Source organism: Hydractinia symbiolongicarpus, chromosome 12 (genome assembly GCF_029227915.1).
Source record: "Hydractinia symbiolongicarpus strain clone_291-10 chromosome 12, HSymV2.1, whole genome shotgun sequence".
NCBI lineage: Eukaryota > Metazoa > Cnidaria > Hydrozoa > Anthoathecata > Hydractiniidae > Hydractinia > Hydractinia symbiolongicarpus.
In genome coordinates, this window is record NC_079886.1 from 9,375,100 (window position 1) to 9,445,834 (window position 70,735).

Consider the following 70,735-nt stretch of genomic DNA (forward strand, 5'->3'; position numbering starts at 1 on the left):
ATATATTAATAAAACAGATCGATGTTGGGAAATATAGCCTTGTAGACCATTTAAACAAACACTTTTGTTACTTCTTACCATATGAAAAAATTGCTGATATTCCTTACTTTTCCCGAGATTTTGACAGTGTTTTCATAATTCCTGACAATTTCCAGTGTTTTGATAATTCCTGACAATTTCCATAACATTCTATTGCGTGGACTTTAGATTAAAACTGGAAATTTCACGTCAGTCTCTCGGCAGTGGACCTCAACCTTTAAGGACGCTATTCAAAAGAAAAATAAGATTACATTATTACAATATTTTTCTCTCAAAAAATGTTATGTACACTAACAAGTACTTTTATTGTATAACTTATGCCATTTTAACAGCGTCGTATGCTTCTTGAGGGGCTGGCCGAGAAAATTTGGAATAATCGGTGTGACTGAAGAGCTAAAATAACAACAAAGACAAGGAATTTAGAAACAAAATAAGTATAAAAAATATAGCAGTACACATACACCAATCTCGCGTCTTTTAACATTGGTATACATATCGCGTAGGGGCAAAAATGGGATAACAAACCCATTGTTTAGTTGCCACGTGCAGTATTATTTTAGGACTGGCAATTCACTAAACCCATATATCTTGATTTATTATCTTCAAATTTGTCTTTGTTAAATACTTTTCACGTTAACCATAACCAAAATTTTGAAAAACTCGTTATGGGTCCGCAAAACACGGTTTTCTTTTACTCGCGAAAATAAAGTACACGTATTATAGCGTTAAAAAAATTAATTACATCAGGAGAAAAAAAGATAACAAATTATGTAATGGTAGAAAAGATACGCAGATTACGAAATACAAGATACCTTAATACGCTGGGTTGGTCCAATCACTTGCCATGGTTCGGGATTTTTAACACGAGACCACCTAATAAAGAGAAATTATTTTAAGCAGAAAGAAAAAAAAAGTATATGTTATTATTTCAAAACAAGGATGCAGCGCAACCCTAGATAGATAGATGTGCATGTTTTTTTTGAACAGACAGGGAAAATACGGCTATTATTATCGAGATTCTTAAAAACAATCCTCGATATTTAATTTTTAATTAAAAAAGTGTGTACTGTCAAGCTTAATGTTTGCTTTTTACGAAAATCACCACAACCATGCTGCCCATACCCAAAGCATAAAAATTTAACATTGGAGCACTTACGTAACTTCCGGTCCTTTTGTTGCCAACCTTAAAACATACAAACCAGCCATCATCATTCCTATTCCGGTGCATCCAAACAATGGAGCCAGCTATGAAAATGAAAATAAATAATATTAAATAAAATTCTCAAATTGAGTGTGATCATCCTTGGTGCTTCGTACAAAAATATCATGATATCATAACTATATGATATAAACAAGCAGCCTTTCTAATTCATTTTTTCACTATGTACGAACATGAATCAAAAAGCTGTACAAAACGCCTTGGTAATCCTTAAGGATACTGTTACTACTGGATTGAGCTCCTTCTTCAGAAACTATTGTAAAGGCAGGGGCTTTTGGGTCATTCCAGCCAGAGATCACAGATGCATGTCAGGTCATACGTTTACATTTTCTACAAATTTAAAACTGTTGTAGGTATTCAAGATGAAAATTTTCTTCAAAATATTTAGCTTCTAGGTTTTTTTCTGTATTAGCATTTAAATTTTTTTTTGTAATTTCGAAAATTTACTAAAAATTTGCATTCTTCTCCAATAGTCATGGATACAAATATTTTACTGCTGAATTTGGCATTTTGTTGAAAAGTTCCGAAATATGAATTATTTATTTTCTTAATCAGGCATATATATACATAGAAACCACCATTAAAACAAGGGACACAGGACTTATCACAAAAATTTGCTTTGTTTGAAAAAAGTACAAAATTGGTAACATGGTCAGAAATATACCACAGAATACAAAGATATAGTGTTAGATGCGTGTCTGAGAATTTTTTATTTTTGTTGCTGGAACTAGTTAAACTGAGCATAGACAGGGGTACAGTAGTGCACTCTTAAGTAATGCAATGACATCAAAATCAGATTAAATCTGAAATATGTTTGATCGAAATAATTTTAATATTCTCCGAGTCAGAATGTTAAATGGTACCGTTCTGACCCAAATGCAGACGCCGGCCCAAATTTAGACAATAGACTGGTTGTTGCATTTGCAGTTGGGATGGGCCATCTATTGAAGGGATGGGCCATCTATTGACGGGCCTCGTCCAACCTTGGAAAAACGTATGTAATTTGGTCTTAAGTTGGTACAGGACTAACTAAAGAGGGTGCTGATAAGCCACAAATGCCTGCATATATAAGGGCAGGTTCGGGCGACTTTTCGAATTAAATTGACGGTTGTTCACCGCAACCGCCCACACTTTCCTGAACACGCTCGGAACATTCCCGAAATGCAACATCTTGTAACATAAACATGGCGGACGACAGTTGAAAGAACGTGCTTGAAGAGAAAGGAGGTAATGAAGTTTATATATAAGTTATTTATCTTATCAAAAAGCATAAAAACAATTCTTTTAACAACCTACTACGTCCATTTTAATAAATAATTCTTCGAGAGTCATTTATGGTGAACCTTTTTTTTTTGGGCATTGTTTGGGACTATGCGAGGTTTTTCGGGCAAATACCTGAATTTTTTTAAAACGCCGAATTCGCCCGCACTTTCTACGGCATATGTGGCTTATCGGCACCCTCGTCCTAACTATTGACAAGAGAATCCCAAGCTGTTAAAAACCATGTGATCAGATGGGGGAAACTCTAACAAGTCTTTCACATCACAAAAAGATTTGTTTTAACAAGAACTACAAGTATATATCTGAATCGCAGTTAAATTAGCAAAAACTCACATAAAACTATACAATATATATCAGGTTTAAAAACAAGAATTTAGCCCCTATTATTACCACGTAAACAACATGTTTTCCCTGACATTATGGCTACCCTAAAAAATGCAGACTTTGTAGGTTTAAAAGCATCATGTGCCATTTTCTGACTTGGAGAATGGCCAACGAGCGAGGAGTGATGGAAGTGGTGAAAACAATCTTTTAAGGTTGAATTTCTGGTTTTACTGCAATATGTATTCGGGAAATAAGGTGATTTTTTGGTCAATATTCATATGTTATTAACATTTTAAGACTAAATTATATGGAAGTAGGGGTAAGCTTTGATTTTGAGGTAGAAATGAATGCTGCTTTAGCTACTAGAGCTAAGCAGGAAAGAGTTAGCTAGCTCACTGTCCCACAGACACAGGCTAGAAAAGAGTTTTTATTTCTACAAGTAAATGTATTAGCTTCAAAGAAACTGCAATAATATTCCAAACCTCGGGTTGCTTTAAGTGTTTGCTAAATTGCATTTTAAAGGAGACGAGTGACCAAAAATACCCTTCTCTCACTGCTGGCTGTTGAGTTGTTTGTGTCCACAAATTAGTCCTGGGCTCCAATTATGAAAAAGTAGGAAAATATGACGGCAACCGAGTTAGTTAGTACAAGCCTTTCTCTCGCACCCCTCCCCCATACCCCCTTCGCGCGCAACGCGGCGTTTGCCCGGCACAACACACAATTCCCACTGCATATTTTTTTATTTGTTTTTTTTCTCTTCACATTAACAATTTATTTAATTATTTGAACTGCACAGCTAAATTTGATTAATAAAATAAAATTTTTTTATCCTATCTTATCCTCTGGGGAAAGGTTCTTAACTGGTAAAACAAATATACCTTTTTTGCATATTTTTTTGTCAATTTTTTGTTTTCGGAAAGTTTGTACTCAACTTTCCACCACTTGTGTTGCTAGAGAGACAACCACGAAACTAAAATTAAAAAAAAAAGTTTCACAAATAAGATAACATACAAAAAATATGTTTTGTAATAAAAATTGGGAGATTTCGCATCTCTTTCTACCACTGGATTACAAAAAAAGTGGCAAGATATAATTATTTTTTACCTACTGTGTTTAAATAGCAAAAATCATACGTACCAACTTAATGCTATCAACACAAAATTAGTAGCATCATTCTGTAAAGTATCATTGGAGGTAATTAAATTTAAAGTTCGGGCTGTACCATGACTAAATAGTTCGGTGGAGTGACTAAAAAATATATAATTCTTATTAAAAAACCTTGTTCGCAAGGCATCTTGTATTTTTTTGACATCTTGACGGCGATTGATAACTGGGATCTCATGGTGGTACTGCTCTCGTGTGCTTATCATTACCTCAGTACACATACACAGATTGTAAAGCTTTATATATTACAATATCAGCAGCAAGTCATAGTTTGCATTAATTTTTTTTGTATTATTTAAAATAATTCTTTATCACCTGCTTAATTCGTCTGCGCTCAAGCTAACTATTCAAGTGATTAAACATATTACTTTCCTTCGCTCAACACATCTTCCTATCTCGATAGTTTTATTTTAACCTACAGTAAGCTTCTTGTTTCTGTTTTTTTCGGTGTTAGTTTACAGACGAATATTTGCTCTGCGAATAAAACGAAAGTCTATAACTAAATACGAAAGTAATTTAAACATATTATCAAATTTCCTTAAATCTGTCATTTAAATCAGTACTTTCATTTTGATGCAGCAGCCTTTGAAATTAACGAATATTTAGAGCATCTTTTTCCTACGCATTTCAGCCAGCTTGAGCGAACTACAAGATTTCTATAAAGAATTTCACATAGTGAACAGTGCCGCCAATCTCTTTCTCTTCTTCTTTCGCTCCAATACATTGGAAAAGATTTTAAATTTGTGTGCGGCAGTTTCCGCCACTTTAGTTCTCAGGGCATTTTGCCTTTATGATTAATTTGATAGTGGTTTGTTAGCTGCACTTCGTAATAACGGTCCAAGGGCTAAGAAAACCCAGGGAGGAGGATGGTTTCTGCTTCAACATATCATAACACTATCATTTCCGTCAAACACATTGAGTCTTCAGCAATACTTTTGTGTCGATCAACTTTGTTTTGTTGTAGTGTCAAAGTTAGGAGGGAAAATATTGCTAGAGATATTGTTTTGTTTGACTTATGCAAGTCGGATGAAACCCTGGGGCCGTGCCCTTTTTTCAAAGCTTTGATAGCACGAAAGCACTATTTTCTTATTATATATATAACACCATAAAATATTAGAAATTTATAAGGAGCCAATTCAGAGATCCTATATTCCAAAAATATTTCTAGGGCAGCCACAATCATGATAACACTGCCTTAGTCATTATATTTACTCCTCTACATCCAAGAAAAATGTGTCACACAATATTGCTTCTAATGAATTTAAACTTCTTTATAAGTTCGGGTAATTTTCATATAACAATTTGTTCTTCATCGTTTTCATTAGTTGAAAATGTTTTCCTCCGTCCTCCGTCCTCCGTCGCCGATTCTTTTTTGTATGTGCTTATGACACACACAACAAGATTTCTTGTTTTATTCTTGCCAGCTATGATATACACCTCTCCTTCTCATATTACTATATCAGCGTTGTCTTCTGTTGTAAATGTGTATACCACATTTATTATTATTATGTATTATTTGTGCCACCGGACCCTTTTAAAATACTGAACATAAAGAGGTGGTAAATAGATGTTCTTTGTCACACAATAATAGCTGCTTAGGCTGTGTTACGTGTTTGCTTGCTAGACTGGTGAGACAATCGATATTATACTTTGGTTTAAATGACCTCTGTCGTCGTCTGAAACACACATGACTTTTAGAAAACAGGAATTTGAACCTCATGTGTTGTTTGTGAGAAGCTATACTTTTAGAAAATGAGTGTAGGTTATTGCATAACTGAATTAGAGAAACCGCATGTTGCGTATTACACAAATTATCGCGGCGAACAATGAGGAAACGTATTTTTGACTCCTCAGACTTTTTGTTTCTGTTCAATCGACAAAAGAAAACAGTAGTAGCATGTGAACTAATCTGCCAGGATTTACAACTTCCACCCTTCTTCCTCTCCCCACAGGGGCGCGGAAGGGTGTTTCTCGATTTGACCCCAGTCCTCACTTTTACGTCGCCGCTCTTTCATCGGCTCCCGGGAATATGATTCAAGATGGTATCGTTGTTACGATATTTCTCGCTTACACACGCTGTTCAATTTTTCACTTTCGTTTTGTTACTTTATTGTGCAGTAGTAATGACACTTAACCTAATTAGGTTATATATTTCATTTTAACATAATACATGGAATCACAGTCCCGATATTTACTTGCGCGTGCATCTAAGTGATTACGTAATGACCAATGCGTGCGCAGAAGTGGAGGTAAAAATGTAAACAAACCAAGCAGACAAGTTACCTCCATTTCTGCGCACACAGGAGAAACACTGCACTATGATTGGGTATACACCCAATTGGTGGAAGAAAAAATGCCTGGCTCACAGGAGGATGTCGATCACCAATATGTGGCGCAGAGTCATTCGAGCCCTTAAATAAGGTTGATCAGTCAATTTGCAAATACAAACTATAGTGAAACTATCCAGCTGTATGTGTATGTATAATGCAGTCAGGGTAAACACTTTATTAGGCAACAGTAGGCTAATTAGGGCATACCACCTATTTAGGCGACTCATTGTAGCCTAGTTAGGCCATATGTAACCTAGTTAATACATTACAATATTTACTGGCTTTTCACATATTCCTAAGAAAAAATCGCAAAAAATGGATAGTCTATGTGATTATGATTCCAAAATTTTCACTTGTGCCTCGATATGTTTGCGGAACTAGAATTATGTTAAAATGAAATATATAACCTAATTAGGTTAAGTGTCGCCTATTTAGGTGACGTTTTCGTCCGCCATATTTATTTTTTCCCTGCGGCGTGAATGGCTGAAATCCATTATTCAAAACAAAAAATAGTGCCACACGAGGTTTGGGCCATAAGTTACCAATGCGCGATGCAAATAAGATGTTAATTGGTCAAAATTATCTGCAAAGTGGACAGATTTGATTCACATAAAAATTGTAGTGCGAAGCGCAATGATTTTGAAGTATTTACAACAGAAAGTTTTTGTTCGCCTAGTTAGACTACGGGTAGCCTAATTAAACTACATCACATCGCCTAACTAAACAACTTGCCTAATTAGGTCATGCCGCCTAATTAGGTGTTTACCCTGACTGTAATGTGCACTAAAACACAGATATTTAATGTTAATTTGCACGCCCTTTAAAACTAGTTCTTTCAGACTGAATATCAAAGTAATGCATAATAATAATGGTGGGTAGCTATTGGGTGACTCCAACACCAATTATTTGTAATGTCTGCCTAAACGCAGCACGATCAAAGGCTAGGCTAAGGTTTAAGTGAAAATTAAATATTTTAAAAAAATTAAAAAACAAAGGCTCGTATAAAAATCAGACTTTTTTCCACTTCAAGAATATTTCTGCGTAACAGAGGGAAGAAGAACTTTAAGTTTTATGCTGCTAATTTCCACTTTATATTTTTGCAAACATTGCATTACAGAAAGTATATAAACACACTTTGCACAGTTCTCATAAAATAATAATTGCTTACAGGTAAAATTTATAAAGGAGGGGGGGAGGGGAGTTTATTTGCTTTATATATATGTATATATACCTTTTTATTACTATTTACTTACCTCCTCAAATCTATCATATAAAATAATTTTGTATATAGAATAGATAGTCATTTGCAATGGCTTTTCCAAGAAATGCATTTCATAAAGTGGCATTTCTTTGCAATCACACCACATTGGTAAGTAATTCTACACAAAATTTCTTTATCTATGTCTTGTTCCTTTAGAGTTTTGTTGGCTTTTTTGCTTAAATCTGATAAACAAGTTTGATATCAATAATTTTGTTTAATTTTTTATAGTTTTAACTGTTCTCTTTATTAGGTAGTGTCATAATTTCTTCGATCAGTGACACAATATATATATACTAGTCGATAACCCTTGGATAAATCCACGGGTTCGCCCTTTCTTTATTTACCGCATTTTGTGTATCCCACTACTGCAGTTACCATTTTGTGTGACAGACAGACGCATACGGGTATTATAATATAGATTGCTTTTAAGCATACAACTTCTGATTTTTATGCAGAATGTGTTTTTGGTAAGAAGTCAGTTAAATTGCCTCTGTCCAGTGGTTATACCCTACAGAGGAAAAGCTAAAAGATCATCAAAATTCCCAAAAGAAGATGGTGTTACAAGAATTGAAGAGCTGGCAAAAAAATTTAACCCTCCTCCATCAAATAAAGAGCAGGAAGATTTGCCTAACGATTCTGGATTTAAGCTGGACAGCACAGGTGATTATGATTTTAGCTGCACATTAACTCATATTATTCCTATTTGATGAAAATTGCAAAATGTTTCTGTTTTTGTACATACTCATTGTCAGTAATGTTCTTTCAGGTGAAATATTTAGCAGCTATGTGCCTGTTGAAAATAAAGCATTCATATTATCTATAAAGGTATAACCTTAATCTTTTAGTGTTATGACGATTATGGACAATGTTGTAAAACAGTTAATTGTAAACATAATGTTATTTATGTTGTAAAGTTTGTGTGAACATAAATTCTATGATATCATCATCATTTAATTTTTTGCTAATTTATGTGTTTTAATACCTATTATTACTTCAGTTTTTATCCACCATATTCTACTGTTTCCTAACTGCACAATACATGACATTTCTTTTGTAGGGTTTAGGCCAAAGATGGGAGGCCTTGAAGGCCTTTGTCATGACAACCTATGCGTAAGTTGTTTTAAAATGAGAATATTTTATTTACTGCTGCTGCATATGATCCTGTAAAAACATTAAAAGTCATTATAGTTGCGCTGTGAGCAGATTATGCATAATGGCTTTTTAATTTAGAATTGCTATGATAAAAAGGAAGGCCAAACCATTCAAAGCTGTTGATTTTGCAAAAACAGCTCAAAAGAAATTCATAGATGTAAATAATGCTATACAACAAGAAAATGCTGAGTAAGTTATAAATACATGCAGATTATAGGTTGAACCAGCATGTCACCAAACAAATATGTCCATCACTTCTTCAAATTCTTGTGGTGTATTTATAAAAAATTTGACTGTAATGTGTCAAAGAAGCTGAGCACTATGCATAAAGTTTGTTTAGTAAATATTTTAACTAAATCACAAATATATAGATGTGATTTTGACAATTCGATTTTGGTTTAATAGGAACTGAATCATAGTGCAAGAATAATCTTTAGCGGTTTTTATATCACTTGAAACAAAGCCCTTCAGACCGCATTGAAATTTTACTATATTATCTAAATTGTACGCTGTGACACATTTTGTTGTATAGATTAGCTAAAATAGCTATGAAAGATCATGCTACCTTGATGGTGATCAAGGTATGTCATAAAGGTTTCAAAATATGTAAGTAAAATCATTAATTAGATGTAAAAAGTTAACAGAAAATCTACGTTTTAGGGTCTTTCAAATCAATTCTTAAATCCTTCGAGGAAAGTTCACTGGCGTTTTATTCAAGAGATTGAAAGACCAAGGGTCGTGCATGGAAGAATCACAGCGGTGTATGATAAAGATAATCTGTATGCACAAATTACAGTGAGAATGCACACTGAACAGGTGAGAGAACTGTGTCCTTTTTTTTTCTTCAGAAAAGACCACGTTTCTTGCATCTAGCAACTAGCATTAAATTGTAGAAGGATTCAAAAAGAGTTCTTGAAATCTGTTTTATTTTCACATGTTAAATCAAGCAGTTACAGTATTAATCATTTAGTGTGTAACAGAAATAATTTGATTTCTCAGAAGGAGGGCTAAAACGAGGTTAAAACAACTTTTTGATACGAGTAGGTAGAATAAACTTAAGATTCTGAATTGCCATTAGAAAAAAATATGTGTAGATTTTAGACAAAACAGGGTTCCACTTTGTTAGGAATTGAATGTCAGGAATTATCCAAATATTTTCAAAAGTGTCAGGGAAAACCTGGAATATCATCAATTTCTTAGATATGTTAGAAGAATGTTCGGCATTTATTTTTTCCATCTACTCTCTCAATAGCAACCTTATGAGAATATATGTATCCATCCAAATTAAAAACGGAATGTCTACAATTATAGTCAAAACATATGAACAGGCCTCCCACACGTCCTGTATTTCCTGTATTTGGCAAAAGTGTTATGTATTGTCCTGTATTTTAATTAAATGTCCTGTATTTCTGAAGAGAAAAGCTGAACTATCCAAAGAATTAGAAAATTTTAGAGAAAAAACTAAAAAAGTAATATTTTCACATTTAACTATATAACTGTTGCTATTGGTTCTTTTGTTGACATTTTATTAGTAACCTAGTAAAGAACTTGTAGGTGGGTTTGTCACTTACGTTACTTCAATTTTAGGAAATTTTTGCATTTATTTCTTGAAATTGTCAAAAATGTCCTATATTTTCACACTAAATTCTGTATTTTTTTAAATTTTTGTCCTGTATTCCTGTATTATTTTGCTCAACTGACTTGGGAGGCCTGTATGAAGAAAATAAGGAATTCATATTGAGTGGTCATCCTGAAGTTGTAAAAAGTAGTGATGGAAATTTTAACGTGCTCGATCAACCATTTTGATGCTTCTTACTTTTAGATACTGGCGGTAAAAGATAGATACAATCGTGTGATAAAAGGTGATCCACAAAAATCTAAGAAAGTTATCGATTATGTTGTTTTTGAAAGACATCTGGCTGACCCGTATGGTAAATGGAGAGTGTGCGGAAAGTTATTTGTATAAATGTTTCTTAATGAAAAAGAATATAATTATTTTTAATACGCGTTGACTTTTTGTGTTTTTCACTCCACTGTGAATTTGTATCAGTAAGGGTGTAAAATATTGTGTCGTTTAAATTTTGCGAAAAAGTAGAATTTTTCGTGCCACATTAATTTAAAAGTGATGAGCAGAATTTTAAACATTAAAGGGACATCGGATTTGTTTTTCTCTGAAAAATGTTTGAATTTTCTTTTTAACTTTTCGGTAAATATTATTAAGACAGTTCGACAGTCGTGTCTCTCACGTGTTGGCGCGTTATAACTGAAACGACGAATGAACGTTTATTTGCATAATTTTCATGGATGGAACTAAACCACAACAAGGACGACTGTTTTTACGCGAAAGTTTTTACTCGAAAGTTTTTACGAGAAGGTTTTTATGCAAAAGTTTTTGCTCGTTTTAAAGCTTGGTGTCCGTCTGGCGTTAATTCGCGTTAATTTCTGCGAGCTAATTTCTGACCTCTGAGTTAATTTTATAAGTTTTTTAAAAAATGTCTCCTTTATAAAACCCGTTGGTATAAATTGAGAAACAAAAATGTTGTCAAATAATATGCGAACTTTAATCTTTGCCAAATATTAGGACTTGCTAATTGCGCTAAAATTAGTTCTCGCGAGAATTGAATTTTATTTTTCAAAAAGTTCTTGCGAAAATTAGTTTTCGCGTTAAAAGTATCGAAAAAGGGTGCTTTAATGAGTCATCGATGTCTTAAGTTGTAATTCTAATTAGCGCGCCTGCTTAACGCGAATAAAAGCCAGATAAAAACGATTCTTAGAGTCTCTTAATTGGATTCATCTTATATTAAAATATACCCGTGATTCGATAGAAATTATGTGCTATTGGTCCCTAAAAAATTTTAAAATTTAATTATTGTTTCTAACTTGAATGATGTTATTAATAGTTTAATAAATCATTGATTTAAATACAAACTTTGTTATGAATCGACTTATTTCAATTATTTAAATGTTGTGAGCGAAAGAAAAGTGAAAATACCATGAGCTGACGAGATACATTTTCAAAACATTATGCATCTCGTGATGTCATATTCTTGAACCAGTTTGAACCAAGAAACGCACTGGAAAGGTAGGTTAGGTCTCAGTCTTAATCCCATAGCTGAGATAAACGCCAAGAGCTTTGGGGACGAGAATGGTTACATCCTACACAGTAATAAATTTAACATGTAAATTTTTTACAAATGTTAAGCGCGCAACAGCTTCACATGTTAACGTTATCTGAATACATTATGTATTAACCTCTTTCCCAGGGTCTTGTGGCCACTGAGCTGTTACTACAGACTGGCCAACAATTTTCGCCTCTATCAACTTCATCAACAAAACAAAATTCCCTGGGAGCGAGGTTGATTATGTGTATAAAAAATATTTGTGTTTTTTCCACCCCGATCCCACGACTTTCTTGTGTAAAAAGTGAAAATGCCCTGGGATCAAGTATGGTTTGCGTATGCAAAAGAATTTTCTCTGAATTTGCATGAAATACAGTAAAGCCTCTCTATGGCAGACACTCTCGGGAAAACAAAAAAGTGTCCGCTATAGAAAACAGTTTTACAAAATTGGTTCATTTGTTACGTACAGACAGACAACTACATTTTGTGGCAGAAAATATTTCAAAAAATCCATGAAAATAATTGTACACAAGTTTATATGAATTGTAACAAAAAATAAAATACCAAACGTTTAAGCAAGCAAAATTTCAACTTCAATGTTCCTATAAAGTATATGCTTATATAAAAAAGCGTGTATTTTTGGCTGACTACAATTAGAAATGCTTCAGCTGTGCCATGGATTATATTTAACAAATAATTTACCCGGTGAATAAAGAATGTGTTTTCCCCTTTTGTACGCAACCGATTTCCATAAGTAAAGTGTCTTAAAATTTGTGCTGTCGTAATATCCGGCTTAATGTTGGTAACCATGGTGATAACGGGCATCGACGTACAGAAATTTTCTGTCGTCAATATTTCTGCCAAAATTTTCAGAAGACTTTAGAAGTAGCTGAATTTGAAAAAACAACAACATCGTTACAAACAGTCAAGTTTGACGGGCAAGTTTGTCATTACGTAACACGATGATGCATTGTTAAGAAATATCATAAGGCTTGGCCTTAGTTTTATTATGTATACATATGTCTGTTTCATACGTAAAGGATGTTCACGTTTTTTGTTAGTTTCTTACATATACGGCAGAGCATAACATGTAGCTTGTTGTCATTAGACAGAACTAAACCTAATTATAAACGCGATAAGTTGGAATGTATACTGTCGCATGGAAATCATTGGGAAAGCTTAAAGAGGCATAGGACTTGATAAAGAAAATTTTTTACGTGCACACCTATTCAGAACTCTGTGCTCTTTGAAATTTACACAGAATCTAAGAGATGTTAGACTGTATTCATTCTTGTCTAATGGTTTTTCGGTATATCTTTTAGATAAAAATGGTCGTAGTTGAAATAATCGGCGTAATTGGATTTGCTGGGTTAATATCCGCCTGGGCGGTGTGGATCTATCCCGCCATTCGAGGTGAGAAAAAAGTAACGCCAAAAACTATGATTTTTACACAAGGTCAATGCGCCATGGCATTGCTACCCAGTGATAAAGATCAGAAAAGAATAGACGCGTGGAAAGAGAAGTCAAGAAGAATGAAAGCGTCAGGAGAAGATTCATAAAAAATGATTTAAAAACAGACTTTTAACGACATATATTTACTACTCAATATATCATTCCATATTTTCATCTTTATTTATATTTAATTGTAAATATAGTATTCCTGTCCAAGTAAAATGTGTTTTTTTTAAAAAAAATTTCCAAGTGAGCGAAATTTTCATTTTAGCAACAATGAAAAAACTTTCTCCCCTTGAAGATCATGTAAATAGTATTATCTTTTATATTGTTGATTTAGCAAGCAACATAACTTGATATTTTGATATTTTTTTAACTTTATTTGGCTTGTCTCCAAAATATGGCGAAACAATTTTAACGGTTTGCCTTATGATAAACTTTGAGCATTGTAGCCATTTTAGATAAGCTGTGACTGCTATTTGCAATTTAGTAAAATACCGAACAACTTTCTTCGTAGCATAATTTTCTGGTCTTTTAATAAATGGTATTCGCGCCAACCTATATCAAAAAAACAAAACAAAAACTGCGGGAAAGGAAAGTGGATAAACATCACAGCAGTATTTTAACATTCTTGCATGCATTGTCATGGCGCCATTTTACCCAGTCACTTTTAAGTCATGAAATAAAGATGAATTTTTGCTCTTTAGATCATTAGGGCCAAATGAAGAGCTTTTCGAATTCCAGCTAACGTTATTTTTGACTTAATGACGTACGACAAAACATTGCTGACGTTTAAGTCAACGCTTCACTTTAACCTTCAATACTGTGAGCCAAAAGTGTATATCGCCGAACAGTAGAGAATAATTCATTTAATTAGCTTATAAACAAGTATGCTTCGTTAAGTGCCATTCTAAGGAATCATTTATTTTTAAGTAGCAATAACTCTTTATCAGGAATAAATTTTTTATGTCAACGATTGATTTTCGCGGACTGAATTTCGCTGGCAAATAAATTTTTGATTTTACTGACAAAAAGCTCCATCTATTCACAAATTAATTTCGCTGGCAAATAAATTTTTGATTTTACTGACAAAAAGGTCCATCTATTTAAAAAACGTCAAGCACCTTATCAAAAAACATCTTCGTCTAACAAAATATTCGTCACCTGGAGAGAAAGGTACCTTTCAATACATGACAGTTTTGCGCGACGTTCGGCGTAGATTTTGGGGATTTTTTTCAAAGTTCAAAAATTTTAAAAAAAAATGAATCATTTTCCCAAATTTTCAATTTTCGCGGGTGCTAAAATTATGTACGGTATTTTTCATATGCACAAGACACAACTTCATTCTTCCCTCTGTTTCTTTGTTTATTGTTCGTTCCCAGTTAGAACAAGACGTATGATATACGCAAACAACCTCGCCAAAAAAGTGTATAAAAAGCTGAAGTTAGACACGACATATTTCGCTATTCGGATAGGCAATAATATTGATAGAAAATTTCTCGAAATTTCAATTTTCGTTAGGTCAGTCTGTAAACACGTCCTCGCGGGCGAGATAGTAAAAAGAAAAAAAAAGTAAAATAGTTACCAAGATGAGATTCGAACACACGACTACTCCCGTGTCGGTGCTCAGAGAGGCAAAAATTTCCATTCTTGTAGGACACATTTGCGTTTTAATACAAGCTCACGAGCTTGTAATAACTTGTTGGAGCGTGGGAAATAAATCTGTTTAATTAATTATTCTGAATTGAGCTTATAAAACTTAATTGCGTGATAAGAAAAGATCGATTTGACAAAAAAAAAAACGGAATTGTATTTTCAACGTCATGTAGAGGTTGACAATCATGATAATATCCGGATTCTATTTCCCAGAATAACTGAGTTTTCAGACATTTGAGAATGTAAATTTTCTCACACCAGTACGTTCGTACCTATTAAAAATGAAAACACATAAAATAAAAGAAAAAATAAAAGAAAGGAAAAAATAAATAAATAAAATAATAAAAAAAATTATTTTCTGCAGGTCTACTAGATAACTAAAAAGATGTAAGTATTAATATACTGATATATTTGACAAAATTGATTAAAAAGCATCCAACTTGTCACTCTGTCATACTCATTTGGGTGTGGCACGTTGGTTATGACACTACTGTTGGACATGGCGAGTAAAATACTCATTAAGTTCTTAATACAAACTTGAAGTAGGAACAAGTCAGATAACATGAATTTCGTGTGAATACTGTTTCGAACACAATTTTGAAAGGTAAGATTTTAGTAAACAATAATTTGGGTAGTTGTTTTAAAACATCTTTTTTCTCCAGTGACGGTGCTTGTTTACCATTTTGATCGTTTACTCGCCCTTTACCTTTTAAAAAACTAGCCTGGATTGGACACACTTAAGCTAAAAAGTAGTTTTTATTGATCAACGGTACATTTAAATTTAATGGCAAAAACGTTTAAGCTTTAGGAAGATTTTTTCCCCCACGACTCTTTAAGTAACTCAGACCTCTTTAAGACTTTCCTTTAGAAGAAACACATTTTTAAGAAAACAGCCTTTAGTCTGTGAAATAACTCACAGGTTCGCCTGTCAAACATATTGTTTTTTTGCAAGGGTACCAGAATAAAGCTGCACGCTGCCATTTTGAAAACACAAATACGGGTTTTAATAAAGAAGACACAAAGTTAAATACAATTAACCTTTAAATCGCAACGTATCGCAGAAACTAAAAAACCAAATTTGTACATTTTTTTCAGACATATTCAAACTGAACTCAATCTGAGCTAATATCTGTGTTGTATTTGATCTTTTATAGTAAAAATGGTTCCAGATGGCGTAATTTTATTAATAGTGTCGATGGTATCTTTCGTGGTATGTGCAAATGCTGCTGTTCGTAAAAAATCAACCCCGACACAAAAAAGAAGGGACACAAGACAGTGTCATAAATTTAAAGAAGAAACAGAGTAATAAAAATTAAGATGGAGCAATGCAAGAAATTTATTAATAACAAGAATATTTTGGAAAACTTTTGTAGAATTTATTAGGTAATGAAATATATCTGACCTGCCATTGTTTACAAATCTTTGCGGAATTTTTTTGTACCTCAACGCACACACATTCTTCTTGTAAAACAAAAACCATATAAGGTTGCAACGTTATATCGAAATCCATAAACATTTTTCTAAACTCCTGCAATATCTAAAAGGCAATCAATTCATTTTTTAACTACATTCTTTTTAAAAGAGTTCTAATATTTCGTTTATTGAATGGATTTATTTGACTTGTGTGGTCTGTTGTTTATACTTTCTACCTACAAGAATTAGTACGCCTGTCCATTGTTCTCAATGCAACTTCAAAACATTACATCGCACGTAAAGTGGTTTATAATTATACTAGCTTTTCTTCAACTTTGTTGTTAATGGGATAAAAATCTTTTGATGAGAAAAATCATCAGCTTGCACTACAGCTTTCTGATAAAAAACAGATAAAAAATTCCAGTTTTTAGGAGATTTTCCCAAGTTTTTGAAGGAAATAAAGAGTAACTAATTTGGAGGTTGTTCAATTCAAATTGCAGTAACTTTTAAAATATAACTCATCATTCTGTTGCAAAATTACTTTCAATTTTTTGTCACATAAAACGTAATAGCAAAAAAAGAATACTATTTTAAATAATGAATGTCGCCAAAGACAATTTCTAGGAGATTTTAGAAGAAATCAGTATGTTATGTTTGATTGGCTGATTGTGTTTTGTTTGTGTCAACAACTTTGACATCAATTTTCTTCTACGGCTCACATTGACACACAGAATGGTAGGCCAAATGAAGTGACGAAAGTTGTCAAAAACTAAATAAAATCTTGACGATTTTAGAGCACGCCCAGCCTAAGTGAATACCTAGGCGGAAGAAAGTTAGCAGTACAAAATAATTCGAACACCAATAACTCAATCTGCTCTGGTGGTATATTCAAAAGTATTGTTGGAAGACAGAGCTGGTATTTAGCACTGTGCAGGACAATTATCTTTAAAAGTCATGCGTCAAAATTATGCGTCACACATGTCACGTGCATTGTCATAATTACTGGGGTGTGACAAGCACACTACTAATGCATCTGTCAGAACAGGACAAGCAGTACAAGTCATTAGTTTCAACAGTAAAGCAAGTCAAATACATTCCTACATGTTTCTTGCAGGATCATCAAAGAATCATTTATTGTAGTAATATTTTTGTAAGGTATGGAATTCAATAAACAATTTGTCTATAGATGCTTGCTGGAAGATATATGTTCAAACTTAATGAAGGTCTGTTTAAAGTTTTGTTCCACATGCTATATTAGAGAATGTTTTTCTTTTTTTAGTCAAGATGATTTTTGAAAGATTATTCGATGTTGTAGTAGCATTTGCATTATCAATATCAATTTTCTTGGTATGGAAATATGTTGAAAATCGTAAGGTAGAAACGGAAACGAAAGAAACACAGGTGGCAGACACAGATTGGAAACAGAAGTTGAAGCAGGAAAGCAGGAAAGGAGAAAAAGAGGATCACACGGAAGAAGGTCAACATTTTTATCAACAACAACAACAACAACAACAACACCAAGAACAACAACAAGATTAGCAACAAAAGAAAAAATTGAAAACTTTTTAAGACGAAAAAAATAAGTTTAAATAAAGCGATAAAATGTGCTTTAGATAATACTTTTTGCTAGAGATTGGCGAACTTTTCTGATGTAATAGTGAATTTCCTTGCACGCGAAATATTAGGACTTTTTGCTTCCGCGAAAATCAATTTTTTTTTGCAAAATTAATTCCCTTTCAGTAGCTATCAGTTGTTTTAACAAAGTAGTGGATTCCTCAAATTTTTACAAAAACAGATTTCATGTGACGCCAATGAAATATATTTGAAATCTCTGCACTGAAAGTCTTAAATAAATCAGAGAAGCGCGTATGAAAATTCATAAGCTGCTACCTTGCAATTTGAAAATAAGACATTTTCCACTGAAAATCTTAATTTCTTGACTTTTGCCCTTACTCCCCTGAGCTAAAATTTTACAATTTTTTAGTGGGGTGTCCATCCTTCACTTGTATTACATATCAAGTGGAACTCGCACGAAGGGAACATTGACGGGGTATAAGTAACTTTTTAAATATCCCTGTTTGTGAATTTAACCGCATGACATCCATCCTGCTAACCAAAGTGTTTGACTTTGTCATCATTGCTGAAAAATTTGAGAAAAACTTTTAACATTGAAGTGTGGTAACAACACAAATTTTGACCCATCGCAGTATCTTGTGATACCGGTCATGTGAAACTAACCCCTTCTTTAATGTAATATATTTATAAATTCAACTAAATAAATAAAAAAACAACGACAGCACAAAATTTATATAATAAGTCAAAAATCTTTTTTTTTTAATTTAATTTTACCTATTTTAATAAATACTAGCTACGTGTACATATATTCGGCCCAATTTTTTAACTCTGTCGGACATTCAGGATATTTTTGCAAGGTTTCTTTGATTTGAGAGGAGTCTATCAACATACACATTGGTTTGTACTCCTTCGCAAGTGAATGGTTAGAGACAGATTCTGTGCATCTCAACAATTCTAACGCTATTAAATGTTCATACGCTTTAAATGTGACAGCTTTGTTGAAACTTTGCATTCCAGTCGAACGCCGTTTAGAATAAGCTTGATATTCTAAAAAGAAATGACAATTCCTGTAGTACAAAGTCACTAAATTTTAAAGCAACCATATTTTACAGGAATTTAATTTCACGGATCGCCAAACAAAGAATCAGATTACCCTATCTTTGCATGCGGCGGAATTTAAATTAAACCAACGGAATACACGTTTCCCGAATTACATTATTTTCTAATGCATAATTTTGATGCTATGACTTTAAGATTATATTCAGCATTACTGAATTGGTGTTTGTATAAAACCTAATCTGACATGTGAAAATGCTTTTTTGGTTGTACAAATGTTACGGTCAAAGCCTTTCAATTTTCGACTTTTCAACCCTTAAAACAGTATTGTAAAAATCTATTTTTTTAAAAAATGCTTGATTTAAATAATGTTAGCACGATGCTATACAAAATAAAAAAAATAATCAAATGCACCATCTTGTTTTCGGTGTTGACAGTATGAAGGAATTTCCAAAAACTAAATTTTAGGAGTTTTTTGACCTTTTTCCAGGAGTGAGGTAAAAACAGGAATATTAATAGGAGAAAAACAATCGCAAACAGCTTGCATAACCAGATGACACACAGTTTTGGTTTCCAGAAATCACCTTTATGGCCACGTGAATTGGGGGTTTTAAACAATCCCCGATGCTTACAAAACAAAATATGTATGCGAATAAACAAGTGTTACGAAACTGCTTACCGTTGAAGATCATTTCAAAATTAAATGGCTGTCCCTCTCGTCTTTCCACCACGTGTTTCGCAGCAATGATTAGACATAACTCAAGGATAGACAAACCTAAATATCAGGGTTCTTTTTATAAGCATGACATTTATAAGCATCCGTATATGCTTAAATTTCGTCATTTTTTAAACATATGCTAAGCATTATGTGAAGCCTAAAGAAAATGCTGTGAAGTTTTTATGTTTTTTGAGTAGTCTTCTTTCTATTTTTTATATCTGAATTAAGCAGTACAAAGTGAGATCTAAGTTGTAAATTTTGATGTTCAAAATTTATATACAATACTCTTTTTTCGAATAAGCATATTTTGAGCTTGATCATGTATTTTATATAAACATTTTCCAATAAATCTTTTTGCCATTAAGCATAACCTAAGGAGAGTTTGGAGCTGAAAAAGCCTGTCTTTTAAGAGTTGTATAGCTATTTTAATGGTGGAGGCGATAATGTCAATAACTTTGCAAAAAGTGAAAAAAGTTCAATTTATTCTGACGTTCGGCCACTCCGAGAAATAAAAACGAGAAAAAAGTCTACAGAACAGTAACAGTGGTATAGCAGTATTGATCACTAGTGAAAGAAGTATAAAGAAAAAAGATAGTTGATGGCGCTAGCATGTATATTATAAACTTATAAAAAGTCTGAATCAAATTCCCAATTTTTTTAACATTCCAACATTCGCTAATTTAGGGCTACAATATTAATTTCTTTTTCATTTAGAGTTTTGAGCAAGGGCGTTAAAAAATATTTTGAAAAGTCCGATTCTAATGACAATTTATAAAAATATCATTCAAGTTTTCAGCAACTTGATTACGACTTCTGCACTGTTCGCCTTAAAATAAAGTGAGTAGTCCAAAAAAATGACACATCTAAAAATGCCAATTAAAGTAAGGTAAACTCGCAAGAATTACAGTATAAGAATTTAAAAGGAAAACATCATGAAAACAACAAACCATTCAAAACAACAGCTTTTGTATCAGTGTGCAATTTTGAGTATGATGTTGAAATGTCAGTTGATGTGATAAACTTGTGTGAGGACGATATGCTACATATAGGAAAAATCTAAAAAAAAACATGGCAACCTAGAGTTTAAATTCTAACATTGACTCACCTTATACAAAGCTTGTTTTAGATACTGACAAACACCTTATTAATTCTAATCAACACACTTCGAAAATCTATTTCTTGCCAGGGTAAACATAAGCAGAAACATCTGCTAACCAGAATTATTTTCATAGAAAGGTGCGGTAGTTTAATGCACAAAACACCTTAAAAAAAACCACCACAAATTTTAAGTTTTTTTAGCCCTTCGAACATGGATAAGTGGACACTAGAACGGAAAGGTAACCCTTTGGAGTGACCACTAAACTGGTATTATAACCACAACGCTGGTACAGCACTTAATATAAAAGCACAATACTGGTATATAATTCATTCACTTTCTATGCGTAAGCTCAGTGTATCACTTCGTTTTTAAGTAACAGAACGGTCATATACTTCCGCCTAGGTAAAGTACAATTTTAAGCAGAATCGAATCTGCAACCTTTCGGACGTAGGCGAGAACCCTAACCATGAAGCTACAAACGAAATATAAATGTTTGCCATGTAAAGATACCATAAGGGTCTTAGAAAAAAATAGGTCGTATTATTGTTCCAAAATTGAATTAACATTTCAAATTATCAAATTATTAAAACATACCAATAGCTTGACAACATCACCGATATCCTTTTTGATGTTAAAATGTTTTTCAAATAGATTGGTAACTGTCGTTTCATCAAGAACATTCTAAACAAACACGTGGTAAAGAAGTAATCTTTTTTTTATCAAGGGAACTGTGAGCATTAAATACTGTGAAGTTGATGTTTTTCAGAATTAATTTTACAGATACTAATATAAAATCAAATTAATGTTGTTGATACTTAATAGTTTGCTTTCTTATTTGTATGAGTAAGTACAACCTGGTGAATAGTGTTGAATATACCTGTTTACACAAATCAAAAGTGTAGATAATACAACTTAAACTTCCAAAAAATGCTTAGAAAAATCAACTGCAAGATAGGAATTATTAAATTCAATTTTTGGGGGTAATTTGACACATTGCGATTGTGATCAGTTACTGCAACATAAATCAACATTACATTAAAACAAAAGTATCTCAATGAATGTTAAGGTAAATATACCTGAATATGTCGATTCCATCTACTTTGAAAGACTGTGCAGGAGAATGTCTCAGGAAGCATTAGTAGTTCTCTAAAAAACACTGTTATTTAAAGATCATAACTTACATCCGTAACTACGTTTCTGGTCAAAACACAAGTTATTGTTACTTTCACCATTTTTAGAAAAAACGACAAAATAAATTTAATAAAAACAACTTAACGAGAGAAAAAATATCACCTGGTATAATCCAAATAATCTGAAAACTGAAAATTTGGAAATGTTAAAATTGATCGGTGTGAGTATCTTGATTTGACTCGCTTTTCCAGCAACTCGACAACATCTAATCGACACGTGATACCAATAACACATAGAGGATTCTGTTTACTTTGTGCAATATCAAAGAGATTATACAGAAGAGATTGATTCTTGTGGTAAGTGAAACAGTCAAACTCATCCATCACAATCACAACGGATTTAGATTTGCCAGAATCTAACATTTAAAAATAATATTTAGTTCAAGTTAGGAAAATAAAAGATTACATCGAAGCAGTTTTAAAAAGTTAAAAAGTTTTAATGGCCACGAAAGCAGGCCTGACAGTTTTTTTAAAAGTTAAAGCCATTTTTAATGCTGATAATCAAATATATTATAATTGCAGACTTTATTCAACATTCCGGAAATAGATAGAAATACGATTTACAATTCTTTTCTCCCGTAGTTACAAAATGGAAGGTGACTGGAGGCTGGAAAATGATACTAGCTTTTAAAATTTATATAAATGCTTTTCCTTATAAGCAAACTAAAAGGCTGAAAATAAAGGTTTTGTTTATTTCATTAGTTTTCAATAATATCTAAAGCTAAATTCCCGCTGAAATAAAGTTTTGCGTTGCGGATCGTTTTAACCATAAATGTTGCAGTCGCAAAATGACGTACACTCACAATCAGTTTGCCACAGGATGATATACCATTTCAATAGCACAAACACAACAAAAAATCACAAGCGGCTAGTGATTTTTTGTTCTGTTTAAACGTAGCTCAATTTCTTACAATAATAATCCCTGCAAGTATAGTGTGACGATAAAAGACATTGCATAGTTTAAATAGACGATACAGAGAAAAAGGGATATTTTTTGTTGCACTACCAATTTTTAATATAATTTAGAAGACTGTTATATTTATCCACTTACCATCTTTTAAAGCGTCCAGTATAAATGAGAGATTATCTGAAAACGAGCCCTGAAATAAAAAGATTGATCTCAGCAACATATTTAACCAGCTTGGATAACTTCATGCAACTACAGTAACTTTAGGACATACAAACACACGATCACCGACTACATTTTCAAGTTCTAATTGTCGCGCCATGTCTTGTAGTGCAGCTCGATCATCTGTGTGAATTAAACCTGAAATTTAATGCAAACAAAAACAATTATTATACAAACTTAAAATGATTTTAAGATCATTTATAAATAAGATTTCCAACTATTTTAACCAAATTTTAAAGACAAAGATAGAACTTTTTTGTGGGTTTGCCTTATAAAAATTTCGTATTATACTTTGAAAGCTTGGAAGGACATTTTAATTACTTCCCAAAAACTTACGTCCTGAGTAAAAACAATTTGGCTTCATACAAAAGAGCCTAAAATTTTGTCTATGAATCTTTTCATTTTTCTGAAAAATCTCGATCGGTTTTTTGACTTAGAAGTTTTGGTAATTATATTAATTAATACATGACATCGTGTATTAGAGAAAATGAGGTGCTGTTTTAAGAATTTATCAAGGTATGTGGTAATGTAAATATGTTTTTACCTATCCAGTTTGTTATTTTGAACAAATTCACGAATATTATTACTTACCCGGATTATCATACCCGGGATAATATCCGGATTATCATTTATATCGGCAATTGCTTCAGATCATCTTATCGATGAGGTCATAATTCCGCATAATTTGTTAAACTTTGAAGGCTTATATATCTCCCAAAAGATAAAAAATTCGAAAAAATTAAAAGATTCATGTACAACTTTTAAAGCTAATCAACTTGTTTTTTCGTGGGAGGTAAGCTATAATTTCAAAAGCACAGTAGGAATATTTAAAAAAAAAATTACCCTACTCTTTGTAAACATGTGAAAAGACAGAACATCAAAAGTAAAAACTCACCACTGAGAAAAAGATAGAAGTAGTCAGTACCCAGTTTTTGTGACACATCTGATAGAACTTTACGTACTAACTATAAAAAAAGTATACGGGCTAACCAATTACTTAATTTTTTTTATCAAAATTTTTATTTTTATTAAAATTATTAATGGGTTGGTCCTTCATAGTCCACGGTTCTGACTTTTAGAACTGTATATAAAATAAATGTTTATACACCATAATTCTAATAATAATACAGAGCTAAGTAAAGAATATTTTAACATCAAAATATTTTTATTGTTATTATTGATAAGACCGACTTTTCCCTATTTATTTTGTGCCTGGTACATACAGAAACAGATTCAAAGCAAAAAGTTCATAAAAATGCTAAAAATACGTTTTTATTATATAGAAATTGCGTATCATGTTAAATTAATAAATAACACAAGTTTTTTTGACAATAGTTATTATTATTTTTTTGAGAGGGTACAAGAGTCCTAATTTTAATTTTTCTCCTTGTGATTTTAAATAGTCAAATTAGCCAGCCAGGACTGTTTGGCCTGTTAACTGAACAGATAGTTCAAATTACTAAGTTCAAATGTAGGAGCACGAAACCTTCTATAAAAAGTATCCATATAAGTGTTAACCTTCGTCTCATTGCTAGTCTGCCTATTTTAATTTTAATAATGGAAGAAGATTCTTAATGTTTATTCTGAAATTTGCATTTTCCCTTCTGGTGAATGATTAGAGGAGAGAAAGTTTATACAAAATTACGTCATTCTCCACGCTATACTATAAATCATCGTCGTCATCAAGTCATCGTCAGAAGGAACTTTTAAATATACACAGACGTACTGTTTCAAGTAAAGAGCAAAAGAAAAGAAGAATGGTCTATAACGTTATATACCTTTGACTTTCCACTCCCACGAGGACCAATCACCAACACTGAATTGCTTTCACCAAATGATATACATTGCTTCACAATAATTTCTAGCTGTCTAAAACAAAACAAAAAAATTAGTAAAAATAAAATAGATTTAATTAGAAATTTTATAAAAATGGTTACAGGAAAGTTTCGAGTTAACTAACCGCCAAACTGAACTTTGGAGGGAGGAAGTTCATTCTGTGAGACATTGGGAAATAAAAGTATTTTGAACTGATATTTTGCTTATACGACTGTATGTCAGATGTACTTCAAGTGTTGTGTCCAAACTGCCACAGAGGGGCACCAGGGAAAGGTTTCAAGATGAACAAACAAGGAAAAATAATACTACAGTTGTTGTTGAAAAAAATATTTTTAAAAACACTGAAAAAATCGTGTTACAGTATTATTATTTTGCTTCAATGTTGTTGAAGGTTGAAAGATTGACTTAAATATTATTATTAACACTTGAATATTATTATTTTTTGATTTCAACATTCAGGGCAGAATGAGGGGATAAAATGGTTGGATTCAAGCTTAGTGTACAATAGTATACAGAATAGTAAAGAGTCCAGTCAATTTTAAAAATTACAATCTTAACAAGACAATGCTGATAGAATTACATCTTTCCTTTAGAAAATTTTGGACATAACACTTTCAGTCAAACTCTGTTGTCAAGCAATTGCAAAAAAATTCAGCTTTGACTATTGGATTTTTTTATGCTAATAGATAACGTATACCTTTCTTAAATCCTAACACGACACAAATTGACAGGGTTGCTGTGTATTAGTAAACAACTGTATACTTTTAAAAAAATACAATGTTATTTTCAGGTAACATAAAAGTTGCATCAGGCAGGGTCGAAAGAAAAAACTATAGTAAACAAATGTGACAAACCTTTGTTGTTCTTCCATAAAACTTGAGAGAAAAAAATCATTATTTTGATTAAACAACCTATCTTTTAAAAATTGGCGTGCTTGCAAGGGACAATTTGTTTCGTTATAACAACAGGAAAGATCTTCATTATCTTTGACCAGTAATGATTTTCTCGATTTTCTCCGACTTGCAGGCATACTAGTATATAACAGAAAACACTGTCAGAAAAACAACACTTTGGTCAAACTCTATACACTTAAGAATATATAGGAAGAGAGAACTGCACTTTAGTAACGCATCCCTCCTAGCTAGCAGTAAAATTTGGTGACTGTTATTAAATAACTGTTCTTTTTAAAAAAATGACCACAAACTCTTTCTGTCAATGTTAGTGTTTGTTTGTTTGTAGGAAGTACAATGAATTCATCAGTTAACTGGAAATATGGATTTTTGTCCATCATCTTTCATGTGATTTTGCTCCATGCTACCCTTTGCCAGTTTTTCTTAAAATAACTATTTTTTGTAATGTTGCATAATTATCATACGTTTTCATATCAAAAATGTCTTTACCATACATAGTTTTGTTTATTTTGCTTTTAGTTTCTCTCTTCTACACACAAAATATTTTGTTCTATTTGGGTCAGGTCAATAAAATAATACTTATAACAAGTTTTTGTAATAAATGCAACAAATGGTAATCCAATTTGCGTATCAAACATCACCCATAAATAATTGCTATGTTAAAAGACCTTGTAGCAAATGTATAATTTGTTTCAAACTATATGACATGTAATTTTTTGGCGGTGCTTATAAGAAGTGTGGAGGTAGGTGAGGGGGGCAGCACAGGCACTAGCACCGTGCAGGTGAAATGGTTAACTAGGAAGCACAACAACAGGTGACGTAAGGGGTGTTTTCTAGGAAACTAATGCGGAATACGAAGAAGTTTTCCAGTAAGAAGCAGACAGGTGTTTTAAAGGACACTAGTTTATTCAGCGGGTATGCTCGTACAATTTTAAAGAAAACAGTAGTGGGTGGGTCGTAGAAAATATTGCATAACGAGCTGTCTATAATCTTAGATGAGGAAGGACAACAGAGGTACTATTCACTCGCTCGTAAGACTCCGATGAACAGAAAGAGTGCTTTACTCTTTCTTACTTCTTCACTATTCATTTTAAGGTTGTAGCATCATGTGATGAGTCATTTTTGCACATTTAAGCTTGCAACTCAGCTATTTGGTTATAAAGAAATTTATAAAAACCATTGAACCTTTGATGTCTAGGTCTTGTGCAAAAGAACTAAAAACTACGCAAAATGCAGTTGTCATTTATTATTAGCCATCAGACGTTTATCCAATCAAACCATGGCATATACCTATGATTTTTAGTAACAGGTTTTTGGAAGAAACCATTGATTTCAGTAGCCTGTTCTTTAACATGACCATAGGGGCAAAGCTAAGATATTTTCCTGTTTTAACGCCTCCTTACTCCCTCTTTGATGATGTGTGGATTCAACTCTATCTTAAACTGCCTTATTCACGCAGGTCTGTGTTATCAATATCACAAGGTACATCAGGCACTTTTAATTTAGGTACTATTATTCTGTAGAACTTATGTTTTTCAGATATTATATACATGGTTTGTCACTATAAAATGTGATACCTCTAGGGTGGTATCTATTTCTTTTAGAAGACTCTTTGCACACAGGCCACCCTGTCACACTGATAGCAGATACAGGGTGTCACAAAAAAATTCCAAGAAAAAAAGGATTTTAGAGGAGATTTTGAAAATGATTTTAGAGGATCAACGTTTTTATTTAGTTTATCAATTCCTGATGTCAAGAATAAATATGTTTGAGAATGTATTACTTTCAGGATAAATGATTATATAACAATTTAGGCTTTTGATGAGGGAGGTTTTGCTATAACTTGAAAGATAAAACTAACAGTCTATATCACTATAACAAATACAAAATCTCTGTTAACATTAGTAAAACTATCACACTATTAATAGTTTACCTGAAAAAATAGAGAAGTTAAGGGAGATTTGGTCACATTTCAACCTTTTAATTAAAAATTTTGGTGTTAATTGTTTTTGATTAAGGAATGTATTGTACTGTCCTTGTTTTTAAGGTGGATTATAGCAGTTTATAAAGGGTGTTTTGCTTTGCTTGATAGATGGGTGGTACTATCCTTTCTCTTGTGATTAGTCCCTGTTACTGTCATATAAAACGAGAGCATACTAGGAATAGTAGGTTGCAGATTAATAGATTGTAATTCTTTACAACATATTCTGGGGTAAACACACTTGTGTTTTCCCTAATAGCAGTAATTAAGAACAACTTGCCTTTTGCCTTTTTTTTCTACTTGATTTCTCAATGTTATTATTCATCAAGTGTACCACGTGTCCTCAATTCTCCACAGAACAACTTTGTTAAATACATATTTTCTAAAATATAATAAAAAGAATATGAATAATCCAAGGATATAATCCAGTTCTAGAAATCCAAAAATTTAAGGACCTGGCTGAGCCACAAGACTACCTGGAGTAGTCTCCAGAGGGAGTTACCTATCTCCACAAACTAAGTGGGTTGACTGCACAACCTCTCTGCGCTCCTTGGGTTTTTCAAGATGGTATATAGTGTAACAACACAGAGACACACTTGAACGAAGAGCTTCAGTAAAGTAAACCAAACTATTTATTTTTTAATATATAGCTATCTACTAATAAATAATCAGATTACTCCAGGTGTTACACTAAATAAACTAGAGAAAAGAGAGTATAACCACAAATGATGATTTCTCATACTTTGCTAAACCAAAACAAATTCTTGAAATAAAATTGAACTTATTCACATCAAGATTGAGACCTAGCTTAAAACTTTGAGGCAACAAGTACAAAATACATTTCAGGATTCTGGTGGCAAAAGAATATAAAACATTTTTTTGCCCTAAGAACTAACTTTCTCGAACTAGCAAAAAAGACTTTAATTGATAATACTTCATAAATATCAGTAAATACATAGCTATATGTGGATATGTTATGCCAAAATGTAATACAAGAACACACAAAATTAAAAAGTTGCCACCTCTGGTCCTGACCATTTCTCAGAAACAACGCATTTCTTGGGAACCCAGTAGACCTTTATCAGTCCTTATAACGCCGGCCCAAACCAATGCCGGCCCTTTAAAAAATCACTTTCCCGCCACTATTAAGGCGGGTGTTACCCTCAATACGCTTTGTTTCAACAGGACATATTGAGAAACGAAATAAGAAATCACAGTTTTTCACCAATCAATCGACAAAATTTTTTCTAGAATGATTACATCGTGGTCATGATTAATTTCCTGCTCAGCTTGAGCATTCAAAATTGCGTTGATTTGGCCCGGGATGCGACTTTGTGTTTCTCCTTAAGGCAGTGATACAAGATCCGATTAATCGAATTCGATTATTCAAGTTCGTTTAATTGGATCGTGTATCGGCAATGACTTCATTTAGCACCGGGCTAACTAGTCCCAACACACGACGTACAACATAATTAGCACCCATTCATACTTTATCGACATAAAAAACCGACAGACGTTCATTCATACTTCTCCAACCAAATGGACCCGACAAATGAAACCTCATTATCCGACATCCTCTCTATATAACAAATACATATTTTTTCTGTTGATGGCCATACCAACGTAATATATCGCACAATACTGCATAATACCTTCATAATACTCTCTGTCGCTACAAAACAAATACATATTTTTTCTGTCAATAATCCATAACCAAGGGTTTGCATCCACGAAATAGAAACCAGGCTTTTGCTGCTGTTTTGAAACGCATCATTAAAACGTTCCAAACGGTCAAGGGATTAAACATGTATCGCAGCAACCTCTCTAAGTTGTTTTTTTCAGGGTATGAGAAATTACCATATCTAGTAATACTTATTTTATCGTCTTCGTTGTCAAAATAAAATTTTACACAAAAAACTAGGAAGTTTGCTGGAAAATCCTGTACCGGTTCACTAGCTGTGAGCCGGAGAAATCCGGTACCGGCTCAGTAGTTTTTCGATGTACGATTCCGGTACCGGTGCAGCAGACACTTCGATCTTCATAGTTCGTTTTACTTTGCAAAACCCCTTACTGCAAGAGAGGGACTCCAAAATTTAATACTTTTCTATACAGATTTTGTCAAAGATTGGAATTTTTTAGATTCAAGCTAGCTAGTAGCTAGCTAGCTTGCTTAGTTTTTAGCGAACTATTTTGTTGTTTTGATTTCATTTTGAGGACAATGGACATGCGCGCACTTTTGTGTAGGTAAAAGAGGACTTGCCACAGGGTAAAGTGGCTACTAATCAAGGTTAAAGATTTTTTTGGAAATGCTTGTGCATTGTTTTACTTCACTTCTAGCTAGAACATGTCAGATAGATAGCTAACTAGCTAGATGTGCATATTTTGCATGGCTAGCAGCACAAATATCGAGGGATTACCCTGTCTATTATTTTCAGGAGGGGCCATATATTAAATGAGTATTTAATGCTCATTCTGAGCTACGCAGACCCAATAGGGTCCGCGCTCTGCCAGCCAACTTGCTGCAACATCCAACACGTTGACGACAGACCACACATTGTACAATCTCCCCAGTTTCCCTCACATGGCTTTGGTTAACCCAGGGCTATGGCAACATTCACTCGCCCATATTGAATCGCCGTCTCTTCTCTCTTTCCTTCAGGGATCGTACACCTATAATTTTGATGCAAGCTGTTCCCAATGTCCCAACAACTTTAACATCAACAACCTGTCCTATAGATGGTCAAAACTACAGATGTTCGTTTTAGACAGGTTTCCTCACAGGGACCACCTGTTTTCAAAACACAGTATTTTTGGCTCCCTGAAGTGGTCAGGTAGATATCAATTTACTATGGTCGACGTACCGTAATGACAGGTTAAGTGGCAGCAGTGTTTTCCAAGCGTTTACAAATGATTGGCAATGCGTATTTGCAAATGCAGGAGCTGGGAGCTCTGGTAAAAAAAGTTGCAATGGAAAGAAACCTTTATAATTGTGAGTAAATAATTGATCACTATGGTAACAACTATTAGCTACAGGTTTTTTAGTATCTTTTTATGCTGCATGTTTTTGCTTTCATAATTGTGTGTAAACAAATAGTTGATCTTTATCACACACATAATTTTTTTGTGATCACCCTAAAATGATCTGCCACTAAGATAGCCTATAGTTAACTAAACTTTCTTTGAGGATATCTGATATAGTTTCTCTGAAACGATAGCTTAGACGTAAACAAATGTCACAGCAAATCCCTAAAATTCAAGTTCCCCTCACAGCAAACCTTGAATTAAAATCAACTAATGAACACAAAGTCAGCGTGGTCACATGGTACCCTCCTAAATAATACAAGAATTAATTATATTTGTTCAAGTGAGTGAAGCAATTATCGCTTAAAACAAAAGGTTTTCTGATAGTGACCATGTGAGCAAAGAATAACGCCTAAATCGTTTCAGATGTGTGATTAATTGCACGCATGAAAAATAAATATTGAGTTTTCAAAATCAACCTTGAAATAATTTTGGAGACTTGTCAGACAAAATGTCTGCCACATTTTCAGTTTATTTGGTCATGTCCGTAGCTCGTTTCAAACTTTTGCTGGACAAAACGTCCGATAGATTTTCGTCTTGGTCGGATACTTTTAAATCTCAGAATTATTGAATAGTCCTGTTCTTTTCCCTGAGCAAGCCTATTCATAGCCAACCTGACCATCCTAGCTAATTTACCGACTCCTGACTTAGTTAAAAGAACTGCGTAGACATAAATCTCTTTTGCCTGGCCCCTTCGTTGTTGGTAACCCGGTCTTACACAAGAAATCCAGCCATGCAATTCTTAACTAATGCGGAGGTGAATGCAGACGAAGCAAGGTTAAAGCAAATCTGCAAAAATGCACTTACAGGCAGAACAGACATTTTATCATGGGTTTAATTGTAGGTAATTTCTTAATTTGACAAAACAATTGGAAACTATAGCAGATCCGAATTTAACTGAGTTTTTTTATTGTGCTTTAAGTGTTATTTTTATTCAAACAATTTTAAAAACGAAATCCAAGCAAAGCATATTTTTGCCTATTTGCTTGTGATGACCCTAAAAATAAACAATAAATATATGAAAATGACAGTATAGTCATGCATACTATTTCAGAAATGTAGAAAAGGAAGTCAAGATGATCATCCTGTTTGGGTTTCACGATTCAAAATGTCCCCCACTTTTCTACTGCAAAATTAATGCGCAACAAAGATTAACCTTGGAGCCTAGTATCGCATGCGTAACCTTTGCTATGCGTTTTACATCGCACGTGTTACTTATTTACATGTGCCAATCATCGCACATCAGGCCTATCAATAATTGCTCTTGCTCACACAAAGGCTCACCCAATTCTGAGAAATGTGAAACTAGCTGGGCCATTAATTGCTCCCCTGATTCCAAAAAAAGTATTTCTGGCTGAGCAATATCAATTCATCTCACATGGAAATCAATGTTCTCTTTCTTATTATTTACAGTAAAAAGAACCAAATTATATATATTAATAAAAAAAATTAAAAAAAAAGACTTGTGATAAAATATGCGTTTATAATCTTGTTCTATTTATTCAGATTGCTCACTAAGTTTAAATTATAGTAACCTTAGTTAAGTGATTTATTGCTCTAGTTTCTTATTGATAGGCCTGCACCTACTCAAATATTCCTGAAAAAGACTGTTATAATTGTCTTCATTAATGACTTTCATAGTGTTTACAAAGATAATTTTAGTGTTGATGTCCTTATTTCATCAAAAAAGATTTATTTTGAGATCAGGTTGTAAGATTATGATCTTTACCTGTCACACTGGCTGGGTATAATTAACAGAACCGGAATAAATTTATATTATATTTAATCTCATTTCCAGGGATTTTTATACTTAAAGATGCCTGGGACGAGCAAACAAGTGTGATTTTGACAAAAAAATTATGTTTATCAATAAATATCTATGCATTGATAAAGTTTGAATGTACATCCCTTAACAGGTCTAAAATTATTAATGACAGAAAATGTCAAATTTACTATTACTTCAATATGACAATATAATTTATGCAGCATAATTTAATCTGAAATTCTTTAAATGTGAATATCTTGAGAACGAAAAAAGCTTTTTAAAAAATTTAAAAGGACTTGTTAACCAACATCATTTTATACCTCGGATTCCCTTTGGAGACAAGGTTAGCAGCAATAAAAAATGGTTCATACAGACCATTTCTTGAAGAAATTATGCCAGAGCTACAAAAACCACCCACTAAAAAAATTACAAGTGCTGTGGTGTGCGAAAAATCGCACTTGTAAGCAAAATTTACAAGTGCAATGTGAATATCTGCAAGTGTGATTCACACTTAACTATTTTTTGTTTACCGCAACGTTATATGTTATTTAAGCTGTATAGAAATGAATTTTGTAAAACGTATTAACCACAAGTGCAAAACACTGTTGAATGCGATGATGTGTTGGCAGATTCGCTATATTTTGGCATTAAATATATTTCTAGACATTTTTGATTTCTCTTTCCTCTGTTGTTATCCTTACAAATGAATAAGTCTTGTATATTTGTTTGCTTACTACTTACTCAGTGTAATGCACCAGCCAAGCATAAGAGTATCGGCATGAAGGAAAGGGGCCGACTTTAAGGTTCTCTATACTTTTTAAACGAATCAATCACAAAGAAATGAATGTTATGTAATCAGCATAATAGCCTTTTTTATCGCTCTATAATATTTTAGAAAAAGAAAAATTCTCAAGTGCGATAAAAAGCACTCGTAAATCTTTTGTACAAGTGTGCGGGCAAGTGCGCGTGCGATCACACTCGTCTCAAGGAATGGCCTGTTTATATGAGCAAAGTTTCCACTCTGGCTGGAAAAGGCCTGGCTTTTTATTCTACAGGAAAATGCTTGAAAAAGAACATATTTACGTTGGTGTGTCTTTCCCATATATTTTAACTATACATTGCTATTCAGAACAAAATTGATAAAAATAATAGCACAGCGGTTTTAATTTTTTTTTTTTTTAGGTTTAAATATTTGTAACTATGCATAGACGCAGTAGCATTGATAAAAACACGCATTTACTTTCTCATCATTATATTTTGTACAAACGAAGATGGTTCATGTTAGCAGTTGTAGTTATGTTTAATATCTCAAATGCAATGGTTAGTGAAAATCCTTGCGTAAAATTTATAATTGCTTGTACAGGTTTTCAATTTTTGTATAACTTTACACAACCAAACCTAGTGATAAAAGGTGAGCCATCATTCTTATGCATACTTCTAAGAAACGAGCTCAGAAGCTGAGCTGTTAATTCTTGTTAACCTCAGTTCCATGGGAAGTTTGACCAGCAGAGCCAATGTTGTATATCAATTTCTAAACATCAGACCATATTGGTAAGAGGGTAGTGATTGCTTTTGCTTACTTGAAATAAGCTGTGTCATTATTAGTTCATAAAACAAAGTATAAGAGGTTCTTAAATTTTTCTTCACGTTTTTTTCAACGCATGTGTTTTTTTTTTTAGATTTGGATATCATTTGCGCCAGTTACAAATCTCACAGCATCATATTTTCATATATCAGAAACGACTGTAAATTGGTTTTCGTTAGTGTATTTTCTTGCATTTGTTCCATTTTGTGGTTTGTCTTGGTGGACAATCGAGACCCTTGGTTTCAGATTTTCAGTATGTTCTTTTTTAAACAGTTAAAACTTAGTTGAAGATTGCTCTCAATCATTATAAAGAGTCATTTTTAAACTTTTTTAGTTATATTTTGTAATATCTATGATATGAACAGTTAATGCTCGAAGAAAGTTCGGAAAATTTGTTTTAAATCTTGAAATTATAGATACGCTGATCTCTATACCATACCCTTAAAAAAACTCTATAGCAGCACTGCAATAGGGATTTATAATAAGTTGGGATGTTATAGGTATTTCAAAACCTTTTCAATTTGTGGTTAATTATTTTGATAAGGTTTTGCAGGCTTTTTGGTTGATTTGTACCCACAATAAATAAAAAAGTTAAGCCTTTGAATCAGTACTTAAACATAGGATTTTAAATAACAGGCACAGCTCTTTCAGCCTCACCAGAATATTGTAAATGGAGATATAATGGAAACTGATGAAGAATAAAATAACTGTATTTGCAATTTTAACATTTCTTTGTAAAATGTCTCTGCAAAATTACAAACCGGAAGCCACTAATTCCCTCTTCTATCAACAGCAGCAGCAGCATTTTGGCACCAAATGTTTTCTCATGCTTTGCAGGTTATCTTTTTTGAAAACTCGTAAATGTTAATAGAGATAGATAAACCCACCACTATATATTAATACCTATAAATATACAAACATATAATAAACATAAATGAACTGCATTGTTAGAGTCAGACAGTAGGATGTTAACATTTTTAACAGAGCAAATAGTTGTTTAGTAACGCAGTTTGTTAACTGTCTGGATTTTGCAAGCAGGTAATGCATATTTTCAGGTATTCTGATTGGCTTAGCACTCTTGACGATGGGCAGATATTGAGTAGTATTGCCCGTCATCAAGAAAAATAGTAGCCTAAAATGTAAACAAGCACGAAAAAACAATTTTTAAGAAGCATTGGAAATGATTATATATCTAACTTTACAATACATTTATCAATAAAAATATTTTCATAGGACAGAACCAACAGCAATGTCAAGTTTAATACTGTTAAAATAACCATTCAGCAAAATTCTGTCTGGATGCTTCCTCAACATGGCTACAATCGTGGACAAAAATATTGAGACTAAGGCAGTTTTTTACTCATTATCTAAATATGGATAGTGATGTTTTAGAAGGGCCAGCTATGCAGATCAAGACAGATTGGGTAGTGGAGGCTATTAGGAAATTAAGTCCTGCTAATCAGATTATAAAGAATGGTGCTATTCTGAGTGAGTGGCAATCGAGTGTAATAGTAAATTGTTTCAAGGGCAAGGGTGATGCATTAGAAAAAGGTGACTATAGAGGTTTAAAGTTGATTGATCAAGTAATGAAAGTTATTGAAAGAATGATTGATGAGTTACTTAGAGAAAGAACTGATATAGATTAGATGCAAAAGCATTTAGGAAAGAGAAAGAATCTCTATTTTGCCTTTGTAGATTTGAGAAAGCTTTTGATAGAGTGCCATGTAAAGTTATTTAGTGGGCTATGAGAAAATTAGGTGTGGATGAGTGGCTAGTTATGATGGTACAGTCTATGTACAGCAATGCTAGAAGTTGTGTCAGGATTAACGATTCACTTAGTGATGAATTTAAATGTTGGTGTACATCAGGGTTTTGTACTTAGTCCTTTGTTGTTTGTTCTAGTCTTAGAAGCGCTGTTGATGGAGTTCAGAACAGCTTGTCCATGGGAGTTATTGTATGCAGATGATTTGGTTCTCATAGTAGAGTCATTGGAAGAATTAGTTGAAAATTTTTGAGAAGTGGAAGAAAGGATTAGAAGAGAAAGGGCTAAGGGTGAACACAGCAAAGTCTAAAGTCATGATTAGTAGCATTGCAGCCCAGTGTGACCTTGTAGTTGGAAAGTGGCCTTGTGGAGTTTGCAGGAAAGGGGTTGGTAACTCAATTTTTTGTCAGACTTGCAAGCATTGGGTACATAAGAAGTGCAGTATTATTGGTGGAAGTTTAAGAACTGACATTCAGTTTGTATGCAAGCGTTGCAAAGGTGAGATTATAGAGAATGAAGTATTTCCAGCTTTAATAATTTACAACAGTGGCTCGTTAGAGATGTTGAGAAGTTCTGTTACTTAGGTGATATTTTGTTGGGCAGTGAAGGGGGTGTTGGAAGAAGTGTTACTTGGAGGATATAGGTTCTGCTTGGAAAAAGTTCAGAGAGTTACTTCCTTTGTTGACTAGCAGAGTCTTGTCGATTGAGGTAAAAGGTAGGTTGTATGAGGCCTGTGTAAGAACTGTTATGTTGTACGGTAGTGAGACATGGGCAGTGAAGCAGGAAGATCTTGACTGTTTAGAAAGAAATGATAAATGAGAATGGTTTAGGTGGATGTGTAACGCCAGTCTGAGAGACAGAAAGAGTTCAGATGAGCTAAGAAGCAGGCTATCCGTAGAATTAAAGATGTTATCCAGATAAGAAGATTGAATTGGCCGAGGCACTTGGAAAGAATGGAGGAGGATAATTAGGTAAGAAAGTATAGAGACTTGATAGTTTCTGGGGCAGAGCCCAGATGCAGATCGAGAAAGACTTGGCAGGAGGTTATAAGGCCAGACTTGATACAGAGGAAGTTGAGTTTAGATCTAACACAGTCTAGATCAGATTGGAAGAGGGTCATTAATATACCCCGTCCAACCCGTGCTAGCAAGGAAAATGGATGTTAAGCCGATAATGATGGTGGTGAGTCAAACAGTCAATGCTCTGCAGCCGGCGGGCTGCAAAGTCGCTACTTTGGCACACAAGTAGGCCAGGCAGTGAGGGTTTAAAAGTTGCTAGTCATTCACATCAGGGACCACGAAGGCCCCAAAATTTGTGATGAATGGCCTTGCTGACATCAGCAACAATTAGAACATTTTAAGAATTTCGTATTTGCCAAATAACCTAAGATCTGAAGTCCAAGTCCACTCTGAACATTGACAAGTTCAAGATGCGTGAATCTAATATAGAATTAGCCTGCGCAATTATTTGTGGTGGCGAACTTCGAAATTTTTTGTCTTGTACCAACATATTGTGACCACGATTGTAGTTAACTAGCTACATTGTCTAGCTACATTGACTAGCTACATTGACAAAATTTTTTGTCTTGTACCTACATATTGTGACCACGATTGTAGTTAACTAGCTACATTGTGGATAGAAAATGATGATCTGATATCCAGTTTCATCAAAATACTAAATACAGAACAACGGTTTTATAACAAATGGCTCTCCCTAATTTCCGACTGGTTTCTTCAGCTTTTTGGTTACTCAGTCAGTATAATAGTTGACGAAGCCCATGTTCAATATTCACTGTAACTAAATTTTAGTTGCACATTCAACTTTTTACATTATTTTGTGAGTATTGAACATCATAATGTTTTGTTTATAAGGAGGATTTTAAGGATTTATTCTATAGGGACTTTCGAATTCTGCATAGAATGTTTCTGTTTTTAGACAGAACTATTTTAAATTTTCACATCTATTGTGTTAACGAAAGAAGTGAATTATATTATTTTAAGAACACTAAACCGAACTTCTTATTTTTTGTCTTTATTTAACTTAGACAGTTAACAAATATAATACTAACCGATTACCCCATGCTGTACCAAAAAAATCGCCTTCAGTCATTGCACTTACACCTTCGGCAATATTTTGTGGTACAGCCTGGGGTAATCAGTTAGTATTGTATTAGTGTTTTTTGTAGACAGGTTTGAAAGCCTATCTAATATTTCACAACAGCTTCTTTCATCCATAATCAAAAGTAATGTAAAATGTAACAAAAAAGTTTTAGTTTCTTTTACACTTAATTCTTGATTTTGATAAGAATTGTGTTCTATTTTACCAAATGGAACAAGACTTTTTTGTGTGTATAAATAAAATATACACAATTTACAGGAAAATAAACTCTTTATTATTGTTTTATGGTTCTACATGCTATATCACAAAATTTGTTTCACTTATATTTACTCTGTCCTTTTTTAGGTTATTTTGGGTAGCATTCTCAACGCTGTTGGAGCCATTATTAGAATAGTTGGTGTCCAATGCTTTTTAAATCCAACCACCAAATTTATTGTAGTACTGACTGGTCAAGTTTTGTCTGCATCTACACAACCTTTAGTTTTATCTATGCCAACGAAACTAGCAGCTTTATGGTTTGGAGATCACGAAAGGACAATAGCAAATACCATTGCATCAATGGGTATTGTAGATTTAAAATGTCAACATTGTCATTGCAGATTTCTTTATCTAAAATGTGTTTTAGCGCTATAATTTTTAATCAAGAATTTTTACTTCAATTTGATTTTTTAAGATACATGCTAATAAAAATGCAAGTACCATACGCCTAAATTGTGTAGAAGAAGTTGCATCGCAAAATTCTATTTATCTTTTTTATGATTCAGGCTTTTTTGTACTGTTATTTTCTATTATTTATACATCCACATTTTATTTTTTTGATGACTCATAAAGGGCAAAATCCAGTTATAAGAACAAAGATAAACCAAGTTTGAAAATTCTCTTTCACTGCATTTTTAGTCCATTGGAGCAGCTTGAAACATTGGTCTAAATAATGCATAGAACCATACCTTTTCAACAAATTTTTAAGAAAATATTTGAGCTAGAACGTTTTTTGACATTGGCTTTGCTTTGGGAGAAGTTACTAATTTTGGTACCAGGTGAACCCTCTAACCCTTGTAGGTGAAGACATTAGCTTTTTCTATATTGCCAAATTTGAGTCAAAATATTAGGATGCGATGTATTTGCATCTGTTATTCGTTACATTGTGGTCTATACTCAAAAATTTTGTTAAACTCGTGATGTTGCTTGTTATTTTGCTTATTTATACATCGGCATTGCTGTTCAAACAATTCCATTTTTTGTGGCGAACAGAAAGTGAATTAAAGAGTTTTTTCTTCTTCATTTTAAAAGATGTTAGGATTGCTACAGAGCCTGAAATTCTCTTTTGTTTTGGTGACAAGAATTAGAGTTCAAAACTTTAACATCCTTTGATTACTCATATATTTTATATTATTTACCTATAATTTATTGGCACATATCTTGCATCAAACAATTTTTTAAAGTGTCATCTATTTAAATTTTAGCCAATCCACTAGGTGTTTTATTGGCCAATGCAGGTTCTGTTGCCTTGGTTACAAATCCTGATGAAATTAAATTGATGGTAGGTTTTGCTAAAAGTTATTAAGTTTGTTATGTGTTTGGTAACAGTCACTTGTACATACTGATAACATCACCAGCAACTGAAACTTTAATAGATTGTAAATTAGATATTTGAACTACAATCAGTGAGAAAAAATGTTAGCACAAGGCTGAAAATTTTTACCTGTTTCTTAGATGCATACAATTTAAACTTGTTAATCTTTACGGCGGACTTAGGACTTTTTTTTTATTTATTTTGGGTTAGTTGATTAAATCCAAACTCCGAAGCTGTAATAATTATTGCTGACATCACTATAAGTTTTTGCAATTTTTTGGTACTTTGTAGGACCTGACTGGATAATTCTGTACTTCTGGTATGTCAGGAAAAGGGATTAGCCTATTCTAAACACTGCTTAGCATACCTATGTATATATAGAAGTTGCATTCTCCAGGCTCCTGCCTGTAGAGTATTGGCAATTTGACTTTTCCAACTTTAAAAACTGCCTTTGTGCCAAATATTTTGTTACATAGCAAAACTACAAAAAAACATTGTACAACATTTTGATGTGTTGGTCTTCTTAAAGGCTTACTGTTAATAACACCAATTTTAGGATTTCTATTTTGTAATAAATTTTCTGTCAATAACTTTGACTTTTTTAATACATACTTTTATAGCTTTTACTCTTTAGCTTACATGACTAAGTGGTGGTAACATATTTTGTCATTTTGCTTAAGGTGGTTGTATTTGCTATTCCAGCTGTTATTGGTGCTTTAATGGCAATGCTTGGGTTTTGGTCAAGTAAGCCACCTACCCCTCCTTCATCGTCTGCCATGGAAGAACCTGTGTCATTTTTTGTTGGCATAAGAGCAGTATGTTAGGTCTTTATTTATATTGTTTTTCTTAGTAAGTTTGTCCAACCACGTATTGTCAACAGGAATTTGTTTTGTTATTCATAATAAGTTTGTATTTAATTATGTATTGCCATGGTTAGATTCCTTAAACCATTAGACATTCTAACTAGTAACATGGATTTATTTTTCCTTCTCGGACAAGTTGTTGTTATTGTTATGCTCATTTCTTGTAGGTGCTGAAAAATAAGCAATTCCTTCTTCTTGCCCTTGCAGCTGGTTGTGGTATTGGTGCGTTTAGTGCACTCACAACTATTATACAACAGCTGATATGCAAACAAGGTTACAGTGATGTAAGTAATCCAAACAATTTTTTGTCAGTTTTGTGAAACTGTAAAGTATTAAACATACTGCTGATTTTATTTGTCTTTTGGCTCAACTTTTTATACAGAAACGTTAAAATCAATTTGAAGGTGTGCAAGGCCTTGTAATGTATATATGTTATCAAAAATAACATCAACACTAACTAGAAAAAAATATCTTCCAATCTTTTTTTGCTGTTTGTTAGTGTAAAAAAAATAGGGGAAAATTTCGTACCAGCAAAACTCTTTTTATTATCAAGTGTCTCAAAGGATCATTGAAACCAGCAGTCTTTGCTTACTTCATGATAGCAGTAAAAATATCATAAGTGGTTTAACATCAACACTAACAAGAAAAAAATATCTTCCAATCTTTTTTTGCTGTTTGTTAGTGTAAAAAAATAGGGGAAAAATTTTTACCAACAAAACTCTTTTTATTATTAAGTGTCTCAAAGGATCATTGAAACCAGCAGTCTTTGCATAGCAGTAAAAATATCATAAGTGGTTTAACATGCGGGTTTGCACATTCCAAGCATCTCAAATTTTGCAATATGGCTAGTATAGGATTTATACATTGTTAATTTAACTTTATGATATTACAAGCATCACTTTAATGTAAATGTACTGTACTAGAGTCAGGACACCTCACATCGTAAGCACATATCCACCATGCTATTATGATCTTTCGCAATAGGAAAAAATTTGTGATAACATTTTTGGTTAAAATTTTAAGATCGCGATGTCCATGTTGGACTGTTTGTTTTTTAACTCATAATGTTGTTGGTTATTTAAACCGTTAAAAATGTTTACTTTTTTTAAAATTCATTATGTGCAACTTCTAGCATGCAAAATCAGATTAAAGATTTTTAAAACGGCGAATATGAATGTGTCTTCCCTCTTGTCAAATCATTATTGTCTGAAAATTATCTTTACTTTCTAAACAAAGGGAATTATTTTTACATGCTTAAAGAATTCATGGCGATTCATTCCTTAGTTCTATATTCTAGTTTTCATATCTTCTGAATTTTTTTTAATCGTATTTGATAGATAGTGTTATTTTTCCTGATTTTAAAATTTCTGATAACGTCACGCAAAAATGTTGATGGCAGCAACAAATAATTATGGTTATTATACCTGTTTTATACTACAACTGTGCAAGGTTTGTGACTATTCTAAATCGTTTACTAATATAAGAACCCTTTGGTTGATTTGCACTGAAAACGAAAATCAAATCACAAAGCCTTTTAGTAAAGTATTGAAATTCGTAGAATCTGCTTCAGCTCTCTGACTTTGCCAAGCAAATAATATGTGATTCTGAGAAAAAACATATAAGGTTATTAAAAAAACCGAATTATAATCTAAAATCTCCATTTTCTAAATAACACTCTGAAGTGGGTTACAGAGGTTTATAGTGCAATATTATAGCTTACAATAAACTTTGACTTTGTGCATTGATGGTTTTGTTGTTTTCATATTTTTTATTTTTACCCCACAATTTCCAGTATATATCGGTCAATCAATTAATTATTGCAAATAATGTACTTCCTTAGGCTGTGTAAACTTATTTTTAGCTATTTGTATTTTTTTCTTTAGTTCTTTTAGTTCCTGCTCAAGTCTCCTTATATGTTCATCCTCATTTTCAATTTGCTGACATTTTTTCTTTTTTCTTCTTGCTATCCACTGCGCACTTTCCACAGTAATGGCTATAGCAATTAAACAGCCAGCGATAATTGTAGTATACATGATCAACCCACCATCGCTGTCGTCGAAGGCAGTATGAAATGCTCTGGTTGTAAATTTAGTTGGCGACACAGGAGAGGTGTATTTTGTTTTGACATTATCTTCAACCAACTTGAATATATCCTCTAAAGCGTTGTCCTCATTTACCATACATCTTCTTAGTTTGTAAAATGACGAAATGTACATGTAGACTGGTACTTCACCTGATATAATCCGTTCAACTTTAAAGTCGTTTGATAAATACACACCAGCAATATTGGCATCAATCAAACCAGCTTTAGCTTTCCCAATTTTAACTGCATAGAATAAATCCTCATAAGACGATTCAATTTTTGCTTTCCCATTCAGCTTCTGTTTAACCATATTTTTAGCTGTTTTGGTTTCCAATATGGCAATGTTTTCTCCATCCAGCTCGACCTGTTTACTAATCTCTTCAATCAACGTTGCTGTTATCATTGCCATTATTAACATGCCAAATATGATCCAAACGATACAGAATATTCTAGTGATAAATTGTTTCGGTACTTTATCACCATACCCTACTGTAGCAATCGTAACCAGACTAAACCAAAAACTTTCCCACAGCCCCTCGCCAAAAGATTTGGGGAAAGCTTCATTTGTGCGATGTTCAAATAACCACACCAGCGCAGCCATCAAGATAGTAGCAACTACTACGAAGTGAATCAAGATAAAGCAATCCTGAATTCCAGTCCAAAGTTTGACGAGAAGGAGAAGTTCCCTCGTTCTTACAATGACAACCATGTTCGTTTTCAAGAATATTTCATTTCTGAAGTATTTTGGAGAAAAGTTTGCATTGGTAGATGATGCGATAACAGTGATGCCATCAGATGGTTTTTCCTGCATTAAATTAAAAATTTCATTTCGTGTGTAATTATCATAAACATGGATCTTTGATATCCTGGTTCGTAGACGTTTATATGTTTCGTTATAATGGTTGCACCTTCTTTTAAACTCAGCAATCATATCAAAAATTATACCTTCATTTTTATTTGAGTTGTGATATGGTGGGTGGTGCCATGTTCTCAATGTAATATTTTCATATTCAAATTTTTGTTGTGCATCTGATAGTGTTAGCAATGCGCACATGCAGAAATTGAAAAAAAAATATGTTAGTTTTAAAAACATCTCAAGTAAAGATATCCTATATGTAGTCTCAGCTACCTTGTGTAGGCATTTTCTTAACTAGACAGCTGATATTGTATTGAGGGGTTGTTCCCTTTTCTTTATCTTATTAATTTAATTTGTAATATGTTTTGCTCTATATAATATAACAACCAAAGGCTATGCAAATTTTCACTGAAATGGCAAGCAGTGTTTTGGTTTATTGAAACAAAACAACCTTTATTTTTTATCAAATGCTTTTTCAATATATGATTAGTGCTTTTTAAAACAAGTTATTCATAAAACCTAAAAACCTAACAGTTAGTAATAATTTCATTTTTGTTGTTATTTTTATTTATTCTTTGTTTCTTTTTATTTTTTACTTCTCTAATTTCTTTAGTATAGCAACATATTTTTTGCAGTGTGTGCTAGAAAACACAACTTTTGTTATAGAATCCTTGTGAGCATGTAAAAATTTAAGATAAAAGGAAATTTTAAATGTTCCCTAACAACATGCATCATATTTATCTGTTTAGCAAGCAATTTTTTTTTTTGCACAAGGATTACAATAAAATAATTTTGATGTTCCTCTTCACTGAATAATTTTAAAAATTGGTTCAAATGGTTCACATTATTGAATTTATATTTGAAGAATTTTAAATTTAATTATGCTGCATAAATTATGATGTCATGTCATATTTAAGTAATAGCAAATTTTGACATTTTCTGTCATCAATAATTTTAGACCTGTTAAGGGATGTGCATTCAAACTTTATCAATGCACAGATATTATAAAAGGTGAATTGATTAACATAAATTTTTTTGCCAAAATGACACTTGTTTGCTTCTTAATTTTTCTGCCTGATTTCCACAATAATTCATTGTGTGACTATGTTATATAATGATTTTTAGGAAGATTTGTAATTATTAAAAGCTAGTCGACATGTCAGCAACTGCATCATCCATCTATGTTGTTCTTGTCTAATGAGTATCACGATATCTTCCTGATCTGTTGTTTTCTATTTTAATTTTATTAATTCTCTCCTCTAATTTTCTTCTCTGTTTATACTCAACTAAAAATTGCTCCATGTCAGCTTTAAGATCATTACAAGCGCAAAACGTTTTGCAAGGAATATTACTTCATCACCATATCCGACTGGCCACATTGTTATTAGACAAAACTAGTTGCCTGAAGGACCTGACGAAATGACTTAAAAGTTCTTTGGGTTTCTTTTGTGAATCAGCAGCCATGTCAGTGTAGCCATTAAAACAGTTACAACTAACACAAAGTAGATCAAAATAATTAAATTTTAAATTCCGGCGAAAATTTTTATGGTTAAGAAGATGTTTCATCACCACAGCAGCCATTAGGGTCATTAAGATCTAATTTAAAAAATTAATAACATGATTTGATTTGATCTCTCCGATCTCACCCGTTTATTGATTGGTTGGTTCTATGTATATCAGTAAGAACTACAGGTCTTGCGAAACTCTGCAAACATTTCATAATACCTTGTGCCATGTCTTTGTTGTTGTCGTAATTGTCTTGTTTTGTCAAGCGTCAAAAATAGATTAAAAATTACATGATACCAAATCAGGGCCATAACAACTTCTTCGCATTGAAATTTCGACGTAAGAATATTCAAATATCTATATTTGAATATTTTTACGTCGAAATTTCTATTAGTGTTGTTGTTTTGCTTATTTCTTTTTATTTATTTATTATTATTAATTTTTTAAATTGTCAAATGTTTTTTTTTTGTAACTGAACTTTTGTAAAACTGTTTGTCAGAATTTTTATAAAAAAGTTTTGTAAAATTTGATAATGTGCGTATAAATGTATTTAAAATCTACTAAGAAACCTAAGAAAGAAAGTTTTATTAAAAGAAACTAACTTATTGTTTCCGTGTTTATGTAGCTACAGGAACATATTTTTAGACAATAGCTGGTGTGTGCGGAGCCATGGTGATTGTTGGTGGTTTTATTGGTGCTGGCTTGTCAGGAGTATATATCGATAAAACAAGAAATTATATCACATTGGCAAAACCTATGGTTTTGTTTTTAACCTTATCATCTGCTGCTGTTGTTATTGTATGTACACTGTGTATCTTCTGTTCATATTTTCATCGAGCTCTATTTCCTACCAGGATTGACCTTTATTCGGTTTTAATAAAATAGAGCGCCTGCGATTGTGGACAACATGTAGGATGTCTTTTTAGTGTTAGATAAAGCATTTTTATTAGGTTATTAGATTAAAAATGTTAGGTTACTTGGTTTAATCCTAAATTTTAGTACGTAATAGTTAGCAGTGTTTATGTGGCCAAAACATCTATAAAATGTAGCTACCTCTATTTTATTCAAGTACAACCTATCAGAGAAAAGCTTCCAATGTGATTACAAGGAGCAAATTCTTTTCTTTTTTTAACCACACCCCCCCCCTCACCCCCAGATCACCACGATTCAACGTTTTGTTGCATATATTTACCAATATTTCTTATTTAGTTTACATCAATCAGAAATCAACCCGCTCTAGTCATCATTTCCTTCACTTTATTTGGTTTATTTGGTCTCGGAGTGTTGCCAGTGTTTTTGGAGTTAGGTGTGGAGTGTACCTACCCTGTTGATGAAGCAACGTCATCTGGTATATCATGGATGACTGGGTAAGTCTTGAAGAGTCCTTTCACTTGTGTTGCTTTATCAGGTTTTCATTGTTTTCATGAGACCAATTTTTTTAATTGACTTGTTGTTTACTGAAAAGTCTTAATAATGACATGCAATAGAAACCTTTTTGTAATGATGATTCTTGTCAGCTAAAGTTTTTATATAAGGATAAAATCCACTCATTGTCATATGACTCAGTAAAACCGAAAATTAAGGAAAATAAGAAGAAAATCTTGAAAACGTGGAAAAAGTTTTGTGGGAATTTCTGTTGAAAACTGAAAAAAATTGACCGTTATCTAGAATGAATTTTAGCAAGGATAATACATTGCAATGGATTCTTATTTTATTGTGTCACCATTCAAGCAAGTCTAACTCATTGTATGCAATTTAGACAAGTTGTTGGTGCTGTTATGATGATAGGTGGTTTAGCTGCCGCACCTCATTTAAGTAAAAGCCAAGTTGAACATTCCACATGCGTGTCAGCCAATACAAGTACGTTGGACCCAATTGATTTGACACTACCTACAATTGTTATGGTAATTATTAGTTCTATCTCCGCTCTTGCATTTGTTATATTTTTTGAGACTCCTTATAAAAGATTAAATGCAGAGAAAATCGCCGAACTGGAAGAAAGCACTTCAACTGATGAAAGACCGATAATTGACCGTCATACAAATGTGATATAAATTTCTATATATTATTTTTTTCATACATTTGCACAAGTTTATATAGTTAATTTTAGTTAATGTATATATATATTAAAAATTCAAATCGACTTCGTTCAGAAATCTATATTGTAATAAAGAAATTTATAAGCAATCATTTGTGTTTGTTTTAGTGATAGATTTTGATACACTTATACCCCATTCACACCTAACAAAACTGGTTTAAATTAAACTCGTTTTACTTAAGCTTAATTTCATTAAAGCTTCGTTTTTTTACATATACCATTCACACCTAAAATTTAAAACACATTTGCCACGATCAAGAATAAAATTAAGTATGCTCAATATAGTGACTTAGACCTCTTTGAAAGGAGTAAAAAATATTCTCTGGTCAGAACCATGAATAAGTAGGTTAGTTACACCATAATAATATTTCTTGGAAATTTATTTAAATGACAGTTTAAAAGCAGACCACAACAACAATCGTCTTTTCGCTTTTACTTCACTGTAACCTAATAACAAAGTATTTTCAAATATGCAGGCTCATGTTTAACTTGCGTACTGGAATCCTTTTTTAATATAAATGTGTAGTTAACTACTACTCCTGATATGCATAACCACTATGATAGTTCCACCAGCGTAAAATACACCAAAAGGTTTTTCTTCTGAACAAAAACTTAAGTCGGATATGAGTTCAACTACATTTAATTCTTTATATTTTGCTTCATTTATCTTCTAATGTTGTGAACAACTTTCTCGTGTTGCACGAAAACGCCAGCGATCGGCCATTTTTGTTTATGTTTAAACATGGCTTTCCATAAAACACAAATAACACAACCTCGACAGGTTGTTTTATTAAAATTAGGTTTATTAAAACTGGCTTCATTAAAACAGTTTTTACTGTGGTATGAATGGGTATATATAAAATATATAAAATATGGTTTTATAAAACCATATTAAAACATGTTTTAACTTTAGGTGTGAATAGGGTATTAATTATTGTAATTATATTTTTCATTTTCTGTATATTCAGTAAGAATCTTTTTTGGTATCTTTCTATGTTTAAATAATATTTCTTACTGTTTACATCATTTCTAGAGTACTATTTTTAATTTTTTTTTTCTATTAAAGCCTTCTATGATCATACCGTAAAAAATTATATAATACTGTTCAAAAATGTGTTCTGGAAAATGTCTTTTTTTTTTAATTTCTTTTTGCTTGTTAATATTGTTTAATATATCTTATGATTAAATGCAAAGAATATTTTGTGCTTTTTGTTCAATGTATTTTGTAAATTGTTCAGTTAAATTGGATATAAGCCTTATAGTGCATGTTGTGTTCTTCTGATAACCTGTCGTTATGTTCTGTCTTTCGAAGCACTAACGGTATTGAAGAGTTTTTTCAGATCAAAGCTCGTACGCACAGGAGCTGTTCAAAATGTAATTAAAACTCGTATGCGCAGGAGCTGTTCAAAATGTAGTCAACAATTTATTAACATATTATGCATCAGCATTATAAATTTCTTTTATTCTTAAATACTTTATAACATAACAGCATTGATTACGCGTTTCTGATTGCGTGAGGCATAATTATTGCTTCGTTGTGTGTCGCGTCATATCTAATGCTTGTTTAGAAGAACATAAAAATAAGTATATCGTACTGTATTGTTTTAATTTGTTTTTTTTTAGCTAAAAAAAGTAATAAAAAGATAATATTAATATGGCGGGTATATTTCATCCTAGTCGTGGTGGCGTACGTGGAGGACAAGACCAGTTCAAATGGGATGATGTCAAAACAGATAAAGACAGAGAAAATTATTTAGGTAGGTTGTTTTAAGTTAATAACCTTGACTGTGTGTTTCCATGCCTACCAGAAAGCGAAGTATAGTTTTAAACTGTAGAATTTGCACTTTCTTTTTTTTTCTTTTTTTATTTCTAACTCACAATTAATAATAACTCTTTTGACATTTTAAGGCCATTCGGTAATGGTACCTGTGGGCAAGTGGCAGGAAGGAAAAGACCTAATTTGGTAAGCTTTCTCCCTTTTTTATTTTTAAAATCGGTTTTGCCATTTGAAATCAGTGCGTCTGTTTCATTATTCCATGTGTGAATAACCTAAACATAAATCCTTTGTTCACTTCGGCATGATTAATATTCAAAGGTTTGACAAAACAACAGGGTTCGCAGCGTCTGGAAAGTCAGGGAGAATTACGATGAGCGGTAAATTTGCTTGTTTGGCATGTTTCATTAAGTAGCTAATCTATTTATTCTGATAAAGCATGCACATGTTCATATTCAGTTCAAATTTTAAGCTATAATTTTCATGTCAGCATGTAGTCAAACTTGAGTTTCATAAAGTTGGGAAAAAGAGCGTCTTTTTTAAAGCATATTGATCAGGTATATAATATTGTAGATGCTTTTTGTCAGGAAAAGTCAGGAAATTATTTCGTACGAACTGTAATAAACGTTTTTAATAACGGAGCTAAGTATAATGGTTTTTCTTTTTATTGTGTTTTTATTGTCTCCCTTGACTAGCTTCTTAATATTTATTCTCCATACAAAACTACAGTAATAGTGACCAAACTCCTTTTTTACAAATACAGTCAACATTTTACAATTTCTAATAACTGTTATAAGATATGTTTTTCCGTTTACAAATCTATGGTTTAGTCTCATTTTTTTTTAAACCTTATTAAATGACCATGTTATACTCTGTAAGGACAAGTTGCAATCCTACGTATTGTGTTATAGAAATCTTTGCTACATAAGAGTCCAAAATCCATATAACAGTCGGAAGTTTACAAACCCAGCATTTTGTTTCTGATTGAGATCTTCTAGATTACACATTTAATTTTCGTGGTTTTGATTTAGGTATACGCGTGACAAAAATAATAGTAAAAAGATGACTGCTGAAGAAAAACGCAAAGAGGTAAGTATTTTGATATATGTTGTTAAATTATAAAATGGACACTTAATAATTGAGAACACCAGATTTAGTTTGTCGTATTAGTCGAATCTCTGCTGTAGCTGACACGAGAAATTATCCTTTTCAGTCAAGTTCCCTGGGTGTCAATTTTGATTGGATGTTCTATAGTATACAACTTTCTACTTTTGTAACAGGAATTGAAAAATGTCAAAAATATAGAAGCAAGAGCAATGGCTGCTGCATTGTAAGTATACCATGTGTAATTTGTAAGAAACTTAGTACTCGACCACTAAAATTTTTAGACAACTTTGGAAACGAGCTAAATTTATGATACGGAATCAATAAAGTGATATAAAATAGAGAAGAAAGTATGATGATGCATATAGATATAGTCTTTTACGTTAGATGTAACTTTTATCCAGGCACGTATTTTTTACCCAACACTTGGTGCAGTGAGGACTTCATTGAAAAGCGTTTTGCAATTAAAATTTCGACCAACCAATTCTCCGTCATGTTTCTTAGGAAGAAAATTTGTTGTTGTTCCCTTTTATTTTTGGACAAGTGACAATCGAATAATCTACGTTCTATTTATTTAGAGGTCACAAGTCTTTCAGTATGGGTACGACATCTCTAACAGCTAAGGTATCATTTATCAGCGTACTTTCTCGTAGGTTGAAAATGTGATACGAGGTGATAAGTTATATATAATTTTAATTTTATTTATGTTAGGAATTACAAGAGGTCTTGTCACGTGGGCAAACAGAGCACAGTGCAGGAGACAAGATTCAAGGGATGGGTTATAAAAAGTAAGATTAAAATTATTATCTTTGTAATGGTAGATCAGTACTGTAATGATAGATAGGTACTGTAATGGTAGATAGGTACTGTAATGATAGATAGGTACTGTAATGGTAGATAGGTACTGAAATGGTAGATAGGTACTGTAATGGTAGATAGGTACTGTAATGGTAGATAGGTACTGTAACGGTAGATAGGTACTGTAACGGTAGATAGGTACTGTAACAGTAGATAGGTACTGTAATGGTAGATAGGTACTGTAATGGTAGATAGGTACTGTAATGATAGATAGGTACTGAAATGGTAGATAGGTACTGTAATGGTAGATAGGTACTGTAACGGTAGATAGGTACTGTAACGGTAGATAGGTACTGTAATGGTAGATAGGTACTGTAATGGTAGATAGGTACTGTAATGATAGATAGGTACTGTAATGATAGATAGGTACTATAATAGGTAGTAGTGGTAGATGGTTGCTGTAATGGTAGGTACCGTAATGAGATAGGTACTGTAATGGTAGATAGGTACTATAATAATTTTTGTTGTCTGTCGATATCAAAATATACCTACCATAGCATAAAATTAATAGGCGCCCAGTCCTTTGATGCATTGCGTTACCCTAGCGTTTTTAGATTTTAACATTAAATTGTAACCAGTCAGAAAGTCTTTTAATACTTTATTATATGCAGATCTCTACAAGGACGCAAGCAAGCAAAATATGGAACTGAATTTGAGGTCAGTAAAAAATCCATGTTTGATTAAAGTGGCCTTTTTTTTCTTTTTTTTCTTTTCTATAAGCTTGAAATGGCATTGTTTTAGATTTAAAATAGTGTAGCTCTAATTGTTTTGTTAGGGTGGACGAGTTGACAATTCGAATTCTGTAGTTACACATACTGAAGAAATAAGGTAGATAATCTTATGTACACATTATTTTATTGCACCAGTTCCTACGCCTCCTCATAACTCCTCAAATCCCCTCAAATTCAAAAGGTCTCCTCATTTCTCCTGAAATGTCCTTAATCTTTTTGAATTTTAGGTTTTCTTCTCAAAAAAATTGACATTTGGTTATTTTTTATATATGCTAGTTTTTATATTTTTTTGAATCAACACAATCTGTGGTTGCTGTGGCCTGCAAACATTACTTTTTTTGTTGTGTTTGTATTTGAAGCAAAGTTTCTTTGTTATCTTTTGTAAGAAAATATTGAGATGCCAGTCTGTGCGTTCCTTTATTTTAACAAGTGGAATTTTATCCAAAAGTCACAAAAATCTCAAAAGACCTCAAATCTTCTTAAATTTTGTTTTGAGAAAAGAGTTGGAATCCTGTTGCAACTGGTTTCTTGTAAGCTGACGTTGCCTGTAATAACATGCAGCATTAAACAAATTCTCGAGTTAAAATTTTATCCAAATAGTTACAAATTGTGTTTAACCTGCCCTTTAGGAAATCACACGTGTTTAATAGTATATTTTTGTTGTCAAAGCCATGAAAGTTGTGAATAATTTCTTAAACGTTTATTTTAATTTTTACGATTTCAAATATTGTTTAGTTATGAGTGTAAAACAATCTTAGCTTGTACACAAGCAGATCCAGACAAGATTTAGGCGTTTGCATAAAAAATGTGTATTCTGTAACTTGTATTTTTGGCTAAAGCGTTGGTGGCTAGATTTCAAATGTAAATCGTAAGTTGTTCAGTATTTTCCAGGTTTTAATTTGATGTTTTCGTTTGAATGTTAGTGTAAAAAAGAGAAAGAAGGAAAAGAAAACAAAGAAGAAGAAAGAAAAGAAACACAAAAGAAAATATAATTCAAGTTCTGACGAAATGGAGCAGCCTACTTCTTCACGCAGACAAAAAGACGATGGGCGAGGACGCGGTGAAAGCACGAGTGAACGTGCTCGACACTCAGATGGGGTTTCTAGCCATAGAAAAAAACATGAAGATAGATACGATAGTCGTAAATATAAAAGAGACGAGAATGAAACACACGAGAAAACTTACATACGACATCGAGAAAGTGTTAACGACCAAAAATCTCGTCGTCGTGACAATAGACATGATGGGTCAGATGATGAACGCAGAATGCGATCCACCTATCGTGATGGAGAATACGACAAGTATAAAATCGAGAGGACGTCACGTGCTGAGACGCCGTATAAACATTCGTCAAGACATCGGTTGGACAGTTCTTATGAAAAGGCTTATACTCGAAAACGGAGGTTGCATGATAGTTCCGATAGCAACTAGGATTTTTATATGTAGAGATTTTTTTTAAATTTTATTGTCGAGAGATATAATTTTGTACATATACAGGTTTCCTATCCTGACTTTATCCAGGGATATTTTAGTAGCTCAAGCTTTAAAAAACTGGAAAAATACTACAGGCTGAAACTTGTCGGAATAATACAGTCAGGAAGTTGTACCAAATGTAATGGATTTTGTCAATGAGTAGAATAATTTAAGGCTGTTCGAGTAAACCATACTAGTTTTGCTTTACTGCAACATCAAGGATGATAAAATAATTGTCATAGTGTCAAATGGACCTAAGGTGTTGTCACAAGATAATTTTATTAACCTTTTTTTAGATTGACATGTTTATTTATTCTTTTATAACATAAAACCGTTGCTAACAAATAAAACGAAAACATCAGATCAACACGCAGTCTTTTATACCTTATTGTCCTGTTAATATTTATGACGAAGTGTGTGGGTCATTACTACAAAATTTTTATTTCTCCTGGTACAGGTGAGGTCCTATAAAATGTCTTGTGTTCGTTTGTCCTTTCGTTACCAGCTTTTCTCAGATTTAGATTATTAGTTTTTTCTGATGTTTTACACAAAGATGTGAACAATTGAACTCAAATGTGACGAGGTAAGTTTGTTTTTTGATATTTTTTGTCGGTGAATTGATGGGCAAAATGAGTCAAAATGGTTCAAAAATACGGATTTTTAAACTTTGTTGAGGATTGGATTACTAGTTTTTTCTGATATTTTAAATCCATGTATGTTCATTGAAGTTTCTCTTGTTGTAGTCTAAGTCCATTAAATGGTAGATCATTTGGCCTGGGACGAGGCCAAATGATTTGAAGAGATCTGGACTGTCGCTCGTCGTCGTTTTTTTTTTTAAATCAGCTAAGGTCAATTCCTCACCACATGTTTAAAGTAAAAACTTCCGTACGAAAGTAAACTTTGACATTGGACATTGCCACGGAAATTTGACGACAATTTTTTGCATTTCAGTATCACAAGCGTCTCGGATACGATCTCACCACAAAAAGTTTTTTCTTTCATTTTTTTCTTAAAATTATTGACAAGAGTTCATTCAAGAAAATTTATTTGTTATTATTTTTAAGGTGAGTGAACCTTTTTTTTTAAAGGAATAAAATTAAAAAGTCCTGAATTCCTTAAAATTTAAGCATTAGATAAACATCAAAATCAAAATGAATTGTTTTTTCATATGAAACAAAAAATGATTGTTTTTACTATGTGGGACACAACAGTTGTGATAAAAGATAAGAAAGAATATCAATGTCTTTCTAGTCCAGTGTATTTAAAATGTTATGTTCGCCTTTCTCCTCGATTAACTCCGCCATAGTATCATGTAAAAAATCAACCAATATTAAGCATAACATAAGCGTAAAACTGATTTTAAGCATATTGAAACTATTTTTAAAATATACTATGCTTATAAAAATTGTGTATTTGGCGAATCCCTGATTTTGCAATTTGTGATGTTTTGAACAAAGTGGAAAGTTTCTTGCGTTTTGGAGAGATGGTGTAGGTTAGAGGTCTTACGCCCTTGCTCCTTTCAACATGCCTGTCTGGTGTTTTCTCAAACATTGTTTTAAATAGTGATTCACTGTTACGTAGCATCCAAACTAAACGACATCTAAAAGCAAAAAGGTTTTGTGTAGTTATCTTTAGTTATTTAACTTTCATATATTATACAGAATTTTTCAAACATTTTTCTTTTATCAAAGAAAATAGTTTTAGAGTTCGTCTTTTACAAGTAAGCTGGTCGATGACCCGCGTATAAATCCACATGTTCGGCTATCCTTTTTATACCACATTTCGTGTTTATCGCTACTGCGGTTACCATTTTACGCGAACAGACGTAATGGGTATTATTTAGAGACTAGTTGTTGCCCGTGGAAAAATCAACGGAGCCGCCCGTCGCAACAAAGTGGATAAAAATATATCGCATTTGATATTCGTGTTTCCGTAACATCATTTTCTAACTCAGCGGGGGTCCGCGCAGACACAGACAGACGACGGTTATTATTATAGAGACTAGTCGTTGCCCGTGGAAAAATCAATGGGTTCGCCCGTCCTTTATATTTACCCGTAGCAACAAAGTGGATAAAAATATATCGCATTTGATATTTCTGTTTCCGTAAGATCATTTTCTAAATCAGCGAAGGGTCCGAGCAGAGACAGACAGACGGAATCACGGTTTTTTTAAAACGTACCATTTTGCCTGACAGACGGACAAACTTATACGGGTATTATAATATACATAAATGAATAAATATGTAAATAAAAAGGAGTGTGTAATGTCTCTACCGGAAAATAGAACGTGCAACAAAGAAATCCTGAATGCGTCAACAATGTCCTTAATTTCATTAATTGTTTTATCTCGTTTTACAAACAGCACGCAATATCACAAACATCGTTCTTAATTTCCATCTTCACAAAAGTTGTTTGACAGACCATCACATAAACATTTTCCGGTGATTTAAATTTTAAGGTTTTTCAGGACAACGCAAGATCAATCTTAATTGAATATTTGTCATTTAAATAATAAGCTTATTTTCTTTAACGAGACAAGAATTACCATTTGACAATCATAAAGCGAGGTAAATGACTGAATACAATGTTCTTTTATTAAAAAATATTTTGTGTCACTTCTCACGATTTGAAATTTAACTGGATGTCTAATACCAAACTCCCGTTTAAAAATCGTCCTAGTACAATTTGATTATTTTGTAAGCTTAGCTTGTGAAATTATAGGTTTATTCTTGCTCTAGAGATAAATTCTCTTTAAAGGGAACTTCATTTTAATATTTAACTCTTGCAACACAATGTTTTCTTCCATAAAAGGAATATTTCAAATTCTCGTTTATTTTGCCGAAGCTTTGTTTAACGACGTATTCGCAAACAGTAAATAGAAGCGCAGAGCAGACAACACTTTGGTGAGCATAACAAAATATTTCTTTACATTTTCACAGAAAAATGTTATCTTTTTTCGTCTTTCTACACCTAAAATAAGGTCACTGTCACGCATTGCCTAAAGGATGTGCAAGTGCTGCCTTTTTTGAGGGACTTTAGCGCTGTTTAAAAATTGTAAGCAAGTTTCTTCCGAGTTAAAATTCTTCCAGGATAATTTAAATCTTCAGATTTCTCATCTTTTTTGTCATCAAAACCAATTTGATTTTAAGGAGCAGTGGTTTGTTGTTTGTAAGAATTACCGCATCTTCTTCATATTGCGCTGACTCTGTGATATTTGTAAAGTTTACCATACCATCATCACACTTTCAAGATTACTGCTTCAAAAAGAAACCTTACTTAACGAAAAGCAGTGAGCAATATACGGGCGCTGTTAGTATCGATACATACGGGTACAAACGGGAGTGTATATGTAAGCAGAGTCCTTAAGAGCGTTGATATAAAGCTAGTTGTCTACAAAAGCGATTTCTGTGCTAATGTTTATTACTATGTTGAAATCTCTTTTGGTTTGCCCTAGTGGTACATCAACATGTCCCTTTTGTCTGTGTGTTTAAAAAACCTAAAAAATATGGTTCAAGAGAAACATTGAGTGAAAGACCCTTTAAAGAAACTATTAATATAAAGGAAAAAACCTTGGATTTTGCAGGCAACTTGGTAGCACTGTGCTAAATTTCGATCATCTAAAAACATCGAATAACTTCTTCGAACATTGGAAAATAAAATTGTTATCCTGGAAAACAAGAATAATAAAACCAAACTTCAAGGACATACACCCTGGCAATTTTTCATTATGTGGATAAAATGTGTATTCTATTTGTGATTGCCATAAAAGTTTTTCGAGAAGAATTTGTGTATTTTTTAAAATAATCCTTACAGTTTAATTTATGAATATTGAATATAATACGTAATAATATATATATTATTTCAAAAATATAAATACTATATGAAAATAATGATATGCATTTCAATACATCAACCATTGTCAAGTAAGATCTAGTATAAGAGATCAAGACACGAAATTCTCGCATCAGTGAGTGAAAAATTCATTTTATTTTGTTGGTGCATAAGAATGTAAGTAATTACCTTAAGTTCATTAATTGATTTTCACGATTCGCGAAAATTTTTCTGCGCAAGAAATCCGCGAAATTGTTGAAAAACTTTTTTTCTTATCTTATTTTTCTCGGTTAATTCTTTTCTTTTCTCTTTTGTTTGTGTGTGTGTTTGCTTAAAAATATTAGCCAGCCTTGAAAAATAGCCCTGAAATAAATTGAAATTTAAAATCGCAGAAACTACTACATTCGCTAAAAGAACTTTTCGCTAAATATCTTATCATTACCGCAAAAATTAATCTTTTTATTTTTTTTATTTTATCTATGTTATAATACACCTATACGTCTCTGTCCATCTGTCACGCAAAATGATAGCTTAGCTGCGCAAGTATAAAAAGGACAAGCGCACCCGTGGATTTTTCCACGGGCTAACGAATAGTTCATTGAATTTCTAGTCTGAAGCAATGTGTGCTATATTCCATGTTTTAATTTGAATCATATGCGTTAGCATAAATTAATTGAATGCATTTCTGTTTTTGATTATTCCGCTCTAATGCATAGTTTTGCGTATTCTTTTTTTAATATGCTGCATTAACACCGCCCTCTCGTAAACACCGCCCTCCGGTAAACGCCATCCTCTGGTAAACGCCATCCTCTGGTAAACGCCACTCTCTGATGAACACTGCAACTAAATTTCACATTATGAAGCAAAAGCCGCGGGCGTTAAAAAGAGAACTCGTGGTGTTCTTAGTTTTTAGATAAACGGTCTTTAGAAAATCATTTCCTTGTTAAAATTTTGTGTTTTATTTCTAAAGAACCATGCATTGCATAAAAAATTATTAAGAATACAGATCACAATAATATAAATTATCTTACCATCATTTTCATGAGGTTAATCAGCTTTATTAAATTGATCTGTGATTCCAAAGGTTGGTGCGGTATCCACTGATGAACATATTAAATGCGACATTTGACGCCACTAAGAAACTAAATTGCATAACTTTAAATTTTTCAACATGCTGTTTAGACAACACTTTTTAGCATCATCAGACTCTATATACCCTTAGCCTCGACGTCAATATATGCAATGAATATTTGTCGTTTTTAGGGTTTTCATAAATGATATTTCAAACGTTTTGATGGAAAAAGTTTATCAATATTTTTTCAATAAAATGAATTTTAAAGTCTATGTCTGTGTTAAAGATTTTGGAGTTTCGTGAAATGAAATTAAATTTCGCACTAAAAAACCTTAGTATTTCACAAAAGTCTTTGCCAAAAAAGTTTAGCAAAGTCTCTGATAGAGACGTGAATGAGACAACACATAAGTCGAGAAAAAAAGACGATCTTATTTTCTTGACGCTTATTAAACAAAAAACGATTACCTGCAAATAGCTACTATTTATGCAAAAAGTGTATGGCAAGATTAAAGTGCTATCTTAAAGCTAGATAAAGAATTCTTTAATTGCACCCAAACCTCTTTTCGCATGACTTTAGTAATAGCTGTATTAATAGTAACTGCAGAGCTATGCGCACTGATTATTGCAGTATTGCATCGTTCCCCATCAGGCCACATTGGGATCAAGCAGTAGTGTTTTTGTACCGCATTTAAAAATCTACTCACTCGTGTAATAGCGCTAGCCTGTCACAACTAGACTAGTTGTTATCCCGTGAAAGATCTCACGGCCTCGTACATATTTTAAACCTCGCTACTTTCTTTCATCCCTGATTGCATGTTAGCAGTAACAAAATGAATTTGGGTCGAGGTCATTATTATGTAACTATAGGTCCGATTATAATGGTGTATTCGATCAAAAAAAACCTTTAAAAATGGCCTAAAGACACAGACAGACAGTGAATATTTTAATTATAACATTATAAGAGGCTTGTTTTGTTTACAAGATATATTACCAAAAACACAAAAGACGTGGGGTAACTCGATGCAAAGTCAAAACCATAAATTTTCTTTCTTCATATTTATCAGCTCATTCAGTCCGCCTACTATAAATATTTTCAAACGACGCGGTTACTTATCTTGGAAAAATCTTTTGCAGCAATCGACTTTCTCTAATTCGATGACAAATTTGCTTCTCTTGATAATGGCGAAACATGTCTCGACTAAAATTATTATGTGTCACGTGATACTTTGAAATTAGCCTAATGAGTTTGTTTCCAAGATCAGAATCATTAGAACGAAAAAGATTGAGATTCCATAAAAACTGAGACGTGTAATTAAATTTTAATTTTCTTTGCCACAGTTTTAATGTCTCTCACGAGATAGTTAGCGTCTATGTTTTTACCTGACAATATATATTTTTAATCTTCTCGCAGCGGGAAAGTCGTGCATTGTTGAAAAAAATCTAGTTTATAAGTTTTGCTGCGCAGCCTCGCGCGCATTCAGGCAGTTTTACTCAACTCATTTTTACCCAACCTCGTTCCTAGGGTGTTCTGTCTTTTTAATAAATTTAAACTCTGTAATAACAACTCAGGGGCTACAAGACCCTGGGGACGAGGTTGTCTTTCACAATGCTTTTTCAATGGAAAAAATAAGGTAAAGAAAGGTTGTAATTTTGCTCTCTTCCTGCTTCAGCATTTTTTTTCCCTTTATACCTTGTAAAGTTTTATAATAAGTATACAACGTGTAAAAAGCAGACCAGAAAAACAATGCAGCCACAAAAGCTTAAAGATGATAAAATGAGCTAAATTAATTTAACGATTTCCGCCTAAAATAATTCTAATCGGGTTTAAATTGAGAACCGCAGACATCACATTTTTGGTTGTGTATAAAAACCAAATAGGTATTGAATGTTTTTTTATACGATGGTTAAAACATAATCAAGGCTAGACAGTCAGAAAAATATCTCTAGAATGATCAGACAAAGAAAAGTTGTATGGTAAATAATTATTTTTTCACTTATACTAAGTACTACAATGTTTATCTGATGTCTTTTACATTCGATTATAATCAATTTGTGGGAAGAAATTGGTTTGGCATTTGATATTCTATAAAAATAGCATCTTCAGGTTTAGCAGATTGGAAAATACAAAACATATAAAAATATATACAGAGTTTATAAAGCAAAAAGGGTAAGAAAAAGGTTTTATTTATCCATCAGCGTATCGTTACGTAATTTATATAATTTTAGTGTCATTGATTGGTTTAAAAGATAATTATTCTTTTGTTTAATTAATTTACGCGCAGTACGAAAAAAAAGATGAATTAAATCTTATTTTTTCACGTATTGACTAAAAGAATAAAAATGTCTAACAAAAACAACTGATTTTGATATATACAGGTAAAAACCTTCTTGTTGGAAATCTGAATTCTCTTACGCTCACCATACTTGGTTTACATTCTGTTCTCCATAATGCAGTTTTTACAGGTCTCGAGAATAAAGCAGTAACATCATTAAATAGAGTATCTTCGATTTACTAAATATTTTTAAGAATAATTTTTAAGAATTGTACAAATAATTGGAAATAATTGTGGATAATTTATGCCTGGGAACAATTTTAGCAAAAGTTATTTTTCATCAAAATGCTGCATAATTTTCTCTCTGTAACATCGATTGTGTATGCCAGTACAAAGCTGTTGAAACAAAATTGAATAGGAAAAAGTTATTCTACTTTTGTTTGTGGGGAAAGTTCTCTTAACCAATCAAAACAGTGTATATAGCAGTCGAGTCAGCATTATTCCTTTAAGCTTTTTAGCAACAAGTAATGATTCGAAAAAAACACCTTTTTAATCTTTACAGTAGCATATTATTCGTTTTATGCTAAATGTAAACACAAGAATCGAATTTAACATACGAAAAGTACATAAAGGAAAATGTGATTTTGTCCTATGATTTTAGCTTGATTCAGCTAGATTGAGCTAGATTTTAGCTACAGTTTCCAATTCATTATTACCGTGAAGAACAACATCAATATCAACAATTTTAGCATTCGTTTCAACATATAAATCTTTTCATTTGTTTGAAATACCATCATTGCTAGAGATGCGCGATGTTCAACAAAAGATGTAAATCGTTATTTATTATTAACCCTGCGTAAATTATTTCGCTCAAGCAAAATTTTTGCTAGACGATAACAAACTCTAAGATATACTTGCAAAGGTTAAGGGTGTTATGGAAAGCAACATGCTTGAAATTTCTGACATAAGAAGCACTCAACCGAAAACAAGTGTCAGTTTCACAAATTAGTTTAATTTCAAACAAACTTGCTTGCTCTTTTTTACACTAAAAATATTATTAAAACGAAATTTAATAATCGAGGAAACAAGCAGGGTCAAGGTTAATGAGGCGTACATCAAAGACAATGCCATTATCTCGATAATATACAAATTGTTATCAATCTTAGCGTATATGCCCAAGAGATGCAAGTTTCACATTTTCTTAAACTTCATATTTTACTTTCACAATTTTTAGATCTTCATTTGACGCTGTTGTGATAGAGAATTTGAACCCCATAAATATCTTGGATTCTTCTTTGACGAGGTTAGACAATTTATTACCACAATTCAGACTATCCTATGGGTGATGTTTTCTTTTTCAATGTAACTATGCCAGAAATTTATGTTTTGCCAATCTACTGTGACAAATTTTATTATGTTTATAGTATGTCTTTTGTTATTTTTCCATCCAAAGAGAAATGCAGACTTCTAATTTCTCTAACACGTGCACCAACTCACGCGCGTAGGGCGTTGAAAGAAAAAATGTATCTAATATAAGCATTACACTGCAGTTTTTAATTTGTAGACTTTTTTCCTCAGCTTTTGTGCCATTCATTTCGTTGAAGTGACCTTCTTGAAACAACAATAAAGCTTTTAGAGCTAAATTTTGTCTCAGACTATAAAGTCTCTTTGTTGCTGTTGTCGGTCAAAGATATGTAAACTCTTATATTTTGTGTTATGAAAATGCATTCGTTAGAAATAATGTTATTCTTTTAATAAGGACGGTCTAAATGCGCAAATGAGAGTGGATGTTATTATAACTGCTTTAAGGAATATGTAGTAGAAATTTGAAAGCATCCCAAAGTATCCTACAAACTGAACATTTGGTATTTATAATTTCAAAATAAAATGAAGCATTGAGTTGTCGAGTCAAGTACTGCACTTCTTGTCTTTCTTATTCATGCTAAGTTTTATCTGTGAATGTAAAAAAAAAGCCTGGGAAACAGTTTGGTTTTAAAAAAAATTTTCTTTATCTTTTTTTTTATTGTTTTGTAGTTTAATAAACTTAAACTATTTATGGCTAACCATCACAACAAACTTTCACGTTTATGAAAATTTATGAGCGCTGCGAATAACAAGTAAACAAAAAAGATTAGATCCAGATTTGTTTAGAAAACGGGAACCCAAATTTGTCACCATGGAAACGCCATATAATACAGGCGCGTTTTCACACAATTTGGACTTGATTACTTGATGTGGAAGTCATCTTCCTGTGTTCACAGAAATTACACTTGTATCTCCTCACTTCGAATTGTGAATTTATTTCCAGACATTTTAGAATATAATGGATAAACTTAGACAATAGACAAAAATCGATGCGTTTTATTATAGCAAACTATGCAAACTCGTGTCACATTACTGGGTGGACATCCGGTTGAATTGCGAAAATGGACAGTTATGCGTGAAATCACGTGTTAAGCTGAATATGACCTTGATGTTATAGTTGACCTGCGGGATAACTTTTTCTCCATAGCATGCAAGAATTTAAGAAGATAATATTGATCAATTTTCATAGGAAAAACGTGTTCTACAAAGGATGTAACATATTTTGATACCCATCTAGTAACCAGACTTCTATGAGTGCATCTGTGTTACAAAATTTAATCTTAAAACATGTAAGGTTGTACTAAAATAAGATATCCAATTACAAAAGGAAACTACTCCAATTTTTTTGGAAACTAAAAACCGTTACTTCCTGTCTATCTACCTGTCTATCTACGTGACCTCATAGTAAGTTATTTTACTGAATATTATTTTTGTTTTTTAAAACCACTGCATAACAAACTTTGCATGATTTGATTGGTTAAAAATTGCAACTTGATCAGCTGTGTTTTAAAAGTTACATATAGAGGAGAATTTTTTAACATTCTTAAAAAGCGCTGAGGAGATTGTATTTATAAGGAAGGGTACTAACAAGACTCCTTGTTTTAATAGCAAGTAAAGGCGGAAACATCCTTGGTAAGATATAGTTGTACTACTGTATTTGATAAAATAAATTCACCTACTAGTGAAGTAGAATGTGATAGTATTGATATCACATATAAGGTTAATGTAGAGCTTCTATGAGCAAAGTTTTTCTTAATTATCTATTAAAAATGACCTCTCGCAAACGCAAGTCAAAGTTATTACAAAGTCGGTAAAATGTGAAGAATCATACAACTTTTTTTCTGTCTCACCAAGGAAGTTTAAACCTCCTTGGTATCACGTTACGCTCTTCAATATTGTTTTCACTCGATTATGACAGCACGGTTAATGGAAGCAAAAAGTTTTCCCGAATGTCATAAATTATAATAATTATGACATCATCCAAAATTTTACAATGGTTCTGTGCTCTTCAAATCAGGATATTCAGATAGAATATTAAATTATCATGACAAAAATGAAGTTTTTAGAGCAATATAATATTCTGGTTGGTTTTTATTTAGATTTGAGGAAAATAATTATTTTAAAAACGAGGCCATTCTTAAAAAAGCTTGGATATATAAAGGGTTTAACCTAACCTTCTGCTCAGAATTGAGGCACTTAACAAACAGAAATATTTACGAAATTAGGTAATTTGTGCTACCTTTTGCTAAGGAACTTAGGGATAAGAATCGTTTTTAATATCGACCGCTTTCATTGAATTTGGCATATTCAGGAAATTCGGGAAAGATCTATTGACAGTATAGTATAAAAAATTAACGAAGAGATCTTCAAATTTTGTTTAAGTAGTTTTTAAAATTCCCATCTATTTATATTTATGCTGATATATATTTAGTAACACATCTAACTAATCTTTCCTTTCCATCTGCAACTACTTTGCCTCTTTTTAGTTAATCTATAATCACTTAAAATATTGAAATCTATGAGTGTCATACGACTTTTTTGTTAGTACCATGAGAAGTTTTAGAATTAAATAAGTTTGTTTGGGATGATGCGAATTAAGTCAACATGGTGGAGGGAGGGGGGGGGGGACATTTTGTGATGCAGAAACCATTTTCAGCTGACAATTTTATATAATAAAAAATAAATCAAGTTTAAAAATTGAATATATTAAGTCAAAGTATCTTAATCAGATAATATAAGACAAATGAATTTATCCAACACATCTTTCAGCAGAATAAAATGTTACAAAAACGTTCTGTAAAAAAAAAAAAAGAAATTTTGAAGTCAATTAAAACAGTAATTAAAAAAAATCTTATATATTTTTAAAATAACGTTACTGTTGTGATGAAGGAGGACCACAACGGTTGAATACGTCGACCAAGAAGAAATTCTCAAAAATACACCTTTCAAAATGCCAAACAATGAATTTTTCAGCCTTGTTTTATGTATCTTAAATTGAGAGTTCCTGTTAGCTACATTGATTTTGACAAGAACTTCAAAATATGTATCGATAAAGAATAAGAAGCGTAGCTATTTCATTTTAAAAAATTGACACTTATATTGATGACAATCCTGACAACTATATTGATGACAATGCTGACAATATATATAACAGCAGTATTAATAACTTATAAAATTAATTATTATATAATACAACATAATATTAATTTTATATCACTGAGATTATAACCGTGATACCAGAAACACGTCATAGCGGAAAACCTTATACTTTAAAAAAATTGATTTTGATGCTTTTAATTGGGATATGAAGAGTTAAAAACGGAACGGAAAACTGTCTTGTTTAATTAATGAGTTGTCTTTTTTTTTAATCCAGGAAAAAAGTTTTGATCTAGTCTCGTAAACAGAGAACAACTTTATCAAGTTTTAGTAAATCACGAGAAAATCTTTGGGATATTTTTTCAAAAAGACTTACAAAGAATGATCAACGAAATAAATTGAGCAATACGTTCACCAGTGAACAATATTCGTGAGACTGGAAGCATTTGACGTAGGTGCTGAAGCATTCTTAGGTCGTGTTTTCGCCAGCTGTAGCCTCTCTTAAATAGCTTAAGGTAATCCTTGTTTGTTCAACAATAAACATGGCACCACGTGACTCATCTATCGCGTCAGTGCGTTGGCTGTCTTAACAGACATTTGAAATGTTAACAAGAATGAGTAAAACGTAACAATTTTTTGTTGTTTTTTCAGATCTATATACAACTTAATGTAAGTACAAGTGTGAAAGTTATTTTGTGTCTGTTAGGTGTATTGATATAGCGGCGTTAAAAACTGAATTTGTTGACAATTATATTAGTTCAGTGCATAGTGTCATACATTCTTCACAATATCTAATCCATGCTTCGTGATGTTTGAATAACTTGATAAGTCATCTTTTCGCCTCCGATTAAAGTCTTGTAAATAAAAAAAATCTCTAAAAAAGCTTAAAAATATCTACATTAGGCTCTTAGGCTCAATTAGGCTCAAATAATATATGAATATTAAATAATTTTGCACCACTAAAAATTTCATCATTGATAGAAATGAAAACTTCTGTGTAAGTGGGTAGTGCTAATGTGATATACGTTCCCTCTTATGACATTTATGTGTACACATTAATTTCGTATTTATAAGAACATTCTAAATATATGCATTACACTACGCATATTTAAGTGGAAGTAAAAAGAAATTAAATTAAGTAAGATGGCAAGAGAGGTGGTAAATAAAAAACACATTATGTGTAATTCATAAGAAGGTTGAGCGGGAGATGTGAAACTGTTCCTCGATTATTAAGATTCTTTTGGTAAACGAACATTATCCAGTGCAATGTGTGCAGAACAGATCTGTTGTTGAATAACTGGTAATGTAAACATTTTGTTAGTATAGTGTAAAACTAAATGAAATTTCGGAAAACAATGCATCTCAGCTAAATGCATTGTTAGGTGCAGTTTAACTATTTTGATAATGTTATCAACTCGTCCACGAACAAATTATTATTTTAATCTAATTTTCTCAGTAGCTTAAAACGTTGATAGAAATGATAGACAACATCGTTACGTTACTCTTACGTCGATGTTAAATTTTTGTAACATAGCGCTATTAAAGTGATTTTCTTATAGGAATTTAAATTGGTACATATTAACCAAATCAATCAAGGAACTCACGTTTCTTTCATATTGACGTAGATAAGATTTGCAAAGTATTAATTAACATTTTTAAGGCTTGAAGACTTTCGCCTAAAATCAATTTTGTTATAATTGCAACGATTCTAAAAATTGACCAGAAGGAACATACCTATTAGTTCACAAATTATTTTTACAACTATTTATATTTGAACACAGCTATGAGAAATATAAACAAGAAGCCCGTTGGCTTGAAGATTTCCGCCATCAGCAGAAATAATAAGTATGGGATTAAAATATGTCATATAGTGTGAGATTATTCTCAGAGAACAAAAACGCAATGCATGTTATCTGCACCAAAGTTTAAAAACAAAGTAAGCCCAGCGTAAATATCTTTTGTTCTGAGGACAAAACAAAGTATAAGAACATAAGTCTCAAAATTTAAGAACATGTTAAGATTATTTTAAGGCTTTGTGAAGCTTGACTACAATTTTTTTTAATAAAAATATAAAAAAATATAAAAGATCCAAGTGCTACACTTTGTAGCAATTATCATCAAAGTAGGGTAATACCATAAAATACAGAACAACCGCCCCCTGCTGAATAAACACTGCTACATAATTACACGCATTGCCAATTAAGCGCCCCTTTTAATGGGTGAAATTAAATAAGCTCCCTGCCCAGGGGCTTATTTGTCATTTACGGTACATTAAGAACATCCCAAGAATACTTATAGGCTGCATTTCAAACACGTTAAAAACATTGCAAGGGATTTTTACCATATTCATGTTCTTATAAAAAAATAATGTCTATATATAAATAAAAAAATAAAATATTTTACATATAGTATTCTCTAAAAAAATACAAGAAGCCCAAGTACAAATTAGGCTATTACAAGTATTTTTTTATTTCAATTCATAATCTGTATTTAACAAATATATTCTTATTTCAAACGCATCCAACAAAAAGTGGTAATTGAGTAAATCAGCAAGCTCTTCTGTTTCATCATTGTTCCATCTTTTTTTTTACCGCTTCTGTCAACAAATCTTCACATGCAAATCACGTTTGAATGACGCTTGAAATTGTGAATTGTTGGGTAAAAATTAGTTCAATGAAATCGTGGCAACATGTTTTGTATCATAGAACAATTTGGGACTGGTTTCCTAAAATGTGAAAAAACAGAAAGTACAATAAAAGCTACCCGAATCACCCAGAACCACCCAAAATCACAAAGACGCATGCATGTCCAATCGTTTTCAATCTTTTATAATTCAAAAATTTAACGGACCAGCCATCAACGTTCAATGGACCCAGGGTACCAACTTCGTACAGCCGACTTCCCGAAAAACGAAAAGTTTCTTTTTCAAGTCTCAATTATAAAATGTAATTTTTTGTACGAAAAAGTTTCATAATTCCCAACTTCTTACTAAATATAAGGTCTTCTACCTAACAGGAGTCTTTCCCTTTAAAGTTTATGGAATACACGTTCGATATCGGTTTGAGACAAAAAATTTAAAGAACGCCTACTCTGCGAAAACGAAATCACATTCGAAAAGTACTATCCAACTGCAGAGCTAGTGCGGTATCAAAGTTGAAAACTAAGTCTATTCTCGCAACAAACCTGACTCAACTCAATCGTCATCAACTGCTAATTCTGATATCAATCAGATGATCCATCGTCAAAAAAGCAAAGAAATCAAGAAATGCAAATTCTGTGCCCAGCAAACGGCAAAATATGCAATACCTGTAAAAGTAAAGGACACTTTTCTAAATAATGTCGAAAATCTAATCAAACTTATCTCAACGTAATAATAAACCAAAAAGATAATCGATCTCTCAACCAATAATACAATGGTTACGTATAAAATAGACACTGGTGCTTGTGTAAACGTTCTATCGATCTCTGTCTTTCAACGTCTCAGCAAAAAAGCAATGAGTGTGACATCCTACTCATATATTTTATATACATACCACACGAAAACCTGCTTGAAAAGTATCACTCTGAAATTATTCTTGAATTAATGTTGCATAGTCCTATTTTTATCTTTAATATATTATAAAAAACATTTACACCTGTGAAAAACATGTCAATTTCCTATGTGCTCATGCAACTTTTTGAAATTTGATATCTTAAGAACTGCCCTAGATTTTTATATGCTTTTCGTTAAAGTTATGTGCAGGACTTTTGGGGTATGAGAGGCTTTATGTCGTACAGTTTTCCACTATGATTGAAAGGCTCGTTGATAGACAAAGTAAAGTTGACATAAATTCTGCGTGCAAACAGTGGTGTTACCTGCACTTTTTACGGTATATGCAGCTTATTAGCACTCACATCACATTATTCTCTGGCTTCTGAAAGCTATGGCATGTCCACTTCTTAAGCTTGCTAAATTTAGTAATGTTTCAGAATTTGGGTATCAAAATATAATCTTACCGAAGCAGTCGACGACAATTTCTGCACACCAACAACAGAGGTACGATAGGTGTCTTTTATATATATATATATATTTATGTATTTATATCGTATTCACAGTATCAAATATATAGCTAGTTTAGCAATAAATCAATTCAATCAGCAAACTGCTTTTCACCAGCATAAAACTTTCTGGCTACCTAAATAAATTCCCTGGGTGGGAGGGAATTACCCTTTGTATATGTATTTCTATTAGTTTAAAACGCAATATAGCCTCGTTCTCAGAACTAAATGTGTCAAAACGAGAATTTAGGCTTTAGCCTGGATAAGTTTTAGGCGTCCAGGCTCTGGGCTGTCTCTATCTATCTATCTCTCTATCTTCCCAGGCGATTTTAAAGATTCCGCCCTCGCCGGCGGAAATCAAATATTTACAGTTTCGAAACATTATTTCAGATTTGCATTTAAGGCGTGTGTCAACCCACGCGTTGTCACAAAGGAATTTTTGTCACTGTAATTTAAAAAATCTATCATTCATAAGGAAGCGACAGTTCGAAGTGATGAGCATTGCTATAAAATGGTTTGTCAACATTTAGAAGAAATAATGGTATTTTATATGATTGATGTCTTTCTGTATGTACAGGAAAATTTTGTTTGGTGTCAAAAAAGCCATGTCGAAACCGAGGAATTTCTTAAGTTAATGTTTAAAATGTCCATTTACTTCTTCTTGTATATCAGTAGTGTGGCACAGTAAAAAGATTCTGTGAGTGAGAAGAAAGCTTAGTTACAATGTACTATGGCATTCAAAAACAAGACGTCGGGGTCTGAGATTTTTATTTTTATGTGTGTTTATGTCTTAAATGAGACAGTTCGCTGTGATTAGATTGATTTACTTATTTACAGCTCTATTATTGAGTGCATGGTTTAGAAATGCATATCTAAGTTCTGTTAATAATAGGTTGAAAAACGTGAATCGGTTTTCTACCTTTGACGCAAATATCATTACAGATTGTAAGCAGTGTGTTGCGTGGTGTAGAAGTTGATTAATTATATCTGAAATAAAGAAAAACCTTTAGGATTGTGGATAAAATTAGTGACCTTCGAAAAAATTAATCATCCTAGGGTAACAAGACTTACTGTTACATTTACCGATGCAGTTTCGTCTAATAAAATATGATTTATAACTTTTCCTGACACATGTAAACTTGTTGGAATGAATAAATCTCGAAGTAATTTGATCACAAATGAGGGGAGTTAAAACATTTAGAAAAAACGAAAACTGAGCTAATCGAAATAAATCTTAATATATTGAAGTGTGTTTTATGGCATTATTTTGTAATATTTATCACATACTTTTGAAAACACGCAAAACAGACATCAAAAAAATCTTCCAGCCAAAAATTAACGACCCGTTAGGTTTTTAATAGCAATAAACAATGGTACTTTAAGAAAATCTCATTATAACTTCGACGCCATTTTTTTTTTGTATTCTCCTTTCAGTAGAAAGTTGATATCTCTGCGGTTGTGGTTAGTTTAAAATTTAATATTCACGTTGACAAATATGGTTGTTTTATCATTAAAACGAACAGATTCAGTCAGCTGATTGTAATTAGGGAAAATTGCCTAAATTAAACGCCTTCGTTTATTAGCGTGGTCGACATTAGCTTTCCGTTATTGTAATTTCTTACTATTATAACGAGGAAAGTTTGACTGACATTTTTAATGGGTCTAAAACCGAGATAAATATTCATAAATTTGTTCGATTTGATCACTGGGAAAGAAAAATGAGAAAAGTTTCTATAGTTACGAAATGCCCCTGAGTTTTTAACAGTATTTGCCCTGTGTTATAATATTCTGCTTTTCAGCTTTTTACTAAGGAGTCTTACTGCTTCATGAAATACCAAGTTTTTTAAAAAAATGTAGTAAATAAAGAAGGGATAACAAGAGATGGTATAAAGAAAGAAATAGAGCAGTAAAAAAAAAACGATTCT

General features: G+C 32.5%; 6 protein-coding genes and 1 long non-coding RNA gene across 7 annotated transcripts; 4 read left to right on the plus strand and 3 right to left on the minus strand.

Moving 5' to 3' along the window:
- Window positions 1-286: 286 nt before the first annotated feature.
- LOC130622004 (cytochrome c oxidase subunit NDUFA4-like) lies at window positions 287-3,497 on the minus strand. Its single transcript, XM_057437397.1, has 4 exons — window positions 3,346-3,497; window positions 1,196-1,284; window positions 852-912; window positions 287-432 (listed from the first exon to the last, which is right to left on the minus strand). Exons 1-4 carry the CDS (start codon window positions 3,376-3,378, stop codon window positions 355-357), a joined length of 261 nt encoding a protein of 86 aa, XP_057293380.1. The 5' UTR covers window positions 3,379-3,497; the 3' UTR covers window positions 287-354.
- A 4,055-nt stretch (window positions 3,498-7,552) lies between these two features.
- Window positions 7,553-10,774, plus strand: LOC130622443 (39S ribosomal protein L45, mitochondrial-like). The gene is made up of 8 exons (XM_057437905.1): window positions 7,553-7,726; window positions 8,074-8,278; window positions 8,385-8,443; window positions 8,676-8,728; window positions 8,849-8,959; window positions 9,303-9,351; window positions 9,431-9,586; window positions 10,593-10,774. The coding sequence occupies exons 1-8, from the start codon at window positions 7,667-7,669 to the stop codon at window positions 10,734-10,736; spliced, it is 837 nt and encodes a 278-aa protein (XP_057293888.1). The 5' UTR covers window positions 7,553-7,666; the 3' UTR covers window positions 10,737-10,774.
- Window positions 10,775-11,702: 928 nt separating this feature from the next.
- Window positions 11,703-13,563, plus strand: LOC130622524 (uncharacterized). Its single transcript, XR_008981088.1, has 2 exons — window positions 11,703-11,852; window positions 13,212-13,563. It is a non-coding gene; the product is annotated as an uncharacterized LOC130622524 (long non-coding RNA).
- Window positions 13,564-18,714: 5,151 nt separating this feature from the next.
- On the minus strand, window positions 18,715-29,338 carry LOC130622708 (origin recognition complex subunit 4-like). The gene is made up of 12 exons (XM_057438206.1): window positions 28,186-29,338; window positions 25,868-26,044; window positions 24,956-25,046; window positions 24,073-24,142; window positions 23,230-23,315; window positions 23,100-23,148; window positions 22,152-22,404; window positions 21,935-22,004; window positions 21,453-21,539; window positions 20,707-20,815; window positions 19,721-19,816; window positions 18,715-19,032 (listed from the first exon to the last, which is right to left on the minus strand). The coding sequence occupies exons 2-12, from the start codon at window positions 26,041-26,043 to the stop codon at window positions 18,779-18,781; spliced, it is 1,341 nt and encodes a 446-aa protein (XP_057294189.1). The 5' UTR covers window position 26,044; window positions 28,186-29,338; the 3' UTR covers window positions 18,715-18,778.
- Window positions 29,339-29,986: 648 nt separating this feature from the next.
- Window positions 29,987-48,480, plus strand: LOC130622707 (solute carrier family 49 member A3-like). Its single transcript, XM_057438205.1, has 9 exons — window positions 29,987-34,071; window positions 34,431-34,589; window positions 38,562-38,778; window positions 39,680-39,756; window positions 40,470-40,604; window positions 40,820-40,936; window positions 45,743-45,895; window positions 46,307-46,464; window positions 46,857-48,480. Exons 1-9 carry the CDS (start codon window positions 33,952-33,954, stop codon window positions 47,149-47,151), a joined length of 1,431 nt encoding a protein of 476 aa, XP_057294188.1. The 5' UTR covers window positions 29,987-33,951; the 3' UTR covers window positions 47,152-48,480.
- LOC130622709 (uncharacterized) lies at window positions 42,277-44,084 on the minus strand. The gene is made up of 2 exons (XM_057438207.1): window positions 43,681-44,084; window positions 42,277-43,540 (listed from the first exon to the last, which is right to left on the minus strand). Exons 1-2 carry the CDS (start codon window positions 43,684-43,686, stop codon window positions 42,467-42,469), a joined length of 1,080 nt encoding a protein of 359 aa, XP_057294190.1. The 5' UTR covers window positions 43,687-44,084; the 3' UTR covers window positions 42,277-42,466.
- A 313-nt stretch (window positions 48,481-48,793) lies between the features above and the next one.
- Window positions 48,794-53,154, plus strand: LOC130622710 (multiple myeloma tumor-associated protein 2 homolog). The gene is made up of 9 exons (XM_057438208.1): window positions 48,794-48,952; window positions 49,104-49,158; window positions 50,001-50,058; window positions 50,250-50,299; window positions 50,652-50,697; window positions 50,785-50,861; window positions 51,543-51,588; window positions 51,707-51,759; window positions 52,586-53,154. The coding sequence occupies exons 1-9, from the start codon at window positions 48,850-48,852 to the stop codon at window positions 53,091-53,093; spliced, it is 996 nt and encodes a 331-aa protein (XP_057294191.1). The 5' UTR covers window positions 48,794-48,849; the 3' UTR covers window positions 53,094-53,154.
- The last annotated feature ends 17,581 nt before the right edge of the window (window positions 53,155-70,735 follow it).

Bases quoted from the DNA above. Each gene is read 5' to 3' on its own strand.
- LOC130622004 (XM_057437397.1), bottom strand. From the start codon at position 3,378: ATGCAATTTAGCAAACACTTAAAGCAACCCGAG. The intron at 913-1,195 runs GTAAGTGCTCCA...TCTCTTTATTAG, and splicing joins ACAAAAGGACCGGAAGTTAC to GTGGTCTCGTGTTAAAAATC. The intron at 433-851 runs GTATCTTGTATT...TTGTTATTTTAG, and splicing joins GACCAACCCAGCGTATTAAG to CTCTTCAGTCACACCGATTA.
- LOC130622443 (XM_057437905.1), top strand. From the start codon at position 7,667: ATGGCTTTTCCAAGAAATGCATTTCATAAAGTGGCATTTCTTTGCAAT. The intron at 9,352-9,430 runs GTATGTCATAAA...TCTACGTTTTAG, and splicing joins CTACCTTGATGGTGATCAAG to GGTCTTTCAAATCAATTCTT. The intron at 9,587-10,592 runs GTGAGAGAACTG...TCTTACTTTTAG, and splicing joins TGAGAATGCACACTGAACAG to ATACTGGCGGTAAAAGATAG.
- LOC130622708 (XM_057438206.1), bottom strand. From the start codon at position 26,043: ATGCCTGCAAGTCGGAGAAAATCGAGAAAATCATTACTGGTCAAAGAT. The intron at 24,143-24,955 runs GTATATAACGTT...CTTTTTTTATAG, and splicing joins GTGGGAGTGGAAAGTCAAAG to TTAGTACGTAAAGTTCTATC. The intron at 23,316-24,072 runs GTGAGTTTTTAC...ATTAAATTTCAG, and splicing joins CTTCTATCTTTTTCTCAGTG to GTTTAATTCACACAGATGAT.
- LOC130622707 (XM_057438205.1), top strand. From the start codon at position 33,952: ATGCATAGACGCAGTAGCATTGATAAAAACACGCATTTACTTTCTCAT. The intron at 40,937-45,742 runs GTAAGTAATCCA...ACATATTTTTAG, and splicing joins GCAAACAAGGTTACAGTGAT to ACAATAGCTGGTGTGTGCGG. The intron at 46,465-46,856 runs GTAAGTCTTGAA...TATGCAATTTAG, and splicing joins GGTATATCATGGATGACTGG to ACAAGTTGTTGGTGCTGTTA.
- LOC130622710 (XM_057438208.1), top strand. From the start codon at position 48,850: ATGGCGGGTATATTTCATCCTAGTCGTGGTGGCGTACGTGGAGGACAA. The intron at 50,862-51,542 runs GTAAGATTAAAA...TATTATATGCAG, and splicing joins CAAGGGATGGGTTATAAAAA to ATCTCTACAAGGACGCAAGC. The intron at 51,760-52,585 runs GTAGATAATCTT...TTTGAATGTTAG, and splicing joins ACACATACTGAAGAAATAAG to TGTAAAAAAGAGAAAGAAGG.